The following is a 72,089-nucleotide window of genomic DNA, read 5'->3' as shown; positions in this document are numbered from 1 at the left end:
TGAGCCCCAAGGAAGGCCAAAGATGTCACTCATGGACTCCACACAATGCAGAATCCTTAGAAGAGCAAAATCGAAAAGTTGCACTTTATCCACTCACAGCCTGGAGCCACTGTTCTCATTCCGTCTTGTGTTAGCAGAACAATGAACTGCAGCAGGCACTGGGCTGCTCCGCATAATAATTATAGGTATCCCACAGGCAAAGCTGTTGTTGCTTTTAAGACTTGACAGAATGTGTCTTGTAGGCATGACCTAGCAGATGGGGACTTTTTCCTTTCATCTTTTCCCAAAAGCCACCTAGGTGAAATATATAAAGCATCTTGATAAGGGATATATTTTCTCCTATAGGGGTAAGTTGATTACTATAAGCTGCTCTTCTTGTTCATTCACCTTAAAAATAATTGCCACTCTGGTGGAAGAAGTCAAGTATAGCCACAGAGGCAGGGATAGACCTTTTGCTCCATCCTGCTAATTTGTGTCACCTACTGCACTGCCTTATGTATTGATGGTAGAAAAAAAATGAAGCAGAAAATTAAGTCTGAAAGGATTTTTTGTCCTGCTGTCACTTTGTACAACATTTAGTTCAGTTGACATGACACTGTGCCTTTTGTTACATAAAACTGTCACATTGTCCCCTTCTAGTTAGCTGCAGTTGCTGGCCAAATCAATAATATCTGTCAAAACTGTCAAATAATGAAAGGATCCTATGATATGTTGGCTACAGAGAACGATATTTTTTTACCATCTTTTAAAAATGTTACCAAATTAGGTTCAAATACATATTAGAAATAAAGAAAAGAGATAAGCTTTGTGAATGATACGATAAAATTGAGATGAAGACATCACCTACGCACATTACATATACATTATTTGATATGCTGCTTGTAGTTTTAATGACAATTCTTAAAGTCAATTTTAGATGGCTCTTTTGTAGAATAAAAACTTGTAATGCATAAGCAAATGAGTAACTCAAAAACACGAGATTCAATTCATTTTTCTCTGTATGTAATGATAACATTTAGTTGGTTAGGCAGACAGATAATTTATTCCACATTTAGCTATCTATGGAGGGACTACTAAGGTATGCTTAGATCATGAGAGAGGGTTGTCATTTACTGTTACAGCTTTTCATCTGAGAGACTCAGATATTGTCCTGTAACATCATTTGCAAACAGGAAACTAAGTCGTAGGCAACTATCACTAGAGCCAATGGTCTTAAATGTTCCTTATCAGTCTCTCTAATTGAAAACTACTGGGGGAAGCACAATAGCTGTCATTTTAGGTGTTTCAGGTGAACCAAAGAATTGTATTGTATATTTTAATTAAATTGATCTCAATACACCTTGTTCCACTTAGAGAAAACATCTGTGTCTTTATGTTTTTAGCCTCTCACCAAGCAAAGAGAACACATGCAAGATTATGCTACTGACATCTACCTGAACCAACTGCTTCATGCTTTTTATCAATTTGCTTTTTCACATTTGAGTTTGGCATGCTCAACATCCCTCTTCTTCTAACTCCTTTAATCATCTTTTCCCACTCCTCAGGTTTTTCCACTTGTCAGAAATACTCAGAATGCATTTTTCTCTTTATACCTGATATGACGACTTAGGGTATTGGATTCATGATACCTACATAGTTTACCTGATTCCCCAGTTCTATGGCCTATAGAAATCTAACCCTCTGCCTCCATACAGAGTGCTGTGTACTCCCCCTAATGCTATCTCTATTCAGCACTGAGTTGACTCAAATGTATGACTCAACACCTGTGAGTTCTCCAAAAAAATATACGTACAGAAACATTAAGATACAGAATAGATTTTTACAAATATATTGTGGATTAAAGATGATGAGTTAACATACAGAACATCTTCCAATGAATATTTCATAAATATTCTCTTTAACATTGAATTCTAACTAAATTATTACACATAAAGGTAATGTGAACACATTACAACATGTTCTTATTTAGTTCCAAGTATGCTTAATCTGTGCCATTTTTTAGGATTTTAATCAAAATTATTTATAATTTTTAAGTAAATCTGAAATAAAGCTGACTACTGTCCTTCATACATGAATTTCAGTGATAGGTTTAAAGACAGAGAACATTTACTTCTCTCAGTAATGTGCTAAGTCACATGCCTGTTCTGTACAATCCTATAAGCCTTTATAAATGCTAACCAGAAAAAAAATGGTCTTAGGTACAAGAACAAATAAATAGATAAATTTATTTAAAATAAGTTAATCTTTATGATATTCATATAAGAGAATATGGTCACTTACACTGATAAATATAACAATATCTAATAAAATTAAATAATTAATTTATTATAAAATAATTTTTTCAAATTTCTAACTTTTTAAATTTATGAGAGTTCTAATATCGTGATCCATCTAAATTTGCTGTCTTAAAAACATTCAGCAGTTGAAGTCTGAGTCTGAATCTAGAATTCAGGCATATGTAGGTCATTCTGAAGGATGCTGGGTTATGTTCTCTAAAATCTATTTCATGATTAATTAAGGACATTTCTGAGTAATCATTTGTCATAAAAGTAGGGCTGAAATTGGACTTAGGGACAATACACCATTATCTAAAATTTTATATCATTTACAGATTAAAGCCATATCTGTTGCTGATTTCTCTCTGACTCAACTCTAACAAAATTGTCTAATCAGGAGCATATAATAAATTTGCAGGGGAAAACTAAGAGTTAATCAGTACATGAGCAATGCAGTTGCAGCAGAGATGTCAGCAGCTGCAACAGTGTTTGAACAAAATGACACTAAAAACAAAATTTGTGGGAGATAGTGCTTAATTAGGGATTAATACTGTTAAGGTTAATAAAATCAACAAATCTACAGCTGTACTGATCAAGGTGGGGAAAGAAGCAAAGAATGCCACACATTACCACTGCCACTATTTAAAAAGGGGCACCACCACAGATCCTAAAGATATTAAAATAAATTAAGAAACTGTTACAATTTACTTTACATCAACGTGTTTAACAATCTAGGTGAAATGGACTAATTCCTGAGAAATACAAGTTATCAAAACTGACTCTAGAATATTGAAAATCTGAACAGTCCTACATCTGCTAAGTAAATTAACTTTGTAATTGAAAGCTTTCAACAAAGAAAAGGACAAGCCCACACAGTGTCACTGGTGAATTCTATCAAACATTTAATACAGAAATAATACCAATAATACACAAATGCTTTAAAAAAAGAGGAAGTGGGAACATTTCTGAAAGATTTTTGAGCCAGAATTATTCTAACACCCAAACCAAAGATATAATTAAAAAAAATTACAGACCAGTATCATTGCATGGATGCAAACAGTAAGATTATATTAGCAAGTAGAAATATATATATGAAAGATGCTACTTCACATCTAAGAGGAATGTATTCCAGGAAAGCAAAATTGACTTTCAAAAGGCAATCAGCATAGTTCAATGCATTTACAGAACAAATGAAAAAGCATATGGTCATATTTATAAATGTAGCAAAAGAGTTCAGCATTCATTCATAATATAACTCTCAAAAATTAAAAATAGAAGAGAACCGGAAAAATACATCTATAAAAACTTACAAAAGCAGTATATTTAATGGCAAAGCAAGGAATGGTTTGCTCTAAAGACTGAGAGCACGGAAAATATTTTTATTCTCCCCACTTCTATTCAACTTTTAATCAACTTCTTATTAAACTTTTCTACCCACTTTAATAAGGCAAGAAAAGAAAATGAAGGCATACAAATTTGAAAGATAGAAGTGAAACTGCTTGTATTAATAGATAACATGATTGTGTATGTTGGAAATCCTAAAACATTTAATAAAATTATCTACTAGAAATAATAACTGAATTAAGCAAGTTTGATAATAAATTATATATTCCTATTTTGAGAGAAAATTTATATGTTTTTGTTTATTTGTAATGCAATTGATTCATGTTTTATAGAAGCGTGTCTTCATTTCTATATTTTTCTCAATATTAAAGAAACAGAAGAAGGGTTTTGATATTAGCAGTCAAGGGATAGACTTTAGTAGGTACCTGTCATTTCTATATGCTCCAACATTTTGGAACACTCCTTCAATGTTTGGAAAAATGTTTCTGCATTGCAATTCCCTCATAATTAACATAGAGTTAAGATAATTACCATATGTAATTATTTGCTGCACAATATAGGCTTCACTTACCTCATGAATCTGAATAAGAGTTCGATACAAATCTATTGCGCAATCAGGTCGGGAATGTGATATCCATCTTGTGGCACTGGCAACAGTAGACACGTGTTTTGGTGGGAGGAAACAGAGTAGGAAGGAAGATTCCAGACACTGCCAAAGGCAGAATGGTTTTGGTGCTGGACATGGTGCCACATTCTTGGTCCTATCAGATTCTACATGGTTTTGTGGTTGGGGGAAATGTCACCTAAATTTACAGATGCAGTTTGAAGTATGATTCTGGAAATTATTCCTGAATCTTAATAAAACTCTTCCTTGCCTTCAGCTTGCTAAAGAAGGCTCAGTGATGGGAATGTGAGAATTCTGATGGATGTAACAAGATTTATGAAATGACATATTTACATAGGCTTTTCTTATTTCCCCAGTTAAAGTGACTCCTCTCACATCTACGCTGACAGCATATTTTTTTCCCTGAAATGTATTATTTGTTCTTAATGCTTGCCTGTCACCTGTACTTCTTGAATGTGATACATGTAGGAATTACTCATATTTCTTTCATTTTTGAAACTCCTCTAAGTCATATCAGAGTGTGCAATTAGTTTTTGTTCAGTGAATAGATCTAGACATATTTAAGTTATGTTTTGAAAAGTGTATTTACTTCAAAGTAAAAATGTACCCATAATAAAATAAAAGCTTTCTCTGCCATCAAGCAAGGACTGATGTACTTTGCTAATTTGGAACCAAATTTTGGTATCTTCTTCCCTGCTTCAAATAATTGATCCTAAAGTCAGACATGTTTTGAGATAGCAATGGGAATCTGTAGAAATTAGGGACAAATCTAGGAAATAAGTGACCTTTGTAGTTATTGTCAGTGGCCTAGTCACATAAGGAAGAGAGGTGCTATGGTTTGAATGTTTGTGTACCTCCAAAATTCATGTTGAAACTTAATCCTGAATGCAATAGTATCAAGAGGTGAGGCCTTTAGGAGATAATTAGGAGGTGATACCACTTTGAAAATATGCCCTCCTCAGACACCAAATCTACTGTAGCTGAGATTTTGTACTTTTTAGCATCCAGAAATGTGAGAAATAATTTTTTTCTTCTTTGTAAATTATTTAGTATAGTATTTTTATAATAGCCCAAACAGATGAAGATAGGAGGGCTCAAAGGAAATAGTCTTTGACTTGATTGCTTTTTCCAGAAAAGATATTTGGGATATAATTCATTTGCTGGTTTTACTGTACCTTGACTATGCTCACATTAATGCATCAGTGTTTGCCATTACAATGGCCTCAGGAGGAGGATAAGAGAAACAGAGATGGTTGAGACAAATAAGGAGTGTCCTCTCTATCCAGGTTCTGAGAAGGCAGGATACAAAGCAAATATGTAATAGCAGGCTTATAGATCCAGAATGCTGGTGAGTCTGTGAATGAATTCCTACTGAGAGTGATGTGATGAGCATAACGACTGTTCACTAATTTCTGGTTTTCCCTTACTTCGGAAGACTTGGACCCCCATGACCTTTTAAAGTTAGGTATAAGAATGTGACTTGCTTTTGCCAATTAATTATGAATGAAAGTGACATGTGTCACTCCCAGAAAGAAGTATTTAATGTCTGGCTCTTGACTGTTTATACCAGTTTGGATGAAATGAGCAATTATTGAGGTGAACCCTCCAAAGCCTGAATCTTTAAGTGATGATGATGAACAGATTCCTCGGCCGACTGATTAGCAGCTTTAGCAAGAAACAAGCCTTCATTCTTTGGATCCATTGAAGTGGTTTAAAGAGTAAGATACAGGATGCTTCTTGCCAAAGCATGGTGCAGCTTATTTTGACTGATGGGAGAAAAGAAAACAGTGGGAAAATGATGGCAAAAACCTCACTAAACCCAGCATGAAGTGATGTCAAAGACTAAGAATAACTCTGTGAAGTCATCTCAGAATCAACATACAGGGCAAAGAACAGGGAAGGTTTTTTGTTCCAACCTCCCTTAAATAAAGCATATGTATGGCTCTCAGTCACTGATTTATTTATACCTCTAAACCATGCAGTTTCCTGTGTATACTTTAGCCTCATTCCCACCCTCCCTACTTCTGTGGACCACACAGAGGTAGGATCTCATTTCACTCTATAGACTAACATCAGGTGTATGAAATGCTAAAGTTGAACCTTTTGTATTTGTCATGTGTTTTTGCGATATACCCCTGCCACAAGAGACTAATTATACAACCTCTTGCTACTGCCCAACTGATGAACACAGGGTTCATGGAAACAAATTGGAAAAGAGAAAAATACAGTTTAAATTTCAAAATTTTACCCTGCCTATTTGCATATTTATACATTTGCTCAAATATTATATACCCTTTTCTCAGCATTCATTAAATACAAATACTTTTTTTAAAAATAGCCCCCAAAACCATAAATAAATTAGAAAGAGATAAATTGTACAGGGCATATTTTATGCCTACAAGAGAAATAGTACAGAAATTAATTTTTCTAAACATCAATTGCTTAGTAATTTAAAAATATCAAATAACTTGTATCACAGCCAAAAATAAACTGATTACAGACTCTTGAAAATCAGTAACAATGAGAACTTGAAGTTTCTATGTTGCAGCCAAAGCCATATTCACTCTAATAGAACATTTTTCCCATTTTGGTGGACATTCCAAGTCTCAGTTGGACATCAATTTTTCTTTTCAAGCTTTTCATCACTTGCTTTCTTCTTTAAGGATATTATTCTTAATTTATATTTGTAGAAATTCTAATTCCACAAGTTACCTCCTGTGTTCATAAAAGACCTAAATTAGAATATAATTTGACTTTTCTGCGCTACTGTTTCTTAGCTGGCCATGAACAAGCCCTGTCACTCTGCTGCTCCCAGCTGTCATTAGATTATATTGAAAGGCACATCTCCATAATCCAGAATTTCCCTGAAGTAATCAAATTCTATATTTTTATTGGATGAACAGCCTTCCAATAGCTTCCTCATATCCTCAGACTTTCTCCTGGATAATGTTTGATCCATCTTTTATTAAAGCACAGCCACGAAAGTGCTGGGAAATCATCTCTCCAGTGTTCAAAGGTAGCTCTCTAATGGGCTCTGTGAACGAATGACTATCTTCAAATGTGTATGTTTTCCAAACTCTTTTTCACCCCTCGATTATTTCCCATCCATCAGAAACTGAACTGCTTTTCAGTAAAATGATGCAGAAATTGAACTAATTTAATGGTAGACCCCAGACTGTCCTTTCTGCTGGTGATCAACCTGTATCAACAGCCACCTTGAAGCTTTCCAGCTAGTCCTCCCTGATTCAATCAAAATGTATCAAACCGTGTTCTTGTTCTTTTCAACCTTATTATTTATGGAGGTGTTATCAGTTCTGGGACCCAGGCTTGATAGTCTTTTCCTTCCTGCTGCTATATACTATAGAAACCAGTCTGGTTCTCAAATAATCAAGAAAACATGTCTTCCTAATGATATACATTATAGAATAGGTAGCTCAAGGTGGCATGTGGCCAAATGGAAAGAGTAAACTTTTAGTTTTATGGGGTTTTCTCTTGAAAAAATATAAATTTTGCCTCTCTTACTCGTGTCTTAGAAACTAGTATCCCATAAAGGGAGCATTATGAGAGATACCAGAAAAGTAAGATTGAAAGCTTTTGAACTGGAGATGTTTCTCCTTGAAATTTATTTTCAATAAGATCTTCTGATGGACGCTTCAAATTTTGTGAAACAGTGTATGCACAAGAATCCATCAAGACACTCTGGCCACCTTGGACATACATTGTACATTTCTTTGAGTTTTCTTCCACATCCAATATCCGCAAGCATGACAAAAAACAAAACAAACAAACAAACAAAAAAACTCTTACATAAATCCTGCTTATCAAGAAAGAAAAAAATGCTCCATTAGTTCAAAGGATTAAATGAAAATAAATATTGATAATAATAATGCCTGGTGTAAACAGAAATATATAATAGTAGATAAAAATGAAAAAAGACAAATATACAGATTTGAATCAGAATCTACTTTTATATTAACATAATTTTGAGAATATTATTACATTATTATTAATACATTAATAAAGTCTATTCATGTTACCTGCAAACCACCATTTTTATTATTTTTATTTATAATTGATACACAATAATTATACATATCTATGTGGTTCCATATAATGTTTCAGTGTTTCAATGCATGTATACATTGTTTAATGTCAAATCAGGGTAATTACCATATCCATCCCATTAAACATTTATCATTTCTTTTTGGTAATAGCATTGAAAATTTTCTCTTCTAGCTATCTGGAAATATGCACTATCTTGTTATTAGCTATAGTCATCCTACTGAGTCATAAGATACCAGAACTTGTACTTCCTGTTTAACTGTAACTTTGTGCCCATTGACCAACTTCTCCAGGTACTGCCCTCCCTTCTACTCTCCTCAACTTCTGGTAACCACCATTCTACTCTCTTCCTCTAAGAAATCAACTTTTTCAGATGCTACATATGGGTGTGATCAGGTAGTGCTTGTCTTTTTGTGCCTAGCTTATTCCACATAACATAATATCCTCCACCTCCATCCATATTTCTGCAAATGACAGTATTTAATTGTTTTATGACTGAATGGTATTTCATTGTATATGTATACCACATTTGCTATATCCATTCATATGTAGATGAGCAATTAGGTTGATTCCACATATGGCTATGGTTGAGTAGTGCTGCAGTAAACATGGGACTTTGGTATAGGTTTGCATAGACCTGCTCACCTCAAAACAACATCTCTTTGACATACTGATTTCAAATCTTTGGATATATATTCATACATGAAATTGCTGGACTATGTGGCATTTTGAATTTTTGAGGAAACACCATATTGTTTTTTCATAGTGGCTGTACTAATTTACATTCCCACAAACAATGCATAAGAGTTTTCCTTTCTCCACATCCTCACCAGCATTTGTTATTTTCTTTACAGTAGCCATTCTAGTTGTTGTGAGGTGATATCTTGCTGTGCTTTTAATTTGCATTTTCTTGATGATTAGTGATGCTGAACATTTTATATATGTTGGCCATTTGTATGTCTTCTTTGGAGAAATGTCTTTTGTCCATTTTTCAATTGGATTTTTTGGTTTCATGCTATTGAGTGGTTTGAATTCCTTATGTATTCTGGATATTGTCCTTTTCTCAAATGGACAGGATACAAACAAATACTTTTTTCCATTCTGTAAGTTATCACTCCACTCTATTAATTGTTTCCTTTGCTGTGAAGAAGCTTTTTAGTTTTATGTAATCCCATTTTGTCTATTTTGCTTTTGTTTCCTGTGCTTTTATGTTCTTATTCAAAAAAATTATTGTCCAGGCCAATTTTATAAATCATTTTTTCTATGACTTTTTCTAGTGATTTTATAGCTTTGGGTCTTATATTTAATTTTTTAATTCATTTTGAGTTGATTTTTGTTTATAGTGAAAGAACAGGGTCTAGTTTCATTCTTCTGAATGTGGATACTAAGTTTTGCCAGTATCATTTATTGAAGAGACTATCCTTTCCCCAATGTGTGATCTTGGCATTTCATTAAAAATCATTTGATTGTAATATGTGCATTTATTTTTGAGTTCTCTCTTCTGTTCTATTAATCTATTTGTCTGTTTTTATGACAGTACCATGCTGTTTTTGGTAACTATAGCTTGGTAGTATATTTTTGAAGTTGGGTAGTGTGATACCTCCAGCTTTGTTCTTTTTTGCTCAAGATTGCTTTGGCTATCTGTGGTCTTTTGCATTTCATATGAATTTTAATTATTTATATTTCTGTGAAAAATGTCACTGGTATTTTTATAGGAATTGCATTGACTCTGCAGATCACTTTGAGTAATAGGGATATTTTAAATTCTTCTAATCAATAAACATGGGATTTTTTCCATTTAATTGTGCCCTCTTCAATTTTTTTCATCAATGTTTCATTGTTTTTAGGGTAGAGATCATTTACCTCCATGGTTGACTTTATTTCCAGGTATTTTATTATTTTTTGTAGCTATTGTAAATGGAATTGCTTTCTTGATTTCTTTATACAAGAGTTCACTATTGGGATATTAAAAACACTATAGATTTTTGTATGTTGATTTTCTATCCTGCAACTTTACTGAATTCATTTATTATTTTTTGATGGAGTTTTAAGTGTTTCTCTCTCTATATATATATGATCATAACATCTGAAAACATGGACAATTTGACTTGCTCCTTCTCAGTTTGGATGCCTTTAATTTCCTCCTCTTGGCTAACTGCTCTGGTTAGAACTTTCAGTACTATGTTGAATAAAAGTGGTGAAAGTGGGCATCCTTTTCATATTCCATATTTTAGAGGAAAAGGTCTCAATATTTCCCCATTTAGTATGGTGTTAGCTGTATATTTGTCATATATGGCCTTTATTGTGTTGAGATATGTTCCTAATATACTCAATTTGTTAAGGATTTTTATCATAAAGATTACTGAATTTTATTAAATGATTTCTTAGCATGTATTAAAATGATCATATGGTTCTTGTCCTTGATTCTGTTAATGTGATGTATCACATGTATTGATTTGTGTATGTTGAACCATCCTTGCATTCCTGAAAGGAACCCACATGATCATGGTGAATGATCTCTTTAATGTGTTGATGAATTTAATTTGCTGGTATTTTGCTGGGGATTATTGTATCTATGTTTATCAACATTTATTTGTAAAATTATAAAATATATCCCATTGTTTAGAAATCCCTCATTACTAATAATTGTTTCTGTAGTCTATAAGTTATACTTACCATCACTAATACTTTCTTGTTTTTATAAAAATGGTGTTTATCTTTTTCATGTCTGATGGTTTTTGTGGGTTAAAACACATAAGAGGATTGAGTAGACAATAATTTGTTTCATATTTCAGAAGCTAAAATCTCTTTTTGTAATAACAGATAAAAGCTGTCTGTATGCATACTTACAACTTTCTTCTGCTGCCTACTTACAACTTCTTTGCTTAACACATTTGTTTCCCCAGTTATTGTTTCTTGTATACATTCTCCATGTAAATTAAGTCTTCTTGAGTCACATAATTTTGAAACTATTCCATACTTACTAGTTTCTGAATGTCATGCTGTGATTCCTTCTGACTACCTAACTTTAATTTAACAAGTTATAATTTTCTGACTAGAAGTTCTTTTGATAATTCATGGTCATCTATTACTTTACTCACTAGAAAATGTCAACTTTCTCATAACTAATTTGCTGACATTTTCAATAGATCCATTAATTTTTTGTTGACACGTTTCAATCGATTTTGGAGAAAATTGTTTAAAATATATACTTTGTATCTTTGTCTACTTATCTCAGTTTTATTAATTTTGCTTTTTATATATTGTTAATTCTGTGTCTAGATTCAGACAGATTGATTGATAGACGAATAGATAGATAGATGATAGAGAAAATTAACTATCCCTATTATGAACATAAAAAAAGATAAGAAAGGTTACTATCACATTTAACTGTACTACTTCTAAAATCAGAACACTTGACTTGGAATCAAGACTTTACCATTTATTAGCTGCATAATTGGGCATGCCCATTACACCCTTGGGGGCCTCAGTTCCCATCTCTGTAAAATGGGATGAATGTAATAACAGTGTTTATCTCATAGCTTTGTTACAGATATTGAAAGAGTTAATACTTAGAACATTACCTGGGCTTACTAAGCTCTCAATAAATGGTAACAATATTATTACAGATTATCATTCTTTGACACATTTACAGCTTTGTACCCACAATTCTATTTTTGGTATAAGTACCACCTGTTTTCATCTTGTTAGCAATTGCATAGCACATTTTTTTTCATTTTCTTTATATTCAATATTCCATTTTGGCTTCAGGCAAGTCTCTATAGATAGCACAGTTCAGAATAATTTTGAAGTTACATTTATTTTCTAGTTCTGTTATTTCTGTGGTTAACTATTGTTATCATCAATACTTGAAATTATCTTTCTACCAGACTAGAAATAAAGTTTTCTAATCTGGCAATAATCACCAGATAATTATTTGGTATTTTGATTCCATGTTACCTTTATATAATTAGATTATTGGGAAATAACAATGTTTTACTATTTTTCCCCTTTCCATTTCTCCTTGAGTCTGACTTCTTACTCTAATTACATTTTGTCTGTATAATATATTCTCTGGTAAATTTTTCAGAAAAAGTTCAGTAATTTTAAAGCATTCTGAGTTTTTGTTATGTCTAAAATATTTACTTGGTTTTCATATATAATTGGGCATAGACACCAATATTCAAAATTATTTTTCTTCACAAATGTGCAAGCATCTCTCCTCTATCCTTCAGTATTCAATCCTGCTTTGAGAAGTTTGATGTTAAACAGATCCTCATTCCTTTGTAAATAATCTAGTTTATTCTCTGGAGAAACGTTTAGTTTTCTATTTTTATTGTGATGCCCTAAAACCTCACTATAAAATGTTTCAGTGTGTGAGTATTGAACACTTCTGCACCACTGTGGTAGGCTATATTTTCAGATGGTTTCCATTGTGATCCTTTCATGGCAAGAGAGATTTTGCAGATTTAATTAAAGTTATGAATCAAGCGATTTTCAAATAGGGAAATAATCTGGGAGGATGGAAAGTCTTATATGTTAGCAGAACTGGAAGTTAGAGATTTAAAGCATGAAAGATATTTGACAATGGAGGCTCTTTATTGCTGCACTAGAGGTGACCATGTGGCAAGTACCTGAGAGGGATACCAGGAGCTAAATCAATCCCCAACCAAGAGTGGACTTCAGTCCTACAAGGATAATGAGCTTAATTCTACCAAAAACTTGAATAATCTTAGAAGGAAATTCTTCCCCAGAAGCTGCAGATAAAAGTCCAGCTTGATTTCGGCACTGTAAGACCCTAAGCAAAGAACCTGGTTAAGTCCATGTGTACTTCTTACCTACAGAACTATGAACTAATAAACAGGTGATGTTTTAATTCACTGCATTTATAGTCATGTGTTATACAACAATAAGAAATAACAAATGCACAATGTATCCTCTTGGTACGTATGTTAGCTATCTCTTATGCCCTATTCTTAGTCAATGTTTAGTCCTATCATTTTTGTGGCAATCAGATTTGCATAGGTATAACCTCACAGCTCCTTTTCTCAACTACTTGCCTCTCACTTTCAGAATCAGGCTACCTCTGAAACTGGTGTTGCATGCTTATGGGAACAGGCTTAGTAGTCATTCATGTGCAACCTGGGGGTAAAAGGGACTTATAAGGCACCCTTGATTACTGGGGCAGGAGGCAGACGTAAAATGTTCTTCAACTTTTATTATCTAGTGATTAATCTATGATATGCTCTGGGCTTATTAAAAGGTCCCTACAGAATGGTCTCAGTTGCACAGATTTTTGACCACTCAACAATGTATCCTTTTATTGATTCATTATCAGTTACCTAGTCCAGATCTCTGGAACCATTGACCAAAATCAACAACCTTTAGGAACCCCCTACTTTCAGAGTCTAATTTCAGCTAAGGCAGTGGGAAATGAGCAATGAGTCCTTTCCATGCCTCCTTTAGGCACTGGTTTCTTTCTTTTGGGAATACAGAATAATCTCATTTTATTATTTTCATTGACATTTTGGAACTGCCATTTTTTTTATATATTTCAATCATAGTATTTGAGTATTTAGTATTAGAAGCTGCTAAATATGTCAGCTCAGATTTTTTGTACCCACATGATTTGAACAACATAAACTACATTACAGACTTCCTGATACCATTTCATTTTTCTATTTTAGTATACTAAATATTCCTGAACACATAGCTTTATTTGAATAATTTTTTGAATCAGTGTGTATGCATGTGAGTATAGACAAATGCATGTTGTTAATTGTTCCCTGATCAATCAAACTGAGTTCAAAAGTTTATATGCTATTTTTTAAAAGCAGTCTTTTAGGTTCTTTGTTGATATGTCTTTACATGATTATCTAAAGAGTAAAAAAAATACTATTTATATGTTCTATTATAACTTCTCTATTTTTATCATCCTAATTGGCCAGAATGTTGGAAGCCTATAGGGTTTAGCTGTATTTCAAACATCCCAATTTGTAGCAGACACTGTTGGTTACCCACAAAACAGACATACCCCAGGGCCCCTTCTGAGATCCAGAGGGAAAATTCGGCTTAGGCTAAATCAACAATGACATTTTCATTACCTTTGTCTATTAGTCTGTTCTCACACTGCCATAAAGAACTACCTGAGACTGGGTAATTTATGAAGAAAACAGGTTTAATTGACTCACAACTCTACAAGCTCAAAAGGAATCATGACTGGCAGGCCCCAGGAGACTTATGATTATGGCAGAAGGCAAAGGGGAAGTAAGCGCATCTTACCATGGTGAAGCAGGAGAGGGAGAGAGAATGGGAAGTGCCACATACTTTTAAACCATCAGATCTCGTGAGAACTCACTCAGTATCATGAGAACTGCAAGGGGGAAATCTGCCCCCATGATCCAGTGAACTTCTACCAGGCCCCTCCTCCGACACTTGGGGATTACAATTTGAGATGAGATTTGGGTGGGGAAACAGGACCAAACCATATCAAGTTACCAGGTATATAATTTGGTATTTGACACAAATTTTACCAGTAGAAGGTAAGAGCACATCAGCCAGGAAGCTTCTAGGAAAATATCCTGCTCTTGAGCCCTGGACATAAGTAAAGGATTCCCCTTTTACTATTTCTTTGAGTGGGATTGTTTAAAATTTTTAATTAAGAGACTTTATTTTTTAGACTACTTTTAGGTTTACAGAAAAATTGAGCGGAGAGTATAGAGAATTCCCATATATTCTTCTTTTCTCCTCTCCTGCATAGTTTACGCTAAGGCTCATTCGTTGTTTTATACATTCTATGTGTTTTGACCAATGTATGGCATATACTCACCATTACAGGATCACCCAGAATAATTTCAGGGACTGAAAACTCTCCTGTGTTCCACCTGTTTGTCATGCCTTCGCTCTCTTTTCCTGAGCCCCTTGCAACCACTGATGTTTCCGGTCTTGCCTTTCCCAGAATGTCATATAATTGGAATTATATAGTACATTGTTTTTCAAGCTTAGTAATATGAATTTAAAGTTCCTTTATGTCTTTTGTGTGGCCTGATGACTCATTTCTTTTTATTACTGAATAACATTCCATTGTATAGATGTAACACAGTTTATCCATTCACTTATTGATTGGCATCTTGGTTGCTTCCACGTTTGGCAGCTATGAATAAAACTGCTATAAACTTTGACATGAAGGTTTTTATGTGAATAGAAGTTTTCACCTCATTTGGGTAAATACCAAGGAACACGATTGCTAGACTGTATGGTAAAGGTATGTTTAGTTTTGTAAGAAACTTTTAAACTGTCTTACAATGTGATTGTACCATTTTGCGTTCCCACGAGCAATGAATGAGAGTACCTGCTGCATAACATCCTCACCAACATTTAATATTGTTAGTGTTTTGGATTTTAGTCATTCAAATAGGAACGTAGTGGTATCTCTTTGTTCTTTTAACTTGCTCTTTCCTGATGACATAAGATGAATATCTTTTCATAAGTTTATTTTGTGTGTGTGTATATATATATATATATATATATATATATAAAAAACATAGAAAATATATATGTATAAGGTGTCTTATATATAAGGTGTCTGTTCTTATATTTAATATTTTAATTCGGTTATTCATTTTCTTATTGTTGAATTTTAATAGTTCTTTGTGTATAAGTCCTTTAGCAGATGTATATTTTGCAAAAACTTTCTCTCAGTCTCCTTTTATGGAACAGGTTTTAATTTTAATAAATTCTAACTCGTCATTTTTTTTTCTTTTATGGATCGTGTTTGTTATGAGAACAACTTAGAATTGTAATGTCCCCTCCTTCCCCAAACTGGAAAGGTGCTGAGAGATCAAAGAATGGCTTGGGTAAGTCTGGTTTGATGAGTAGATGAGTTTATTAGGACTTACATATAGGGCACTCCTGGATAATGGTAGGACAGCTCTAGACGTCTATGCCACCTCCCTTCTCTAAACTGTTTTTGAGCTAATTTTCTGGCTCTTTGTTCATTGTGTTTGAACAATGAAACTGTTTTCCTTGGTAGGTTCTCAGATACTCTCCAGGATGTTTAGGTTCTCAGGGACACCTGTCCATACCTGGGCACCATTGCCTTGGTTCACTGTATAGCCTTCAAGGTTCAGGCAAAGGACACACATCTGTAAATAAGCTAGTCAGGGGCCCATCACACTACAGTGATTTTAGTGTTTTCTCTAAATGCTCATTGCCAAACCCAAGGCCACCTAGATTTTCTCCCATGTTGTCTTCTAGGAGTCTTGAAGTTAGGGAGTGCCAGTTCTCTAACTTTAATTTTCCCCTTCAAAACCATGTTGGCTATTTTGGGACTTCTGTCTTTCCATATAGACTTTCAAATCAGTTTGTTGATATTTACAAAATAAATTGCTGGAATTTTAATTGGGATTGTGTTGAACCTACAGATGAAGTTTAGAAGAACTGACATTTTAACAATATTTAGCATTCTCCTATTTTAAACATAAAATATTGTCTATTTCCTTATAATAAATCTTCTTTGATTTTAAAGTAGGTTTTTAAAAATACTTTTGCAGCTCCTTACTTTGTGAGCTAGGTATTATTCATGCTAAGTGCAGGAATCTGTCACCCTGGACATTCTAAATTTAGCCCAGGCTTCTGGTTCCATGACTAGTATACAGACTGAATTTTTATTTTTATTTAATTCTTACATGTATCAGTGATATAACAGGGAGAGAGTGATTGCACTAACCCTTTCTACTATACTCTCTAGTCCCAAGATCATACTTGCTCTGAACTCTTCATTTGACTGCATTTTGAGATTCATCAAGTCATTGATTGTGTTAAAATTCTTCACATTCATAGTTTCCTTGACAGTCTGATGGATTCACTTGTTCCTCACATTAGCAGTCTTTGCTACAGTGAATGAGAAAAGGAGGAAGGGAGGAAGTGTGAAAAGGTAAGCTTGAGAGTGAAAGGTCTCTGGCACCTGTGTGTGGGTTGTTATTTACATTCTGAGCACACTTCTGCAAGCTTAGTAATATTCACCATTCTGCAGTGTGCCATGAAATTAACTAATGGAGAAACATTTTATGAGTATCCTCATTGAGATTCACAGACTTAACCCAAAAAACAAATAAACAACAAGAACAACAGCAACAACAACAAAAAACCACTAGAGACCATCAGCAATATCCCTAACAAAATAAAAGAGTTTATGAAGGTTGAGAATAATTTTACTCTTACACAGGCATAAACTTTGTATTTCAAATAAGTGATAAATAATCTTTTAAAAAGACAATGTTCATAATGTTTTCGTGGGTTGGATTAGAATTCTATTTCATGTCAGTTCTGCTTGTGAATGATGTCATTTATTGGTAAACATTTCCAAGATATTTTTACATTGACAAAGAAAACAGGTCAGATATGAGTTGTTTTCCTTGATGCTAGTAATCATGTTTGAAATACATTAAAAATTGTCTCAGTTTGAGGTTTAATTTAGGATTACTTTTCTTTCTGTGTATCAAACACGATTATTAGTTTTCTGGAGAACAGTATACATATGTCCATATAACCAGGTGAATCTTCTGTGTTTGTTCCATGTACCGCAGAAAAACAAGTTCATTGACAAACTGTATAAAATGTGCAAACATGGACAATTTTGCCCAGTCTCACCTCTCTACTGGACCAATGAAATTCTCCTAGTTGCCAACTCTATACAAGCCCTGTCTGGGCAGAATTGTTCCTAATAATCCTTGTCTGAAATTAAGTACCCCGTGGCCTAATCCTGCATGATAAAACTTTCTAAAACCCAAGTACTCAAGTTACTCCAGAATTTCATGTGAATAAATTCATCTGATCAGTGGCAAGTTTCTAATGAATTCAATTTGATGCTTGATCCCTACAGATTTTCCAGTGGTCTTTGAGGAGAATTTGGCATTAATTATAAATACGCCATTATATGATTTTTACACTACTTTATCTTGCAACTTTGTAGTTTTAAGAGGCTTAGAAAAATTTTATTGATGGTATAAGGTTTTATGTTTTAAAATTTTACTGCTACTCAGCATTCCATAATATTACTAGTATAATTTATTGACCAATTTCCCTACTGGGTTTATCTATTCTCAGGCTAATGCCACTTTTTATAATATCTATACTTTATAAAATAGCTTGAGAATAACTGTTCTACTTATTTAAAAAATTGTTTCTTCAATTTTTTTTCTTTTACTCTTCTGTGAAATGCTTGTTAAATTTTAAGAAAATCTTGTCATGATTTGGATTCAGATTGTATTGCATTATAGATAAATTTAGGAAAAATAGTTTTTTAACATTGAACCTTCCCATCTAGTAACAAATTCATATTATCTTTATGCAATTCTACTTATGTATTTAGAGTGAGTCTTGAGAGAAAGAAAGTTATCAATACCATCAGTTTCAGTACTGAGTGAAAGATGTAGAACATAAAAAAATCAGCAACAAAAGCCAAAATTGACAAATGGGATCTAATTAAACTAAAGAGCTTCTGCACAGCAAAAGAAACTACCATCAGAGTGAACAGGCAACCAACACAATGGGAGAAAATTTTTACACTCTACCCATCTGACAAAGGGCTAATATCCAGAATCTACAAAGAACTTAAACAAATTTACAAGAAAAATCAAACAACCCCATCAAAAAGTGGGGGAAGGATATGAACAGACACTTCTAAAAAGAAGACATTTATGTAGCCAATAGACACATGAAAAAAATGCTCATCATCACTGGCCGTCAGAGAAATGCAAATGAAAACCACAATGAGATACCATCTCACACCAGTGAGAATGGCGATCATTAAAAAATCAGGAAACAACAGGTGCTGGAGAGGTTGTGGAGAAATAGCAACACTTTTACACTGTTGGTGGGACTGTAAACTAGTTCAACCCTTGTGGAAGTCAGTGTGGCGGTTCCTCAGGGATCTAGAACTAGAAATACCATTTGACCCAGCCATCCCATTACTGGGTATACCCAAAGGATTATAAATCATGCTGCTATAAAGACACATGCACGTGTATGTTTATTGTGGCACTATTCACAATAGCAAAGACTTGGAACCAACCCAAATGTCTACCAATGATAGACTGGATTAAGAAAATGTGGCATATATACACCATGGAATACTACGCAGCCATAAAAAAGGATGAGTTCATGTCCTTTGTAGGGACATGGATGAAGCTGGAAACCATCATTCTGAGCAAACTATCACAAGGACAGAAAACCAAACACTGCATGTTCTCACTCATAGGTGGGAATTGAACAATGAGAACACTTGGACACAGGGTGGGGAACATCACACACCTGGGCCTGTCATGGGGTGGGGGGAGGGGAGAGGGATAACATTAGGAGATATATCTAATGTAAATGACAAGTTGACCAGTGCAGCACACCAACATGGCACATGTATACATATGTAACAAACCTGCACATTGTGCACATGTACCCTAGAACTTAAAGTATAATAAAAAGAAGAAAATAAAAAAATCCAGAAAATAAATAAAGGATATACAATGTATTAATCTTTAAATAAAAAACATATGTATTTATTAAGAGTCTACTTGTTAAGTGTATTTTTGGATATACATATAGAGAGACATGTGAATTTTACCAATATGTTCTTTAAAATTTATTTTTAGGTAGTGAAATTTTAGGTTACTTTAATTTTTCTACTCATTGTTTAAATTTTTGAAATCATTGTAATTAGAATATTTTGTATGATACAGAATCATAAAACTGTCATATTATACTCAATGTTAATGAATAAATAATTTTTTATATTATCAAAATGGCCATATTGCCCAAAGCAATTTACAGATTCAATGCTGTTCCTATCAAACTGCTAATGACATTTTTCACAGAATTAGAAAAAACTATTTTATAATTCATAGGGAACCAAAAAAGAGCTCAAATAGCCAAGGCAACCATAAGCAGAAAAAACAAAGCTAGAGACATCATGTCACCCAAGTTTAACTATACTGCAAGGATACAGCAATCAAAACAGCATGTTACTGGTACAAAAACATACACATAAACTAATGGAACAGAATAGAAAGCCCAGAAATAATGCCATATACCTACAACCACCTGATCTTTGACAAAGTTAACAAAAACAAGCAATGGAGAATGGACTCTGTATTCAATAGGTGGTCCTGGGAGAACTGGCTAGCCATATGCAGAGGAGGGAAGCTGTACCCATTCCTTATACCGTATATAAAAATCAATTCAACATGAGTTGATTAGACTTAAATCTAAAACCAAATACTATACAAACCCTGGAAGATAACCTAGGAGATACCATTCTGGACATAAGACCCAGCAAAGACTTCATGACAAAGATGCCAAAAGCAATTTCAACAAAAACAAAAATTGACAAATGAGACCTAGTTAAACTAAAGAGGTCTTGCATAGTGAAAGAAATTATCAACAGAGTAAAGAGACAACCTACAGAATGAGAGAAAATATTTTCAAACTATGCATCTCACAAAGGTATTTTATCCGGAATCTATAAATAACTTAAACAAATTTACAAGCAAAGAACAAACAACCCCATTGAAAAGTGGGCAAAGGACATGAACATATCCTTTACAAAAGAAGACATACACGAGGCCAACAAGCATATGCAAAAATGCTCAACATCACTAATCATTAGAGAAATGCAATTTAAAATGACAATGATGTACCATCTCACACCAGTCAGAATGGCTGTTATTAAAAAGTCAAAAAATAACAGATGCTGGAGAAGTTATGGAGAGAAGGGAATACTAATGCACTGCTGGTGGGAATGTAAACTAGTTTAGCCATTTTGGTAAGTAGTTTGGCAATTTCTCAAAGAACTTAAAACAGAACTACCATTCACCCCAGCAATCCCATTATTGGGTATATACTCAAAGGACTATAAATTATTCTACCATAAAGACATAGGCATGCTTATATTTATCACAGCACTATTCACAATAGCAAAGACAAGGAATCAACCTAAATTATCCATCAATGGTAGACTGGATAAAGAAAATATGATACATATACACCATACAATACTATGCAGCCATAAAACAGAATGATATCATGCCTTTTGCAGCAAAATGGATGGAACTGAAGGCCATTATCCTAACCAAACTAATGCAGAAACAGAAAAACAAATACCACATGTTCTTACTTAGAAGTGGAAGCTAAATATTGAGTACATATGGACTCAAAGAAGGGAACAACAAATACCAGGGCCTAGTTGAGGGTGGAGGTTGGGAGGAGGGACAGGATTGAAAAACTACCTATCAGGTACTATGCTTATTACCTAGGTGACAAAACAATTTGTACACCAAAACCCTGTGACATGCAATTTACCTATATAGAAAACCTGCACATGTAACCCTGAATCTAAAATAAAATTGAAATAAAAATTAACCAAGTTTGTTTTATTCTGCTTGTTATTATTTTTTCTTCATTTATAATTTTAAATGAGGAATATTTCATTTTCTTTCAATTACATTTCAACATCAATTAAAATAATATTAAGCAGGGCACAGTGGCTCATGCCTATAATCCCAGCACTTTGGAAGGTCAATGAGGGAGAATAACTTGATCCTGGAAGTTCCAGACCATCCAGGACAAAAGAGAACATGGCTCTACATAAAAAAAAAAAAAAAAAAAAAGCATGATATGGTGACACACACCTGTGTTCCCAGCAACTCTGGAGGCTGAGTCGGGAAGGTTGCTTGAGCCCAAAATTTGGAGGCTACAGTGAGGTATGATCCCACCACTGCAGTCCAGCCTGGGTGACAGAGCAAGACCCTGTCTCAAATAATAATAACAATGATAACAAATTTTATTTTATTCAAATTTTAATAACAAAATTCATTCATATGTTTTTGAACATTTAAGTATGCCTGTATTTCTGAGATAAGCTGCATTTGGTTATTATATTTATTATTATTAATATTTTAATTGCATTAATATTCATAATTTGCATTACTTTTTAAAATTTCATACTTACATATTTTGATTGGTAACCAGTCAAAAAATATTTCCATCTTTTTCCTAGGATAGTAATATGGTCTGAAAGTTTGTGTCTCCCTAAAATTCACATGTTGGAACTTAATTCTCAATATGATAGTATTAAGAGATGTGGGCTTTAGGAGTGATTAAGTCTTGAGCAGGGAACCCTCATGAATGAAATTAGTATTCTCACAAAGGAGACTTGAAGAGCCTCCTTTCTCCTTCTGATATCTCAGGATACAAAGAAGATGCCATCTAGGAAGAATGAGTCCTCATCAGACACCATATCAGCTGGCACCTTGACCTTAAACTTCCCAGATTCTAGAACTGTGAGCAATAAATTTCTGTTGTTTATACATTACACTGGTTAAGGCATTTTGTCTTAGCAGCCTGTGTAGACAAAGACAGATAGGTACTACTTCAATAGCGAAGGAATTATCTCTTTCTTCAAAGTTTGCTAAAACTCACCTGTAAAATATCCTTGTCCTGGCACCTTTTTAAGAGGCATATACTCGACTTTTCTTTCAATATCTTCAAAAAATTTAAGCCATTCACTTTTTTTTTAATTTTTTGAGGGAACTTTGATCATTTAATTTTTTGAAAAATAGATGACTAATCCAGGTTGATGGTTGTCAACTTGGGCAACCCACAGACGATGTCTAGAGTGTACGAGAGTATTTTTGACTTTTACAATAACTAGGTAGACTCACTAGATACCAGTAATGTATAGAAGGCCCAGTAAACATGATCCAATACATTGGACAGCCTTTACACAAACTAACAAAATAATCCTCAAAATTGCACCTATGAGAAACATAAACCTAATAATGGAGATTCACTGGTGTAATGATGTACATAATATTCTTTCATACGTTGAAATAGGTATCATTTAAATGTCTTTATTATTCCTTTTCAACATCTTAATAAGACTTGCAAAGATTTTTTAGACCACCACTACAGTCAAGATACAGAGCAGTTTCATCACAAGTACAGACTCCTCTATTGCTCTACCGCTTTTTAACCAACCATTGGCAGCCATTAAGCTGTTCTTTATCTGTATTATTTTCTCACTTCAAGATTTATATAAGTGAAACCATACAGTCCATACTTTTGTATTGGCTTTATATTTCATTCAGCATAATTCCCTTACAATGCATTCAAATTGTTGTGTTCATTTTTTTACATCACCGAGTATTACATTCTGTTTAACCATTCACAAGTTGAAGAGCATTAGTTGTGCATAGTTTGGGCTATTATGAATGAAAACGCATGTAAAGATTATTGTGTTTTCTTATCTCCAGGACACCACCATGAAAACGCATGTACAGATTATCGTGTTTTCTTATCTCTGGGATAAATGTTCAAGAGTGCAGTTGCTGGATAGTATGATAAGGAAGTGTTTGGATTGTAAGAAGTCACATATTACTTTCCAGAGTGGCTGAATTATTTTACATTCCCACCAGAATTGTTCAAGTGACCTGTTTTTTCTTCATTATTGCTAGCATTTGGTTTTGTTATTATTTTTAAAGTTACCTATATAGAAGCACATTGATACCTCATTGTGGTTTTAATTTGCATTTATCTAATGACTAATGATGTTGAAGTATTTTAATGTATTTGTTTCTCATCTGTATATTCTTCTCAATGAAATTTCTTCTATCTTTTGACAAATTTTGTCAAATAAACATTTGTTTTTATTTTTTATACTCTAGATAGAAGTCTTTTGTTGCATATAGGTTTTTGTAAATATTTGCTCCCAGACTAAAGTTTGTCTTTTCAATCTATAAACAGACTATTTCACAAAGCAAAATTTTTTAATTTGTCTGAGGTCCAGCTTATCGTTTTACTTTTATAAATTGTGCTTTCAGTGTTAAGTCTAAACACTACACCTAACCCCAGATTATGAATATTGCCTTCAGTATTTCTTAAACATTTTATAATTATACATTAAGTCATTGATCCATGGGAATTAATTTTGTATAAGGTGTGAGGTTTAGATAAATCCTTATATTTTTGGCCTAGGTATGCCAATCTGTCCCAGCACCGTTTTCTGGAAAGGCTATTTTTTCCTCCATTGAATTGTTTTTGTATCATTGTAAAAAAAAATTGAACATATTTTTGTGGTTCTATTTTTAAGATCTCTGTCATGTTCTATGGACCTATGTGTCTATCCCTTCTCCAATACTCTACTGTCTTAACTACTGTAACTATGTAGCAAATGTTAACATCAGAGAAAGCAACTTCTCCCATTTTGTTCTGCTTTTAAAATTTATTTTATTTTATGCTGTATGGCTTTCCAAATTATTACAGGTTTGTATAGTCTACAAAAAAAACCTGACATTTTGATAGATATTGCATTAAAACTAGAAAAAGAAATGACTAGTAATTATTATTTTTCTATGTTGAGTCTTCCAATCCATAAACGTGATATGTTTCTCCATTTTTTTGATTTTTAAAAAATTTTCTTCAAAATCATTTTGTGATTTTCAGGATGCACATTTACATGTTTTGTTAGATATTCACCTATCATTTCATATTCTGTGGAGACACTGTAAATGGCATTCAAGTTTTTATTTGATTTCCACATGTTTGTTAATATATAGAAGCGTGATTGATTTTTTTGTGTTGATCTTGCATCCTGTGACCTTGATAAAGTCACTTTTTAGCTCTAGATGTACATTTAGCAGATTCCGTTGAATTTCCTATGTAGATAATCATGACATCTATAAATATGAATGTTTTATTCCTTTTTATTATCTTTATGCTTTTTCTTTTCCTTGCCTTTTTGAACTGGCTAAAACATCCAGTACTATGTTAAATAAGAATGGCAAGATTGGACATCATTTCTTTGTTCATGATCTTAGAAGGAAAGCATTTGGTCTTTTTCACCACTAGATATCAGGTAAGCTGTAGGCTTTTGTAGGTGCCTTTCATCAAACTGAGGAAATTATCTTCTATTCTTAGTTTTTAAGAGATGTTATTGTATATGGGCAATGACAGTCAACATTTTTTGTCTCCTTTTTAACATGATTGTGTTGTGTTTTTCTCTTTTTTAATCAATATGGTAAATTTTGTTGATTATTTTTCTATGTTAAATGAATATTCATTCCTGCAACAAACCCTAGGTGGTCATGATGTAAATTATTGTCTTATTTTGCTGGACTTGTGGATGATGGTATATATTTTCATAAGACATATATCTGCTGTTTCCTGATTTTTATAGTGTTTTTATCTGGTATGGTATGAGGGTAATGCGGCCTTATGACATTATTTAAGAAGTCTTCAATACCTTCTATTTTCTGAAAGAGTTCAGATTGGACTAATTTCATTTCTTGCTAAACAGTGTGATAAAATCCACCACTGAATATAGTCCAACATCTGGAACAAAAGTTTATTTTGTTGGAAGATTTTAGTTACAGGAACTATAGTGATATTCTTTACCTCTGAACATTAATAATGTGATTTTTTTTCTTGATCAGTCTGGCTAATGTTTGATTATTGTATTGATCATTTCAAATAAACAGCTTTGTGCATTCTATACTGTTTGCTCATTTCCTATTTTATTAATGCTATGATCTGAACATGTGCCCCCGGATTCATGTGTTGGAAACTTAATTCCCAATGCAAAAGTGTTAGATGTTTAGGTCATGAGCAATCCATCCTCACGAATGGATTTACGCCCTTATAAAAAGGGGGCTGTAGGAGTGGGTTGGTTCTCTCTTGACCTCCTTCCATGTGAGAACACAGCAAAAACAAACGAACAGACAAAATCCCTCATCAGATCTCGGACTTCACAGCCTTCAGAACTGTGGGAAAATAAGTTTATGTTTTGTGTAAATTATCCAGTTCCAGGTATTCTGTTATAGGAGCACAAAACAGATTAAAACAATTTCTAATCTTATTTTCAGTATTTTTTCTATTGAATTTAGGATTTTTCTCTTATATTTCTAGTGTCGTAACATAGACTCAGATTTTGATTTTAGTCTATTTCATTCCAAGTGCTAGGTTAGTTACATCTCACAAAATTTAATATTTTCTGTGGTAAATTTTATTTTAGTAGTAATATTTTCAAATTTTGATTATAATTTCATCTTTCACTATTAAGTATTTAGGAGAATATTGTTTAGACTCCAAGTATTTGGGGATTTTTCTGGAAATTATTTGATTTTCAATGTCTAACATAATTTCATTTTAGCCATTTTCCTAAGACAATATCCTTTTATGATTTTTAACTTAGTAAATATAACATGACTTGTTTTATGTACCAAAATCTTGTCCATTTTGGTGAATATTCCTGTGCATTTTGAACGAATGCCTACTCTGCTATTTGAGGGTATAGTGTTTTATAAACGCCAACATGATTAAGCTGGTTATGTTGTTCAAGTCCTCTAAATACCTACTGATTTTATGTATATTGATTCTATCAATTACTGAGATAAGAGTTGAAACATAAATTTCAACTCATATTTCAATTTCAAACATATTTGCTGACTAATATATTTCTCTTACTAATTTAGTCCATTTTTGCTTCAGGTATTTTGGACATCTGTTACTAAGTTCATACATATTAAGGGAACACCATATCAAGTTGATGACTTTACTCTTCTTTTAATATTTTCTTTTTGAGACAGAATCTCACTCTGTTGCTCAGGCTGGAGTGCAGTGGCGTGAACATGGCTCACTGCATTCTTAACCTCCTGAACTCAAGTGATCCTCCTGCCTTAGCCTCCCATGCAGCTGGGACCACAGGCATGCGATATATATATATAATATATATATTATATATATATTATATATATATTCCATATATGTATGGAATATTACTGAGGAAAAAGAGAAACATATATATATAAATAAGGAAAATCATATATATATCAATCTGTATATATATAGATGATCTGTATATATACAGAATGATATATATCTATATACAACATATATGTATATATCTAGGTTGATATATATCGATATATATACACAACATATATATATGCATATATACACAACATATATACATATACACACACACACACACACACACACGCACATATATATATATACGCAGATTGATACCACTTCACAAATGAGGGTTTGGGTCATCTTGCCAAGAAAAAAAACACGACCAATGGAGGTGCATACCAAGTACAAAGGGAATACAACATTGGCAGTAGAAGATGATGATTAATAAATATCAGCTATGACCACATAACCAGTTCCAGAAATGGAGACTGTAATTGTCACCAGCTTTTCTTCCAATTTTGTTATGAGTATGTTTGTGTATTCATGTATAAGACATTTTTTGTTTTCTCTCTTTTATTGTCTTACCATGTAACATAAGATGCATTAACTTTACATCATAGTAATTAAGCCACTGGATGTCAAAGAAAAGAGTGAACGTCACTTAATGATTTTGCATCCTCACTTTGCTGGATTATGGTGCCTAGTTGTTTAGTCAAGCGTAAGTCTGGTGTTGATGTGAAGGTATTTTTCAAACGAGATTAACTTTTAAATAGCAGACTTTGAGTAAAGCAGTTTACCCTCTATAATGTGATGAACCTCATTCAATCATCAGAAAGCCTGAGGTATCCCAAAATAAAAAGAATTTGCCTCCAGATTGTCTTCAAACTCAAGACTACAATATCAACTCCTAGTGGAATTTCTAGCCTGCTAATTTGCTCTGTGGATTTGACTTGTCAGCCTCCACGATTGAGTCTGCCAAAATCATATATACAGTCATGTACCTCATAGCAAAGTTTCAGCCAGTGGTGGACCGCATATACGACTGTGGTTCCATAAGATTATAATACAGCATGTTTACAATATCTTTTCTATGTTTAGATATGTTTAAATTCACAAATTCTTACTATTATGTTACAATTGCCTACGGTATTTAGTAAACTAACCTGCTGTACAGATTTGTAGTCTAAGGGCAATATCCATAACATATATCCTAGGTGTATAGTGGGCTATACCATCGAGGTTTGGGTAAGTACAGGCTATGATGGTCACACAATGACTAAATCACCTAACACCGTATTTCTCAGAATATATCCCCATAGTTAAGTGATGCATAACAGTTTATCCAATAGGATTTGCGTGTGTGTGTTTATATATACACACACACATACATATATAAAATGTATATTATATACTACATATATATTATATATAATTTATATATTATATAATATATATTCACTTGTTACCCCAAATTACAAAGATTATGCAAAAGTTTCTCAACGGTTCGTCAACATATTTGACTAGGATAAAGCCACCTGACAGGACTGTAGATTGAGCATTTCAGAAATAACCCAGCTGGGAAACAGGAATCCAGTTTCCCATTCTTGTAGTCATGATAGCTTCTTTGCATGTTTTTTTTTTTTTTTTTTTTTTTTTTTGTCAGTCTCCCTGACCTATCCTGGCTTAGAGTAAGGGAAAGACTCAGAAATGTGGTATTCTTCACAAACGCTGTTACTCTCAACTCTCACTCTCTAGTTAGGTGTTTGTTTATTTTATTTTATTATTTATTTATTTATTTGAGACGGAGTCTCTCTCTGTCGCCCAGGCTGGAGTGCAGTGGCGCGATCTCGGCTCACTGCAAGCTCCACCTCCCGGGTTCACGCCATTCTCCTGCCTCAGCCTCCCGAGTAGCTGGGACTACAGAGCCCGCCACCACTCCCGGCTAATTTTGTTTTTGTATTTTTAGCAGAGACGGGGTTTCACCGTGTTAGCCAGGATGGTCTCGATTTCCTGACCTCGTGATCCACCCGCCTCGGCCTCCCAAAGTGCTGGGCTTGGAAGCGTGAGCCAACGCGCCCGGCCATGACATGTCACTATATTGAATATTATGGGCAATTATAACATAATGGTATGTATTCGTGTATTTAAACATGTCTAAAGAGAGAAAAGGTGCAGTAGAGATACAGTGTAAAAGATTTAAAATGGCACACCTGTATAGAGAATTTACTAAGAACGAACCTTGGAGAAGTGCAAGTTGCTCTGGGTGAGTCAGTAACAGACAAGTGAATGTGAAGGCCAAGGACATAACTGTATACTGCTATAGACTATAAACACCGAATACTTATGCTGCACTCTTTCTAAGAAACCATTTTTCTCTCTTCAATAGTAAATTAACCTTAAATGATTGAACACAGCTTAAAACACAAACACATTCTATAGCTGTACAAAAATATTTTCTTTCTTTACATGCTTATCCCATAAGATTTTATCTATTGTATTTTTTTTATAGTTTTTAAACTTTTTTGTTAAGAACTGACATAAACACAATCATTAACCTAGGTCCTTACAAAGTCAGGATCATCCATAGGACTGTCTTCCACATCCACATCTTGTCCCACTGGAAGGTCTTCAGGGGCAATAACACCCACGAAGCTGTTGTCTTCTCTGATAGCAATGTCTTCTTCTGGAATATATCTTGAAGAACCTGCCTGGGGCTGTTTTATAGTTAACTGTTTTTTTTTTTTTAATAAATAGAAGGAGTACACTCTAAAATAACAATAAAAAGCATAGAATAATAAATACATAAACCAGTGACATAACAATTTATCAAGTATTATGTACTGTACATAATTTTGTGTGCTATACTTTTATATGGCTGGCAGCACCATAGGTTTGTTTACACCACCATCACCACAGACATGTGAGCAATGCATTATGTTATGATGCTATCATAGTTACTGTATCACCAAGCAATAAGAATTATTCGGCTTCATTATAATATTATGGGACTATCATCATAAAGGCAGTCTGTCATTGACTGGTCTTTGTAAGGTGCATGACTGGATTTACATAGTTTATTAAAAATAAGAACATAACTGGCATTCTCATCTTTTTCTTTCTCATTTAATAATATATTTTGAATGTAATTTTAATTTAATTAATGAACTTTCAGAATATCATTATTTTATGGCTATACTATATCCAATTGCCTAGAAGTAATGGAGTAAACGTGTTCCATATCTGTTTTAAAGCATTTTGGTCAGAGTTTTCCAGATATTCAAAATATATGTAGAAAAGCCTAGTTGTATCTACCTTTTATGACGTCTTTACTTGTGGTCACAGGGCAATTTCACAGAAAGACAAGTGTACAGTCCAATTATATGTATATTATTCAAATTAATAAATTATGATTAATTTTGTTTTAACAATATTGCAGTTATTGTGAGCTAAGTAGATGTGGCCAAAAGACCGTTAAACATATACGCTAAAGCTCCCAAAATAGAGGCAAGATACACATAATAGACCACACGATTGTTGACGTGATAACTCAGGGAAGGCAAGGGAAGCGAAAGAACAGAGAGGAAGAAGGACAAAGAGAAAACTTTAGGGATAATCCGCATTTAAGACAAGAAAAGGGAACTGGTAAGGTAAGTGAATGAGATGGTGTACTTTCCGTAAAGTAAAAAAGAGAGAGTTTCAGGAAGGATGTGAACAATAGTCTGAATGATGTATAAACATTAAGGAACTATGAGTAGGCCATATGTTCAATCATTGAGAGTCTTTTTTTTATTCAACAAGTATTAATTGAATGCCCATTATATATTAAGCACCTAGAGAAAAGTGCAAAGATAAACCAGAAATGCACTCTTCTTTTCAAGAAGCTTAGAGTCTAACCATTCCTATTAAAACAAGAATGCAATTAACTCTAATACTAGAGAGAAAAGTAAATGTGGCAGAATAGTGACACTATTACATAGTCAAGGAATTCTGAGGTCACATAAAGGAAAAATATTTTAAATAACATTAATTCTTTTGAATAAATGTTTGGTATCCACTAAGTAAAATCCTCCCACTTAACCAGTCAAACCATAGCACTGTCTCACAATTTTATATTTCCCCAATGACAAGCTTTCCAAAATACTGTTAACTGATTTATTGATTTATTGTATTAACTTACTGTATTATCAACAACAAATCTAATGGTAATGCATTCATTGAACAACTGTAAATGTTACTGAATTGTAAAAGGTCATGAGTTTACATAAAACAAACTGAACGTATTGGTAAATGAGCCAAAAGAGGAGAAAGTCAGTGAAAAAAAGTCTAAGAAATAAATTAATAGCATAATTTTAGATTGATTTGTCTTGTGTTACATTTATTAGATGAGTCCCAAATAGATTCCATATTATTTGTAGGTAGAATTTATATATATATATGTATGTATATTTTATATATATGTAAGTATGTATTGAGAGAGGGTCTGCTCTGTCACCCAGGCTGGATTGCAGTGGCGAAATCGTAGCTCACAGGAACCTCTGCTTCCTGGGCTGAAGCCATTCTTCCACCTCAGCCTCCCAAGTAGCTGGGACTACAGGCATGCACCACCAGCTCCGGCTAATTTTTGTATTTTTTGTAGAGATGAGATTTCACCATCCTTCCCAGGCTGGTTTCAAACTCCTGGGCTCAAGTGATACAACACCTTTTTACACATCTTAAAGTTTATTGTTCTTTCTGAAAGGCCTTTTCGGAGAACTATAAAAATGAGTGCTCAAAAACCAATTATAAATTGAAGAAAAGTAATTTCAGAAAAAAAATGCACCAAATCTTCACTGTTTCTACTGTTTGGATAAAAATAATTCTCATTTGTCAGTGTTTTTTTTTTAATATATGAGAAAATAATAAAAATAAAATAAAAACCAAACAAACCCCTCTAAAAACATTTGAAAAGATCCCCCAATATTTGTGATTTTTACATTCACTGTGTTCTCTACCCTCAATATTTTAATTTATTTTTTAATAGAAATAGTTTTTGCAATATTTTATTCTTCCAGTTACATAGACTCAGGCAAATAGATGCTTATATTTTCATTTTTCTTAAGTTATATACTTCTGATATTACTCTACAAATCAAAGCATTAAAAAATAAAATTTTTGAGGACAAGTTATACTAATTTTTAGGATCGAATTTTTTAAAACTACTCTCACTAACATGTTAGTTGCTTAAAACTTTGCCAGTGAAGTGACTGATAAAGTTCCATGTCTCAAGTGACATGCTTTGGAGCTTAGCTGAGAAATTTCACAGGACTTACTATGTAACCTGTCAGCCTTTTGGTCTCGAAGCACAGTACTTATCAAATTAACAACAAAAGAAGAAGATGTTTAACATTCTGAGAATGGGGAAAATAGGAATTTTTTTTACAAAATGTGTTTTCTTTTTAGTAACCGTAAAATGGTTTTAGACTTAGATCCATAAACCTAATTTTGTGGTTCTTTGTTATACAATGTGTCGTTTGTTGTGTGAAGGAAAAAGTAATGCTTTGGGCTTGATTTTAAATTTTGGACATGATATAACTTCTATGAATACCAAAGTAAAGATATTTTAACAAAATTTCTATTTCCACAACAAAACTCTTAAAGAATAATTATTGACCACTTGTTGACAATTTCCCTTGCCGGCATCTTCTCTCATGCTTTTTAACTAATGTGATAAAGAAAAAGAAAAATCAAGATACACAATGATTTCCTGAAAACTTTTGTATTCTCACACAAGACCTACTGAGAACTAAGGGGAGATTCCATCCCCAAAAGGAATTACAGCATCCCCAAGACAATATTTACCAGGAATTGCACACTTATAAAGTGGGGAAGGTAGAGTTTGAACCAAGCAATCTGGCTTTAGAGATGATATTATTAAGAAGAGTTCCACAAAACCCTCAGTAAAAATCTTTTTAGTTGATTCACTTGTCCTCGTTTATTCACAAATTATTTGTAAGGTTTTGAAAATGGAACTTGACTTTGTTTCTACACTCGTCATATGCTTTAAAGTTAAGTTTTTATTTTTGCAGTCTTGGAAAATTGAGGGAAGATGTCTTAGTGAAGAACTCTTCTATTGCATGTTGTACAGCTAAATGCTACTTCAATATCTCTAATAGAGGTGTAAGTGTCGAAAAGCTCATTCCTTGATGTTTAAATATGCACTTCCATTACTCTTCTTTTGACAGATTCTTATCTTTAAAGCTAGATTTTATTTCTGCTATATATATTTTCACTTATGCTAATCTAACAGTGGGAGGGCTATCTTAAATCTTTAAGGTCAAAATACAATTCCAAACACCTATATCCAAGCTGCCTAAGAGACATGGCATTTTACCCCAGATACAGATATGTTTTTATATACTTAATGGCAAAGCACAAGTTTGAGAAAAAATGACCTACGTGTAATACATTGAAAAATAAAGAGAATACTTGACATGTTGGTATAATGTTCCAAGAGCCTGAATGAATTGTAGTTTCTAATATTTAAATTAAATAAACGTTTTTACATCCCCAAATTTTGATTTTAAAAATATGATTGTGATTTGCTTATAAAGATGGCATTTCAGATTTGTATGGAGTGTACTTCCCTTGCCAATCAATAATGTGTTGACTATTCTGACAATGTAATACTGTCATAAACAGAAATGTGCTACACTCACTTATATCACTGTATCTAATATTGTTTGTAAAATGCACATTGCATATGTAAACAAGGCACTATATGTTGTAATAAGGGACATATTTACCCACTTTTGACTTGGATCTTAAGTTCTAAAATCTAATTATTTGTCCAAATCACAAGTTATTTTTACAAATGTGTAATTCTTAAAGAAAAGTGTACTCTTTAAAGAACACATTTTAGACATCCATGTTAATAAGTAGAAACATATGCATATTGAATATGCATGGTTTTAAATAAAAAGGAAAGCACTCAACAAAAATAGATTTTGTACAATGCTGATTTATGCTACCTAAATACATGTGGGGGAATTAGCACAATATAGTCTTCTGTTTATAAATAGAAATTTAAGTAATGATGTAATGGCTCACAGAATAGTTCACTTGTATTCTGGAAATATTTTGGAGAAAAGCTTTGACATGCTGCAGTAAGGTGTATAAACTATACTGCTGCTCAGGAATATTTAGAATATTTCAGATAGTAGAAATGGCATAGTCTTTGTGTATGGTGTGTCTTTAGTACAATTTAGACCACCATTTGTCCTCAAGTAGGTCTATTTAAAGTATAATTGACTGCCCTAGCAATTATTGTGAATAGCAGCTGTCTGCTGGTAAAAAGGCATATATATAATGGGGGAGAAAGGATCAAATACATGCAATAGAAAAGAAAAGCATAAAGAACATATCTATATGAGGTATTTTAGTCCAGATTTTATATTTGAAAGGGACAAGGCCTATTAGCCATTTCCAATTAAGGACTATAAAAAAATGAATGAAAGTACTCATCTATTTATGAAAAGCAGCTGGGACTCCCTAAATCCAAAACTAGCAAAAGTTTATTTGTTCTAAAATTGTTGCAGCTTACAGCATTTCATTTATTTTCATTAGCTATGTTAGGGCTTGTGAAAACCTTTCTTGTATCATGTACCTTCTGCAACACACAAAAACACCTTGCTTTGTTTTTCTCCTAAATAGCTACATAATTAGGTAGATTATTTCATGTGTCTGTGCCTGTGTTTGCTGAAGAGAACAAGCCAGATAAATTAGCACTTAGCAGAACTCACAATAGCACATAATATGTCCTTGTGTTTCATATAAAGCTTTATTTGTCATTCACGGCTGGTTGGCAAAACTGACTTTGCTTTTGAAAATGACAGGTGGTACTCTGGTGAGCTCTGTATAGAGAAAGAAACAACCTTCACCAAGACAGTTTCTGTCAATAGCTTCCGTGATTTCGTATTCAGTCTGGGCCTGTGTTTCTTCTAAAGTTCTGTTTCATTTGCATCTCTTAGGTCTGGCATCACCAAAGCTCTTTAACAATTGGGATTCTATACCACAAGGCTACAATGGCAGGCTTCCTCTCTTCTCCACAGGCCTGATTAAAAGACAGGTGAAGTTCAGTATATTTCAATAAGCCTCAACATTCCATGTCAGGAATCAATAGCCCTCCTTCTTTTTTTAGGAGTTATTAAATTGCAGCTGTAACATTAGCCTTCTTTATCTAATTGATTGTCTTTTCACAGGGCTAAGAAAATCAATAGCAGTCAATGGGACTGCCCTGTTTTTACCTAATAGATGTTTTCTCCTAATTGGCTGCCTGGGTGGCTTCACCGAGCTCAGTATGTTTTCAGAAGTCCACAGTATGTTGCAACCCTTGTAAACTATCTTACCCTGTGCAACAGTTATTGATTTTATAATGAAATCTAGAAAAATCAATAGCAATCAGGAATATAGATCGGGATTCCTAGGTACGTTATGACAAAGGGCAAACTCACTTTGCTACCACTTCAAACTGTGATTCAATTAAACTTGTCCTTAAAACATTACGTTTCCCAAAGATTTTGATCAAAGTCACTTGATTAGTTGTCCAAGACCTGGCTCAAAATCTAAGACTCAAAAGATGCTGATTTAAAAAATAACATACAAGTTTTTAATGGACTATTTCCTTACAAAATGAGATAAGTCAAAATTATTAAGGGTAAATGATACATTTTCTAGGGAAAATGTGACCTATCAAAAGTCATTGTACACAATATAGTTAACTATATTAATTCCTGAGAGTTAACAATAAAATGTATAACTTTAAGAAAAAAGATTTGGTTGACTTGCCAAATTCCTTACATTTATATGATCTCAATGAGCAACACCGCCCCAATATGGCGAAACACAGGTGTTTTCCAACTGGTCTGACATTACAGAATCTGGGTGGAATTTGCATTCCTTCTCTGAATATTATTAGATTTTTGCCTCTGAATTTAGTTTGAACACTTACCTGTATAAGTAAGACAATGTTATAAGTCTGTGTTATAATCAGACTGCAAAGTTCCTAAGAACACAACTGTTTCTATTAAAAAAAAAAAACTTCACAAATTAAAACACATAAATATTAATTATGGCTTTAAAAATGTTCAGTTTCCCTCTGGAGAGAAATAAATGGTCTCTACTCCTAACAGGCAAGGAGAATTGCTAACTTGTTATATTTATTCCTGCACATCTGCTTTGCAATTGCTGACTTCTATTGTTTCTTGCTCAGTTTTATGCAACTCTGATTTTGCAATCTCATTTTTCTTGACATCTTGAACTAGGCTGGATATATCTTTCAGATATATTCTTAGTATTCATTTTTATTCCCACTCTGGATAAAATTTTCATGTCTATTCTTAAATCCTACTGTTTTTTATTCATATTTAATAATAAACCAAAGAGTAAAAAGGCAGACATTTCTATATAAGGCCTGCAATTTTGTAAACAATTCTCCTTTTTCTTTTGTCATAATAACAAACTGGACATTGTCATATCTCAAACTAGAATCCTTGGCCGCAAAGCAGTTTCATAATACTTTCCAGATTAGCATGCATGTAGCTTAGTCTTTATCATTCTTCACTGACTTGACATGCCCTGCTAAAGAGTCATGCCATTTAATAGGCCTAACCATGATGGGGATGACAGTTCCATAGTCAGTGACAGTCAACCCATATCTGTGGAGCTGTCTCCTGCTCTAAAATCACACATTTATGGTGTATTTCGATTTGACCTCAGCTCTACCAGTTTATTCTCCATTATCTGGCATATGAATAATTAATTAAATAAATAGCACCATAAACAAACACTCTTACAAGAATAGGACTTTCACTCATACATACTATCCTGAAAGAATCCAGAATCAAGAAAATACCAAGTAAAAACCTTTTTATTTTATCAGGATTTATAGAAAGGGGGATAGGTGTTGAGGGTGGGGGAGAGCATTGATGATAATGATACCTTTCTCAAGCTTAACAGAGACAAATGTCAAAGAAAAGCACCAAAGTGTCAACCAGACATTGTCAATATCTTCTAAATGCCTCAGAAAATAAAGCTGGTTTTTCTAGTTTAAAGAGTAAATCAGGGTCCTTCCTTGCATTGCAGCGTGGACTAAATAACAGCAAAAATTGTGAAAAAAAAACCAGTTAATTTCCAATTTCCTTTCCCCTGCCCTAGGGCAGTTTTTAATACCCCTGACTTATGCATTATGGTGTGCTTTTGCTCTCCTGTCTCCTTTTTTGTAGATTCTTGGGACAGAGCATGATAAACTAATTCATGGCAAGTACGAATGACTGATAAATGTCATCTCTCCTAAGCACAGTAAGATTTAATAAGGATCAAAACCTAATGCCAAAAGTTGCATCATTAATACTGAAAGTTCAGATCTTTCATAGAAGGCTTGGTATTTTTCAGGCTCATTTTATATACAAACTATTAAGTTCTCATGGCATTTTTGAAGTAAGAACACAGTATAACTGTATTCAGAAGGTTACAACCAAGCGTAATAGAAATAAGTATACAGGAAACTAAAATACATCAGTTTTTAATGGGTTATATATATATTTATATATATAAAAATATATATAAATATATATATATGAGGTTGTTGTTTTATTGATCAAAGCTGCTTACAAATGTGTGAAGTGCTTTTTGCCTAAAATAATTTCTGACTTGGTTTTTATGCTAGTCAGGGCCTTACACATCATCAAATGTGTTAAAGTTTATGAGCCAGTAAATTAACTTTAATTACCCCAACATTCCTCCTCATTTTGATCAGTAAACAACAATGTGGATTCCTGAAGCAAAGAAAAAGCAAATTCTGCCAGATCCGATCATCAGTCTTTGCCATTAGAAGATTTTGGCTGGACCTTCTCTATTTCTTTCATTTATGCATGCAGTATTCAATAAATCAAACCTATTCCTCTTTTATCCCCAGATTGATGGGGGCCCTTTTCAAACAAAAACACTATTTTTAAACCTAAATCGAAATGGATTAAACATACATGTGGATGTGTTGTATGTATGTATACATATATGGGTATTTAGGTATATGTATATAGGTAAATATTTCACTAACTCATTGTATGCACATGTACATGCATATATTCATATAATAGTTACTTTGACTATTTAGACAAGACAAATTTTAAGGAGAAGTTTATTCCCCCTACATTTATACTGAAAAGTTAATAGCAAATACAAAAATGATATTATCAAGTTATAAAATAATGTTCACGCTACAGCCACTACTTCTCTATCTCCTACCCCTACTCCATTAACACCATTACTCTCACAATTATTGTTATAAATTCAATGTGATTAAAGTTTTAATGATAAGGATGGTGATTTCATGGCTTATTTCATTTGAAGGACTGTAGTTATCTTTTTATACATTTTCTCACATCTCAATTAACCCAACTCAAGAGACCTCTTTAGATCCCAGAACATAAAATATTTGTATCAGAGAGCAGGGGTAAATGAAGGGAAACACTCATCCTTGTTCTTTTTTTCTTCTTTGAGTGCCCTTTGTAGGATTGGAAACAAGTAAACTACATTGTAATCCAAATAATTGACACAATTTTAGTTGCTTTTTAAAAACTTCTCTACATACAAAAATGGATCATCACCCTTAAACTTTTATGGAATTGCATTTTCACATTGGAGGAGAGGAATAGTTTTAAACTAAGCAATTTTACCTTAAGCTTAAGTTGAAGTCTTATATTTCAAGTCTTGTGTGTCAGATCAGAAACACTATTTATTACTCAGCCATTTTATTTGTATTTCTAAAACAGGATGCTTATTATGCTTTTACCAGAAGCATATGAATTGGTGACTGTCACGCAGTTATTCACTAGTGCCTGCTTCACCATGTGAAAGAGCAGGCTCCAGAGTAAACAAGGTCATAGGAGGTGGCTGTAAATGGACAAGGTGCACAGCCAAGGAGATGAATGAGATGCCTTAAATGAAAAACCTTATTGCTCCTTCATAGAAGCTAAGTTAAAAACAGTGTATTCTATTTGGATTCTTTCCTCTTCTTCTGTTTCCTCCCTTCATATTCTTTGCTAGATGAAAGCCATAGGTAATTTGAAGAATATAATCATTAGAAAAACATGTTTATTATGCTGAGAACTAAGAGGAGAACCCTTAAAGAATAAACAAGAATAAGGGATTTATCTGCGATCTCTGGAAAAAAAAAAAGCTGGATAATTTAGGAACTGAGACAAAATGATGACAGTGTCGTGGCTAAATTCTAACCTCTGCAAGCTGGATTGTCACAGGTTATTGAAAAGCCTGTTGGCAATAACACAGTCTGTCTTGAGTTGGAAATAGTTACTGAATACAGGTCTCTCTTTGACAACATAATGAGCCATAATTGTTACAACACTTGGACTTCACATGAAAATTAGAGTAACCTTATGCAGTATCAATCCTGAAGTGGGTGTTCATGATTTTTAAATATTTCTTAGATTTTTGCATCCAAAAGAATTATAAATCATTTGTCTAGCTGGTGTATCAAAAGAGAACATGTTGGATCATGGCCCTTAAATGAACATAGGCAAGATATTAAAATAATAAAAATATTTTTTCCAATAAATTTCTTTATAATCTGCTTATATCACAAAGAGAACATGATTTCAAATGAAATTAATAGCTCCATTGGGATACAAGCTGTGACAAAGACACTTTTTGACACTATGTTGATGCCGTGTATATGTTGAAAATGGAACTAACACCTCCCAGAGAACTGACATTGAGAGATGTATGAGAATAACTGAAGATGAAAATCCATCCCACCTTTCATGAAAAATCATTTATTATTTTAGGGATTTGCTTCCATGTACACTAGGTTGGTGTGACATGTAAAGACAGAATTTCTCTTTAAATATGAAATAAAAATAAATGCTCTATCGAAATGAAAAAGAAAAGCCAACTCTGCTTCCAACAGGGAAAGTGACTGCCATGTAGTCTTAAACCCCCACCAGATCTATTATTCCTTGGATCTCTAGGGATTAGGACAAAGTGAAAAGAAGTGGAAAGTGCAGAAATAGTGCAGGGGGTCAGAGTAGGGCGGTACGATACTAGGGTAAAGTGAAATTCCCGATGTTCTCTTCCTTCTGAAGGGCAATCATTCTGCTTTAAAAACCTCAACAACTGATATTTTCCAGTGTGTTATTATATCTTATTATTGTTTTAATATAATTATAATGTTTAATATGTGTGATGATTTGGTGAAATATTTGATGGGAGTTCACTAGCATTATGTATTCATTCATTTAATATATACTTATAACATGCCTAAATCCCAGATACTCTTCCACATACTAGGTAAAGATCACAGTCTCCACCCTCATAAATCTTAAATTATAGAAGGTTATTGTGAAAAAGCATATTGTCATTATTAACAAAAACTCACTGTTCAATGACCATGAGCAAGTCAGTATGTCTCTTAGTCTCAGTTTTAGACTCTATGATATGTGAACTATTTTTCTACTCTACTTCAGCACATATTATTTAGATAAGTATGTATTAAGTATCTATGATATGTTAATATAACTCTATCTGGTAGTCAATCCCATCATCCACCACTTTGCCATAAGTCAGACCACTTTTCAGGTTGTTGTTATGGTATTAGTACTCTTCTGTAATCACACTTGCAAATCCCAAATTATTTGAAATTGCTCTCCATTTTCAATATCCAGAAGTCCATCAATGATCAATAACTGTTTATTTCTGTAAAATTATTTTTGTATTCCATTTTTATGGCAAACATCCTTTTCAAACATCATGAATAACTTCTTCAAAAGCCTCGAATTAGTGTCTTTAGAAATTTCAAATGATTTTTCAAGCAAGTTTTCTTTCATACTAAGCAAAATCTACCAAGCAATTGAGATATGCCTAATTACCTAAATTTTTTGTAACATGTCCTCTTTAAATAAATGAATATATTCTGTTTTGAATTTATTGATAACAGTTATTTTTATCTAATGGATATACAGATTCAGTAGAGGAAATTGGGAAAAAATCCCCTGAAATCTAGCAGAATCAAAAGTATCTATAAGAATACTGTGAATTAAAATAAATGTTCATTTTTAGTGAATGAATTCTTAGCTTAATTTTACACTTACAAGTGTAAAACTTACACTTTTTAAGTGTAAATTTTACAGTTAAAAAGTGTAAGTTTTTTGTAAAAACGGGGATTATGACATATATATGAAATGTTTAAAATGCACCCATTTAAGTAAGTAGATTGATGAATATTGAAAATTCTATATGCTTATATAACCATCATTCCAATCAATATCTAGAACATTTATATAATTTCAGGAAGCCCCCTTCTGTCATTTTTAAGTTAACACCCACTCCCAGGTTCTACCCAAGACAACAACTGATTTCCGTCACTAGAAAGTATGTTTGCCTTTTCTAGAGTTTATATAAATGAAATCATACAATATACATTCTTCTACGTCTGGCTATTTTAGCTTATAATATTTTGAGACTTATTCATATTGATGCATTTATCAATAGTTTGTTCTTTTTATTGTTAATTAGCATTCTATTATATGAATAGAACACAGTTGTTTATCCATTCACCTGTTGAAAAACATTTGCATTGAGCCAAGACTTGGTATATTTTATCTTCTAAATTTTAGCTATTCTGGCACGTGTATGTGGTTAATATACATTTTGCTGGGAACCAACGGAGTATTTTTTTGTGTTTATTGGACATTGATTCTTTTGTAAAGCATTTTTTAAAGTCTTTTGTCAATTTTTATTGCATTATCTGATTAATTTTAAGTACTATACATATATTCCAGAAGGAAGTTATTCTTTCAGAATATATGCTTTTTTTCAATTTGTGGCTAATCATTTCATCTTCTTAATAGTGTCTATTGAAGAGCAAAGGTTTTAATTTTGATGATATACAAAAATTTCCATTTTTTTGATTATTAGTTCTTTTTGTTTTCTAAGAAATGTTCTTCTACCTCATGGTTGTGCAGATTTTCTCCTATGTTTTCCTCTAGAAACTTTGTACTTTCTGCTTTATATTTAGTTATATGATTTATTTCAAAACTATTTACTTTTGCATATGGTGTGAGGGAGGGGCTGAGGTTCATCATTTTATTCCATACTAATATCTAGTTGTTCCAGTACAATTTGTGAAGAAGAAGACTTTCCTCATTGATTTTGACATGTCCCTTCAACAAAAATTAATTGACAACATGTCATATCCCTTGAATTCTCTACTCTGTCCCACTGATCTGTTTTTTTTTTTTTAAATAGTTGGTTATTTGCTGTCTTTTGAATGTCTATATATGTTTCAGAATCCGCATGTCAATTTAGAAAATTTTATTTTATTTTTTTATTATACTTTAAGTTCTAGAGTACATGTGCACAACGTGAAGGTTTGTTACATATGTATACATGTGCCATGTTGGTGTGCTGCACCCAATTAACTTGTCATTTACATTATGTATTTCTCCTAATGCTATCCCTCCCCCTCCCTCCACCCCACAATTTAGAAAATTTTAAAAAGCAACATGGGAACTTGGTTGAGATTTATTTTATTTTGCATATCAATTTCCAGAAAATTTGTACTTTAATAATATGGGGTTTTTCTAATCCATGAACACAATGTATTCCTCCATTTATTTAGATCTTCTTTATTTCTCCTACCAATATTTTCTATTTTTTAGTGTAGATGTTTGCACATAAATTTTTATATTAATTCCTACTTAATATTCTCAAAACTACTGTAAATTTTAAAATTTATCTTCAAAGTTTTGTTTTCAAGTTATAGAAATGCAATTGATTTTTGTATACTGAGCTTATATCCATTGACATTGCCAAATACCTTTATTAAATTTAGTAGTTTTTTAAATAGATTCCTTAAGATTTTCAACATAGACAATCATGTTATCTACAAATAGGGACAAATTAGAATGCTAGTTTTTCAAACTTTAATTGTTTGCTTTTATCATTATTTTTCAATGACGCACAATATTTATACATATTTATAGGGTACAGCGTGATAGTTAGAAACATAAATATAATATGCAATGATCAAATCAGGCTGATTAGCATATACATCACCTCAAACTTCTATCATTTATTTGTGTTGGGAACATTCAAAATCTGCTCTTCTATTTGAAAATATACAATAAATTGTTAATTATAGTCACTCTTTAGTGCTGCAGAAGATTAGAACTTATTCCTCCTATCTTACTGTACTTTATTATCTGTTAACCACACTTCATCTTTCCCTCCTCCATCGCTTTCCCTGCCTCTAGTAACCACTAGTCTACTCTCTACTTCCGTGAGATCAACTTTTTAGCTTCCACGTATGAATGAGAACATGTGGTATTTACCTTTCTGTGCCTGTTTTATTTCACTTAGCATACTGCCTACCAAGCTCATCCATGTTGCCAAGAAGGATATAATTTTATTCTTGTATGGAATAATAGTATTCTATTGTGTAAATATAACATGTTTTCTTTATCCATTTACCTGTGGATAGACACTTGGGTTGATTCCATATCTTGGCTATTGTGAATAGTGTAGACACTGCTTCAATATACTGATCTCCTTTCCTCTGGATATGTACTCAGGAAGGAGATTGCAGGAATATATGGCAGTTCTATATTTACTTTTTTATTTTTCTTTATTGCAACAGTTTAAACCTTCAGTACAATATGTAATGGAAATGTGAACAAACATCCTTGCCTTGTTCCCAACTACTGGGGCTAGATTTATAATTTCAATGTTAATTATGTAGTTTTCATAGATTCTTTTTATCAGTTTGAAAAAAAAAACCCTTCTTTTTTTGATTTGCTGAGTTATAAACAAGTGTTCAAATTTGTCAAATAATTTTCATGTGTCTTTTGAAATGAACACATTCTTCAATAAATGTGATGGAGTATATTGATTGATCTTAAATGCTAAGCAAACTTCTGTAGAATAAGTCTTACTTGCTTATGATCCATGATACTTTTCTATCTATGCTGGATTCCATTTTCTAATGTTTTCTTAAGGACTTTGTTTCTAGGATTATTAGAAATATTTGTCTCTATTTTTTTTTCCTGTTTTGGCTTTGCCAGATTTTGGTATCAAGGATATGGCAGAATCATAAAATTACTTTTGATTTTGATTTTCTTCTTAAATAGAATTATCTGGTGAAGTTAGCTTAGTGTAGAGTTTTTATGGGAAGATTTTTTATTATTAATTGTATTGTTTTAATAAATATCAAAGGTTTGGTTAAATTACCTAGTTTTTCTCCAATCAGCTTTGGAAAATTATACTTCTCAAGGATTTTGGCCTTTTCATCTTTGTTTGCAAAAATTGTTCATAACATTTTCTCATTACTCTTTTTGTGCCTGTCAGATCTCTAATGATATTTTCTCATTTATTTTTGATATAGGTAATTTATATTTTCTCTTGTTTTTCCCTTCATTGGTCTTTCTAGGGTCTTTATCAGCTTTTGCTTTGTTAATTTTATTTATTATCTGTTTTCTATTTCATTGCTTTCTGCCTTGTAATTATTTCTTTCCTTCTACTTCCATTGGGTTTAATTTTAATTTTCCTTTTTGTGACTGTGTTCTTCCTTCCCCTCTTTTTTAAAAATAATTTTCAATTGTTTCTCCAGAGCTAATCATATGCATCCCTAGCTTCCTAGAATTTATATAGAGTAAATCTTATCTTCCTTCACACTTCACTTCTGGCCCGTCTACCTGCCTGCTTCATGCTTCTCAGTTCTCAATGCCGACTTGACATTGCCCATTGTCCAAATGTAACAAATTTAGTGTCGGTCTAATGACAACGATTTTTCTCTTAACATTTGTTCATCAAAAAATGTTTTTTTCTTTCTCATTTTGAAAGATACTTTCTCTACATACAAGATTTTAGGTGACATTTTTAGCATGGTTTTTAGCAGTTAGACTAAGAATTGCTTAAGTATGGTTTTCTTTCTACTTTATGTTTTAGGGTTTTGCTGAAATCTTGAGTCAATCAGTTAATATTTTCGTCAAATTTGGAAAGAATTTGGGCCATTATTTATTCAAAATGTTTAGCTCAGTTTTTTATTCTTTTCACTATTGAGACTTTTAAAAACTTATGTTTTGACTCTTTTTGTATCTTAAGTGTCTGTTCATTTTTCTTCAATCTCTTTTATCTGTTTTTCAGATTAGAGTATTTCTATTGATCTTTTGTAAAGTTTAGTGACTCTTCCATCTGCTTTCTTCAATCTCCTGTTAAGCACTTTCAGTGATTTGTTTTTTCATTTCTGTCTTATAATTTTCAGTTCTGAAATTTCCTTTTGAGTCGTTTTACACAATATCTTTGCTGATATTCCCTGTTCCTCCCTAAGACCATATATTCCTTTAATTTTCTGAACATTTTATCCCTTATTTCTTTAAACATATTTATAATAGCCTCTTTAAAGACTTTTGTTGCTAAATCCAACGTCTGGGCTATCTCAATGTTGATTGCTACTGAATATTGCTATGAATATATATATATTTTTGATTCTAGGTCACATTTTCCTGTTTCTTTCCATGTGTTACTTACTTCACATTATACTTTGTTAATGACGTGTTTAGAAATTCTAGTTCTATTTTGTTCATCTGAAGGAATTTTTTTGCAATTGTCGGCCTATCTACAACTGACGATCATCTTGAACTGACTGCAGCCTAATTATGTTTTTTTTTAGGGCAATTCTATAGACATCTAAGTTTTCTCAAGTCCCTCTCACTTGAGGAACTAGATGTCCAGAATCTGTTTCCCCAAAGATTTTTCCAGAATTTGATTTTAGACTTAGTTAGAGAAGAGGTAGACTAGGCCTTACCTGAACATATTGTCTTTACTCTTTAATTCATAGCCTTTCTGGTTCCTAAGCTGAAGGCCCAGATTTTTCACAGTGTGTTAACCTAACAATGTATGCACACTGCATGCGCCTGAACTGCAAAGATTCCTAGCATTATTTAATCTGTAATACCTCTGTGCTATTCTGTTCCCAAGCCCATAGGAGACACTTTCTGTTAAGTCTTATGCAGTTTAGCGCTGCTTTTGGCCAACGACTCAGAGAAATTTTCTGATGCTTTTCTCTTCACAGATCTCTACCATCTAGAGCCTTGCCCAGCCTCTTAACCTACTTCAAACTCTTGAGGTGTGTTTAGGCTCTACTTTGTTGTGACATGGCCAAGAGATTGTTCCCTGGAGGAGTCTTGAGGATCATAGTCTTGTTCTTTCTTTTCCAGTATATTGAAGCAGATACCTCATGTAGTTAATCAATGTTATACTTTTCAGTAGGAGAGCGAGTCCCATAATAGTTACTGTCATAGGTCAAAACAAAAGTCTATATTTACTATTTGAACATTTTCTACTTGTCAAGAGATAATGACTATTTTATCCATGGCAACATGATTTTTTAAAGTTTGCCTACTATTCTATTGCAAAGGTGAACTCATTTATATATTTCCTCTATGTTTGGGTATGTAGGTTAAATCTAGTAATTTTGAGTGTTTTCTAAGTGCCATGCATTGAAACAAGTGTTTTACAGACACAAAAGCATGTAATCGTCACAACAAACCTGTGAAGTACAAGTATAATAGCATTCTTAACATTCCAGATGAGAAAACAAAAGCATGGAGAATTAAAATAATTTACTCAAAATCATCAAACTAGTAAAGTGAAGCTAACATTTAAGCTCAATTACAATATACAGTTTAACTCTTATATGTTCAACTATTAAGCTCCACAATCATTTTGGTAGATAAAAATAATCTCTCACATTTAATTAATAATTTATTAATGTTTAAAATTTTTTATAGTTTAACTGGCCCTAAGTGTTTCAAATTTTATGACTTAGATGTTTGTCTCATTTGATCAATGTTCCCTGGGATGTTCATATTTTATTTGTTTCTATGAGTTCTTTATATGTAAAATATTCACCTACTAATCATTTCTTATTTGCTTGTATACTATTTCTTCTTTTGGGGAAAAAAATGATCATATTGTGAAATTACATAAATAGTCACCAGCATATTTTTAGGGTATTTTTGTTTGATTGATTGATTTAATTTTTAATCTTTCTCCCCTCCCCCCAACCCCACATTTTTAGTTGATTTAATGTGATAACAATTGCATTTATAAACCATTTAAATATTTGTAGGTATGTTTCTAAGCTTTCTATTTTGTGTGATTGATTTGGCTATGTTAAGTCTTTAGTGTATTGTAGTACATTTTTTGATTTTTGTATTAATACATCATAATATCTGAAAGTAAATGTCCCTTTTCAGTAATTTTTGTCAAATCTTTGATTATTTTTGTCTTTTTCACATTTCATTTGAATCTGAGGATAAGTTTGTCAAAGTATCTGTATATATGTCTGGGCATTTCTTTATATTGTGTTTCATGTTTACATTTCTTGTTAAAGAATTAGCCTTTTAATTTCTCAGAGGAGAAAACATGCATTTCTTCATATACAGTATTCAATATGTTTTAAATTTTATTTATACATATCTGCCATTTTTATTAAGGTTATTCTCTAGTTAATATTTTTGATAGCTAAGATGAATGTGATTTTCTTCATTTTCACTTTTTACAGATAACTAATAGCGTGATGAAAAGTTATTTCATTTAGGATTTTAGTGATATAGCTAGTCAATTTACTGAGGACTCAATTTTTCTTTTAAATTTTAAGTTGATTGTCTTGAATGTAATACAATATATAATATTCCTAAATGAAACAGATTATATTTATAAATGTATTTTTAGCAGACACTCTATTTTTCTTACAAATGTGCAGTGGCTAAAACTTAGAAACATGTTTAATTACAGTTGTGGTAGAAGGCATGATTGTCTAATACAGTCATGTGTCACACAACAACATTTTGGTCAAGGACAGACCCCATATACAATGATGATCCCTTAAGATTATAATGAAGCCAAAAATTCCTATTGTCTAGTTATATCTTGATGATTAACTCTGTGTAGGCCTAGGCTAATTTGTGTGTTTAAGTCTTCATTTATTTCACGTTTAAAAAGTAAAACAAAAAAAAACTTTTGAAGCAGTTAAAAACTTTTATAATTAGGATATAAAGAAAAATATTATATTTGTACAGCTGACCAATGTGTTTGTTTTTTAAGCCAAGTATTATTATTAAAAAGTTAAAAAATTAAAAATTTTAATATAAAAAGTTACAGTAAGCTAAGATTAATTTAATATTGAAGAAAGAAAACTTTTATAAATTTAGTGTAGCCTAAGTATATAGCATTTATGAAGTCTACAGTACTATAAAGTAATGCCCTAGGCCTTCACATTCACTCACGACTTACTTACTCACCCAGAGAAACTCACAGTCCTGTAAGCTTCATTCATGGTAAATGCCCTACATAGACATACCATTTTTTAAAATCTTTTTTTTTTTTTGAGAAGGAGTCTCACTCTGTCGCCCAGGCTGGAGTGCAGTGGCACGATCTCAGCTCACTGCAACTTCCGCCTCCCAGGTTCAGGTGATTCTCCTGCCTCAGCCTCCCAAGTAGCTGAGACTACAGGCCCATGCCACCACGCCTGGCTAATTTTTTGTATTTTTTTAGTACAGATGGGGTTTCACCATGTTGGCCAAGCTGGTCTTGAACTTCTGACCTCAGGTGATCCGCCTGCCTCGGCCTCCCAAAGTGCTGACATTATAGGCCTGAGCCACCGCACCTGGCCTCGAAAAATCTTTTGAGTCATATTTTTACTGTACCTTTTCTATGTTTAAAATACTTACCATTGTATGACAATTGCCTACAGTATTCAGTACAGTAACATGTTGTACAGGTTTGTAACCTAGAATCAATAAGCTGTACCATATAGTTTGGGCATGTAGTAGGTTCTACCATCTAGGCTTGTGTAATACACTCTATGATAGTCACACAATAGCCAAATCCCATGATGACACATTTCTCAGACTGTAACCTTGTCACGTAGTGATGCATGACTGTATTTGATTTTAGTAAGCATGTTGCTAAAGTCATATTTATAAAGACAATGTAGGCTGGTAGTTTAAAACATAGTATTTACCAGGTTAAAAGTATATACCCAAAGGATTATAAATCATTCTACTATAAAGACACATGCACACGTATGTTTATTGCAGCACTATTCACAATAGCAAAGACTTGGAACCAACCCAAATGTCCATAATGATAGACTGGATAAAGAAAATGTGGCACATATACACTATGGAATACTATGCAGTCATAAAAAGGATGAGTTCATGTCCCTTGCAGGGACAAGGATGAAGCTGGAAGCCATCATTCTCAACAAACTAACACAAGAACAGAAAACCAAATACGGCATGTTCTCACTCATAATTGGGAGCTGAACAATAAGAACACGTGGACACAGGGAGGAGAGCATCACACAGCAGGGCTTGTCGGGGGGTGGGGTACTAGGGGAGGGATAGCATTAGGAGAAATACCTAATGTAAGTGACAGGTTGATGGGTGCAGCAAACCACCATGGCACATGTATACCTATGTAACAAAACGGCACGTTCGGCACATATACCCCAGAACTTGAAGTATAATTAAAAAAGTGTATTTTTATATATATATATATATATATATATTTATTTATATATATATATATATATATTTATTTATATATATATATTTTTATATATATATATATTTTTATATATATATATATTCTTCTCTATCTAGTTTCTATCATAATGATACATGAAACTTACTCAAATTCATTTCAGCATCTATTTGGGTGGTCTCATAGATTGACATCTTCTATTTTATGGTGTGGTTAATTTTATTAAAACATATGTTGGGCATTCTCAATGTAAACATTAAAGCTTAAAATATCCAAAATTTTTAAACAAAAATAAAATAATTTTATTTTTATTAAACTAATGAGTGTAATATAATGAAATATTATAAAATTAAATTACACATTGAAAAAGTCCCCTTCATATTTTAAGTATATCACTCTATGTTGTAAGTATATTCTTTTACTCTTTGTCGTTTATATTTTCTTTGTCAATGTGCTTTTTATTATATTAGTTGTTTAGTCTTTCACAATGTTTTACCTTTTACCAAAAATTATATCAAAGTGCATTTATCAATTTGTAGTATTGTCCTTAACCTGCTTTTTAATTTATACATCTTTTACTCCTGCTTCATTTGGGTTTATTTTGCTGCTCCCTTTCAAAGTTCTTTAGATGGATGTTTAATTATTATTTTATTTTAATGTATTTTTACTTGATAAAATATCACATTTGTGTCTTACAATAACTTTGTATCTAGCTCATAGATTTTATGTGGCCTTATTAGTTTTTATGTGTATTTTTTATTTGATGAAAAATGCTTGAAAGTAGACCTAACTATGAGAAGTTTTCTCTTAAAATTCATATAACTTGTCATTTTTGTTCATCTTCTTAATTCTTAATTTTATGTCACTAGTGCCCACCTAAGTATCTTGTAAATTTTGCTATTTGATTTTTGTGGCTTATTACATGCTCAATTTCTATAAATGTACGATGAGCATTAGCAGCAAAATTATACTTTCTGCTTGAAGGACATTTCATTCAAGTCACATACCTGAAATTTCAGCATGTTAATTAAGTTAATTAAATCTATTATAATTTTATTTATTGTTTTACTGCTTGATCTGTCAATAACTAAGAGAGCTCTAATAAAGTATTGAAGTATTACTGTTTCTATTATTTTCTTAATTATTTTTTTTCTTTTGCTTTCTATACTTTGCTGCTAGATTATTTAGGAAGATTGTGTGGGTAGTATAGCTTTCTGTACTTGAATAGTAGGAAATGTTATCTTCACATGGAAATGATTATTTGTCTAAGAGTAAGCTTATCAGTTTACAAATTTTCAGTTTGCACATGACCAAAATTTGTAGTCTTCTGATCTTTGCTGTTTTAAGTAGTAATTGATTTATCCATTAGGATGATAGATTACTCTTGTAATTTAATGTGTTTTTCACACTATGGAGACATTTTAATATTTCTGTGAGTATTATAACCATATTTCCAATTTCACCTCCCTCTTCAACCATATAGACCTCAAACTGCTCTTCACCTGTGACCCTGCAGGAAAGCCCTGTATTTGTTGCTCTACTCAGATCTGATCACAATTGCATGGAATTCCTAATGTAGCCAATCCCTCTAAGTCAAAGTTGATCTCACTGTTATCTGTGCAACACATAAATGAGTACAAAGAAGAAGAAATTTAGTGTTTTTTATTTTCTTTTTTTGTTTGTTTGTTATTTAACTTTTATTTTAGGTTCAGGGGTACCTGTGCACATTTGTTACGTAGGTAAATTGTGTTCACAGGGATTTGGTGTACAGATTATTTCATCATGCAAGTAATAAGCCTAGTATCTGATATGTAGTTTTTTGATCTTGAGCCTCCTACGAACCTCCACCCTGAACTAGGCCCGTGTGTCTGTTGTTCCCTTCCTTGTGTCCATGTGTACTCAATGTTTAGCTCCCACTTATAAGTGAGAACATGTCGTATTTGTTTTTCTGTTCCTGTATTAGTTTGCTTAGGGTTATGGCCTCCAGTTCCATCCATGTTGCTGCAAAGAACAAGAGCTATTTTTTATTATTGCTGTGTAGTATTCCATAGTGTATATGTACCACATTTTCTTTATCCGGTCTATCATCCATGGGCATCTTGATTGATTTCAGGACTTTGCAATTATGAGTAGTGCTGTGATTAACATAAGCATGCATGTGTTTTTATGGTAGAAAAATTATACTTCTTTGGTTATATACCCAGTAATGGGATTGCTGGGGTAAATGGTAGTTCTGTTTTAAGTTCTTTGAGAAGTTGCCAAATTGCTTTCCACAATGGCTGAACTACTTTACATTTTCATCAGCAATGCATAAGCGTTCCCTTTTTCCTGCAACCTCACCAGCATCTGTCATTTTTTGACTTTTTAATGATAGCCATTCTGACAGGTGTGAGATGGGATCTCATTGTGGTTTTGATTTGCATTTCTCTAATGATTGGTGATGTTGAGAATGTTTTTATGCTTGTTGACCATGTGTATGTCTTCTTTTCAAAAGTATCTTTTCATGTTCTTTGTACAATTTTTATGAGGTTCTTTGGTTTTTGCTAGTTATTTTGTTCAAATTCCTTATAGATATTAGACCTTTGTCAGCTGCATAGTTTGCAATTTTTTTTTCCTATTCTGTAGGTTGTCTGTGACTCTGTTGACAGCTTCTTTGGCTGTCCAGAAACTCTTTAGTTTACTTAGGTCCCATTTGTCAATTTTTTTGTTATTGTTGTAATTGCTTTTGGCATCTTTGTCATGAAATCTTTGCCAGGGCCTATGTCCAGAATAGTATTGCCTAAGTTATCTTCCAGGGTTTTTATAGTTTTTGGTTTTAGATTTTAGTCTAATTAACCCATATTGAGTTGATTTTTGTATATGGTGTAAGGAAAATTTCTAGCTTTAATCTTCTGTATTTGGCTAGCCGGTTATCCCAGGACCAATTATTGAACAGGGAGTTCTTTCCCCATTGTTTGTTTTTGTCCACTTTTTGAAGATCAAATGGTCACAGGTGTGTGGCTTTATGTATGAGCTCTCTATTCTGTTCCACTAGTCTGTGTGTCTGTTTCTGTACCAGTACCATGTTGTTTGGCTTACTATAGTCTTGTAGTATATTTTGAGGCTGGGTAGTGTGATGCCTCCAGCTTTTCTTTTTTTGCTTAAGATTGCCTGGCTATTTGAGTTTTTCTTGTTCCATATGAATTTTAAGATATTTTTCTAATTCTGTGAAGAATGTCATTGATGATTTGATAGGAATAGCATTGAATCTGTAAGTTGCGTTGGGCAGTATGACCATTTTAACAATATTGATTCTTCATATCCGTGAGCATGAAATGTTTTTTCCATTTGTTTGTGTCATATCTGGTTTCTTTGAGCAATGTTTTATGATTCTCATTGTACAGATCTTTCATTTCCCTATTTAACTGTGTTCCTAGGGATTTTATTATCTTTGTGGCTATTGTGAATGGGGTTGTAATCTTGATTTGGCTCTCTGCTTAGATGTTTTTGGTGTTTAGAAATGCTGCTGATTTTTGTACAGTGATTTTTGTATCCTAACACTTTGCTGAAGTTGTTTATCAAATCCAGGAGATTTTGGGCAGAAACTACGAGGTTTCCTAGGTATACAGTCATAGTGTATGAAAACAGAAATATTTTGACCTCCTCTCTTCCTGTTTGGATAATTTTTATTTCTTTCTCTTGCCTAATTGTTCTGGCTAGGACTTTCAGTACTTTGCTGAATAGGAGTGATGAGAGTGGGCATCCTTTTCTTGTTCCATTTCTCAACAGGAATGCTTTCAGTTTTTGCCCGCTCAGTATGATGTTGGCTGTGAGTTTATCATAGATGGCTCTTGTTATTTTGAGGTGTTTCTTCAATGTCCAGTTTGTTGGGGATTTTTAACATGAAGGGATGTTGAATTTTAGTGAAAGCCTTTTCTGCATCTATTGAGATGGCCATGTGAATTTTGGTTTAAGTTCTGTTTATGTGTTGAATCACACTTATTAATTTGCATATATAAACCAGTCTTGCATTCCAGGGATAAAGCCCACTTGATTGTGGTAGGTTAGCTTTTTCATGTGCTGCTGGATTTGGTTTACTAGTATTTTGTTGAGGGTTTTTTTTTCTATGTTCATTAAGGATTTTGGCCTTAGACATGCACCATTGTGTTGATTAATTTTGTGTCAACTTGACTAGATTCAGTGATACCTAGTTAATTAGTAAAGCAGTACTTCTGGTTATGTCTGTAAGAGTGTCTCCAGAAGAGACTGGCATTTGAATCAGTGGACTGAATAAAAAAGATGTCCTCTCACCCAGTGTGGGTGGCCATCAAGAAACTGGCTGAGGACTCAAATAGAACAAAAGGACAGAGGAAAGACAAATTCACATTCTCTCTCTGTCTTCTGGAATTGACACTCTTCTTCCCCTGCTCTCGGACTTTAGAACTCCACGTTCTCTGGCCTTTGGACTACAGAACTCATACCAGCAGCACCAGTTTCTCAGACTTTCAACTCAGGCTTCTTTCCCTGCTCTTGGACATTAGAACTCCAGGTTCTCTGGCCTTTGGACTCAGGAATTCGCACCAGCAGCCCCAGTTTCTCAGACTTTCAACTCAGACTGAAAGTAACACCATCAGCTTCCCTGACTCTGAGGCCTTTGAACTTGGACTGAGTCATGCTTCTGGCTTCCCTGGTTCTCCAGCTTGCAGACAGCCTATGATGGAACTTCTCAGCCTCCATAATAACATGAGCCAATTCCCCTAATAAATGCTTTCTCATAGATCTATTTCTATATATATATATATATATATGTCCTATTGGTTCTATTTCTCTAGATAATTCTAATATAACCAGCATAGATAAATAATATGCTAAATAATTAATTTTGTTGGGTCTCCACAACTGGGGACTGGTTGCTTTTGAATAAAGGAGTATATTATGTTTGGAAGTCACATTTACTATTCCCAGGAAGAACGATCTTGTTAGAATATAGTAAAACACTCCAAAAATAATTTATGCCCTCTTGGTACCAAAAGGCTGTATTAAGGACCAATTTTTTAAAATGTATATGGTAGACAATAATAGGCCCTTAATGGGCCCAATGAAAAATCAAACATGAAACAAACTAACAATGATATAAGTGGAAAGTAAAGATATTAGGAACCCCCTTGAGTGATGACATTGTTCATTTTCCAACCTGAAGGTACAAAGGACAAAGATCGCTTTGATCTTTTCTTTCTGACTTGGAGAGTTTTTTCTCTCCATTCAGGTTGCTTTCCTCATTTAACTTCAGGCTCGGCTTCATGAGGAACAAAGGAAGAACCAGAAAACTGCTCCTGCTCCCCAGTCTCCATGCCTGGTGTATTTTACATGCACCACTTTGACATGACTTGATAACAAACCAAAGGAAAAATATCTTAATGAGAAACCTTGTGAATTTTAACAATTTTCAATGTAGGACCAGCCCATTATTGTTAGTCCTACATTAGAGCATTTTAAAATGTGATTTAGAATATTATTATTTTATATTTGCAATGTTTATAGATTTCTGATATGTACAAAACTATGTGACACGGTTGGTATTAGTTTTATTTCTGCTACCACAAAGAGAAGTTATCGCTATCAGTTTTGTATCATAACTCTGTAATTTCAAATATAATAGGCTGACCATTTGCAAACCATGTTTTATGGAGTCTACTGAAGGTTTACTGTTTGAGGTTCATGACAAGTTTTACAAATTTTGAATGAAGATATTTCTAAAGGGAGGATTTAAAATACTGGTGGTATACTAATATTTAATCTATTTTTTTCTTCTCTACAAATTACATTTTCATTTATTTTTACCAAGTAGTTGAACATGAAAGATTAAGCATAATATTCAACCTGAAGTAGACAAAATAATGCCTGCCCTCTCCCCACAAAAGATATCCACATCCTAATCCATGGAACCTGACAATATGTTACCTTACATGTCAGAAAGGATATGGCTAATGTAATTAAATTGAAGACTTAAAAAGGGAGGATTATCCTCGATTATCTGGTGGGCTCAGTATAATGATTTTAAGTCTTTAAAAGGAAAGAACCTTTCCCAGTTGTGGTCAGAGGAAGATGTGGCTATGGAAGAGTGGTTGGAGAGATACAATAATGTTGCTGGCTTTGCAGAAAGAGGAAGTAGGACATGAGCCAAAGAATGTGGGGAGCTCCTATAAATTTGCAGTGGAAAGGAAATGGATTCTCCTTCAGGATTTCCAGAAAGAAAGGCAGTCCTGTGCACAACTTGAACTTAGCTTAGTGAGACCTATGTTGAGCTTCTGACCTGGAAAACTATAAAAAAAAACTTGCAGTGCTTAGGCCAGTAAGTTTGGGGTAATTGGTTATAGCAGCAATGAAAACTAAATACATCACTATCAATAGAAAGTTTATCACATTTATTTAATAACTGCTCAATTTATATCTCTAATATTACCACATATTAAAATATTTTAATACTAATATTTTAATCTCCTTTCAACACTCATTTTCTACATAAGGATAAAAGGTTCTACATATAAAGGACCCAGTTTGGTTCAGAAATAATTCAGGTGAAAACACATGGTATTCAGGAGAAAGTGTTTCCTTGGTTGATAAGTGCTGTGGCTGAAATATTGCTGATCATATTGATAGACATGAATCCCTGCATAATGCAATAGTAAATACTAGATGTAAAGGGAATTTTCAGTGCCTGGTAAGTAGGCACTGAGAATAATGACTTGAAACATGCATGCAATTGCCACTTTAGTACAACCTGCTACATGGCATAGGATAAGATAGTCAAGTTTAAAAAAAAAAGTAAATATAAAAATAAACCATCCATGTTTTAACCCAAATGACATTTCAATAGGAAAGCCTTTCCCAATCCCTCCAACTAGATTAGGAACCCCGTTACATATTTCTAAATCATTTGGTACTTATTAAGCATATTTCTCAAAACTTCTACTTATTTGATTACATTTATCTTCTGTGACAGAATGTAAGTCCCATGAAGGCAGAGATAGCATTTGCCTTGCTTACAGTTGTATCCCCAGCATCTACTGTAGAATGGCATATAGAATGCACTCACTAAAAGACTTTAGTCTAATAGATTGACTGAGTCAAAAGACAGGGTTTCTAGTGCTGGCTCTATCAAAACATACATACATGAACTTTGGCAATACGATTGATTTTCTAAGCCAGTTTTCTGGTCAAGAAAATTACAGGGATTTGAAATGTTGAACATATTAATTCTTACTTATGTTTTATGTATAAATATATGTTTATCATGTAATTATACAATTATAATTTTAATATATAACTATGGCACTCAGTTCATAAAACCAATAGTATAAAAGTAAACATATTGAGAACTCAGAAATTTTAGGGCCTGACTTTTATAATTTTTTTCTAAATGCAAAGGTAATGCAGTTTGTTATAAAAATATTAACTGAATATAAAATTGAAAATATTTCTCACTCTCCATCTTTACTTTTTATAGATAAATATTATTAATTATAGTTTCTGTTACAGCCTTCATGAACAATCTCTTTGGATGACATTCTCAGAGAAAAATACTATAAGAAAATTCAAAAGACAATTTTTTCCTAGCAATTTGGAACTTTTTAAAAAGCTATAGATCATCTAGCTTAAAGATTTATGATTTCTTGTGTTTTGTGGTAAACATTTTGTGGTAAATTATACACTTTGGTAAGCTCTCTGTCACCAAATTTCTTTCTTCTTAAATGTGCATAGTATATAATATTAAACATTTAAATAACTATCTTTAATCTTTCGAGATTACTGCAAGTATAATATATGCAAAGTATATTCAATCAGTGGATGAGAGCAATGCAAGGTAAATGTGGCCCTGGATGACTACCTTGATGCATCAAAAATGGTGGCAGCTGAAAGCTGTCAGCTAAATTTGCTTTCTGCAGAAGGTTCTTTTGAGGGGAATTCTGAGCATGGAACATTTGTGGTTGCTTCATCCTAGGAAAATCCTTTTCAGAAATATATTGACTGGCAACATTCTGGATTGAGAATATAAACATATTTATTAACATTAACATGTAAGTTGTAAATAGTTCCTTTAAAATTCTATTTTAAGTATTTGAGTAATTTAAAACAATAATAAAAGCATGACACAAAAGTTGCAAAGAATATTTAAACATTGCCAACAATCTCCAATTTCATCTCAGGCAGAGAGCACTTTTTTCTCTCTGCCCAGCTACCAGTTCTTCTTTAGAGACTATTCTATCTTTCCTCGAGTCTTCATCTAGCTACTCCATTTACCTTGAAAACACATTTTCCCAACTCTTCCACACTGACATGACCCCCCAGGGTTGTATCACTCTCTCCTCCTTTGTTAGCTTTCATTCTGCAAAAAGTTACTACAAATGAAAAACAAAGTCAAATTCTAATACAATTCAAACATAAATATGAATGCAATAATGGAAAATGTTTTGCTGAAACCAATTACATAAGCACTTTGCAAAGGAATATTGTCACTGCAGTTTCCTTTCATCACTATTTTATAGTGAGTCCTATGCTGCTTTAATTCCTCCCACCCTGACTCTGGTCTATTTGATTTTTTGTGAAACTTTCATTTGCAGTGTTGGGTTGTTGTTTGGCCTTAATCCCTCATGTATACCACTCATCTCAGGTCTTTACTTTAGAGCCTGTGGTTATTAAAGAGTACTGATAAATTCCAATTTGATTAAAAATAAAATTGTTAATACAAACACTGACATCTGTTATAAGGTCACTAGCTGAATGATCTAGAATATGTTTACATATTTTAGTATTATCATTAATATTAAATAGATACAATGATTATAAATATATAAATAAAAATCTATAGCTATCTAATCATAATAATAGCATTACCTTACCGACTTCCCTCATGTTTTGCCTCTGTTACCTCAACAGCAGTAGCCCCATCATCTCTTTGATTTTAGAATTTGTTGCCTGCATAGAGTAGGCAACACATGCATGGTATCTTTTTTTCCAAAGTATTACCAAAACCTATACATTTAAATGTTTCTAATTCCTAAAAGTCATAAAATCCTAAGCTTTATCCTGGTTCTGTAACTTGTTTGGATTGACTCATTATTATTTGAAAAGTTTAGAGATTATAGCCATTTAATGATAAAATAGCGATCTTTAAAATTATCTATTTTGCCATCTTGTTCTACCACTGAGAAAGGTACGATGATATGCTTTTAAAGAGTCACAAATTTAACCTTTAGAAAAGGAGAGGCCAATGTCCCTGTCTCCTGTGACTCTTTTATTATACACTTGAGCCACAATGTGCAGTGAAATAATTCAAGGGAAGTAACAAACTTTTTTTTTATTATTATTATACTTTAAGTTTTAGGGTACATGTGTACAATGTGCAGGTTAGTTACATATGTATACATGTGCCATGCTGGTGTCTGCACCCATTAACTCGTCATTTAGCATTAGGTATATTTCCTAATGCTATCCCTCCCCCCTCCCCCCCATCCCACAACAGTCCCCAGAGTGTGATGTTCCCCTTCCTGTGTCCATGTGTTCTCATTGTTCAATTCCCATCTATGAGTGAGAACATGTGGTGTTTGGTTTTTTGTCCTTGCGATAGTTTACTGAGAATGATGATTTCCAATTTCATCCATGTCCCTAAAAAGGACATGAACTCATCATTTTTTATGGCTGCATAGTATTCCATGGTGTATATGTGCCACATTTTCTTAATCCAGTCTATCATTGTTGGACATTTGGGTTGGTTCCAAGTCTTTGCTATTGTGAATAGTGCCACAATAAACATACGTGTGCATGTGTCTTTATAGCAGCATGATTTATAATCCTTTGGGTATATACCCAGTAATGGGATGGCTGGGTCAAATGGTATTTCTAGTTCTAGATCCCTGAGGAATTGCCACACTGACTTCCACAATGGTTGAACTAGTTTACAGTCCCACCAACAGTGTAAAAGTGTTCCTATTTCTCCACATCCTCTCCAGCACCTGTTGTTTCCTGACTTTTTAATGATTGCCATTCTAACTGGTGTGAGATGGTATCTCACTGTGGTTTTGATTTGCATTTCTCTGATGGCCAGTGATGATGAGCATTTTTTCATGTGTCTTTTGGCTGCATAAATGTCTTCTTTTGAGAAGTGTCTGTTCATATCCTTTGCCCACTTTTTGATGGGGTTGTTTGTTTTTTTCTTGTAAATTTGTTTGAGTTCATTGTAGATTCTGGATATTAGCCCTTTGTCAGATGAGTAGGTTGCGATGATTTCAGATTTTTTTTGAAACAGGTTCTCACTCTGTTGTCTGGTTTGGAGCGCAGTGGTATCATCACTGCTCACTGCAGCCTCAGTCTCCTGGGCTCAAGCAATCCTCCTGCCACAGCTTCCCAAAGTGCTGGGGTTATAGGCGTGAGTCACTACGCCCAGATAACTTCAGATTTTAAAATTTTTATAACGACCCTTTGTGGTCAAAAATACGATGCCATTTGAGTTAATCTATTCACATTTTCTTAGTGCTTCCATTGTGATGAGAACTGCTGAGACCATACATGCCATTTAGATTCAAAATTCATTTTTAAATATTGTACCTTATACTGGGTTTTAAGATCATAATTACCATACCCAAAAGGACTGGCATGTATAAGATACATTTTTTCTCTATTTTTATCATACTTCTGTTTGGTAGACATGAGAGGAAAATCATATGATTAAGTTACTTCAAATCTAGAATGTAAATATATAGATGATTGCAAAAATAAATTTAAAAGGAGGATACTTAAGAATGTTTGTTTGCCCTGCCAAACTCCAGATATGTACTTGTATGTAAAATATAACACCTTCAGGTTATTGCTTAACTGATAACATTGACAGGCTGTTTTTTAATATCGTAAAAAAAATCAGATATCTGAAACAATTGAACAGCAAATAATTTATGCAAAATTGTATTTTATTCACTCATAACATATTAATCTAGTTTCTAGAAAACTTCATGTAACTGATAAAATCTTACTGTACAGATTATATTTGTTATGCAATATGAATCCAGAATATCCATTTTTCCCCTCCTGTCTCTGTTTTTTTCTATAACAAGGTCAACTGTAGAAGAACAGTAAGCTGCTAGTGTGCCTGCCAAGTTTTAATTGAAATGTTGTGATAAATTTCACTGCCAGGTCAGATGTTATTTTCTGGTTAAGGAGGGTCAAGTTGGTCTCTTAAAGAACCACTTTTGATTTTTATAGTGTCCAGTGATTTGTTCCTGGAAGTTGATTTACCACAGAGTTGACCTCTGTCCTCTCAGTTGACCTTTGCCAGCATTGTCAAGTCTCCAGTTCACCTATGGCCGCTGGTAGCAAAAAGTATTTTATTAAACGAGCCTTCCCATTTTATTAGTGTGAAAATAGGCCTTTCCTAATCAATAGGACAGGAAGCATTCACTTTATTGCTTTAGACTAGAGACTAAAGGTCATTTAACACAAATAGAATGAAGCACATAACAAAAACAGCAGTAAATACTTGATAAGTCAGCATAAATAACTTGGTTAGTGTAAAAAATGCCTGCCCTTTTCAATATATGTATTAAGTTAATAAAAATATTTAAAATTGTTGAAATTTAGAACAACTATATTTTAGATGATAATCTTTAAAAACAGTTTCTATTAAATCACAATTTTGGTTTGATTTTTGAATACATCGATCCCGAGTTCCTACTTAGGATTTAAATAACATCAATACTTACAAAGAAACTAGCTTCTATTCCACAATTTCCAAGTGCTTTATTATTATAAATACCATAAAACTTCCTTAAGGAGACAGCGTATTTTGGAGAACATGAGTAAACCATATAGTGAGAGAAACAAAGACGAAAATGGCAGTAGCTTTGCATTCACTGATGAAAATATTGTGGAGGTAACGTTAGGAAGCAAGGAATATGCCTTTATAATCTATGTCTTGGTGAAGTATTGCTCAAGGTTGGTGTGCTGGCTGTAATCACTCAGCGTCATCTACATCAATTTTACAGACTGGCTTTGCAAGACCTACATTGTTCTATCCCAAACATACATCTTAAGCATCTTTGCTTAGTAACATCTTCTTAGTAACATCTTATTAACATCTTAGTAACATTTTCAACTTTTCATTAACACTTGAAAAATCACTTATATTACCTGAATAACACCTTTACTTTTACCATTTTAAGACAAGTTATTTAGGTCCTCTGTATAACATATAAATGTATATAAATGCTAATATAATGACCACTTTAATATAAATTTACAATGTATTATCAATATTGTTTGGCACGCGATTTATTGTAATATCATGTGTGCATACACACTGTAGCAAAAAGTTTCTACAGTAAAGGTTTTAATCAGCAAGACAACAAAAAAGGATGATAGAAAGTACATAGAAAAGCCCCTTTTTGAATAATGGATAGAAGTTACTGCTAAGAAATGTAGACATTTTAAACAACTTACTTAAAGCTTATGATTCTTCTTAAGCAAGTGATGATGGCAACTTCAGAATACATACCTTTTAGAATTTGAATTTGAATGATTACTTCTGAATTTAGAATTACATGAGCTAAGGTACACAAAAACATAAAGAACAATCTGTGTGTTGTTATTTTTATGATTTCTTGGTGGATTTTATTCAGGATGCTTACTTACTAAGCTAAATGTAATGGTTCTTTCATTCCCTAGAACTGCAGTGTTTGCACTTTAATGCTGTTGTTATTTATGTAAATTATTGGCAGTCATAAAAAGATCAGAAAAGTTTACTATTCGACAGTATAGTAGTGAATAGAGTGCTGTGTCAGACTAATTCTTTTATCATGAAAGGTAAGCAAGAAATTTGACTGTATAACAAAGGAGCAGCATTTTACAGCCACTGGCATATGGTTCTTCAGAAATAATCAGTCTCTGAGGCTTCAAATATGCAAATTCAGTTTGATTAACTTCCATGAATTCCAAAATTAAAAAATAATTATGCTGGTCTACATGAGAGGACACATAAGTAACAATAATACATTTTTCATTTTTCACCCACTAAGCATGATATCATTACAAGCCTGAAGCATGTGGTGGGGAGCCCGTGGCAGCGAATAGGATGACCTTGGGCTTTATTCCATTCTGAGAGTGGGCTGGGCTGGAGGCCTAGGGAAGTCGGAGGCGGGAGCTGATTTCACAAGAGCTCTTATGGACATAAGCAGTTACAGGCATGAGGAGTGTTCTAGGCCCAGATGACAAAGTGTGACAGAGAATTAAGGAGGTATCCTTTTCTCCATGTCTGCTAGAATCCCACTACAAGAACAGGACGCTTGAATGGCCTTGAATGACAGACATTTGAGATCCTATAACAGCAGTGGCAACAGAGAAGCCTTTTCAAGTTACTTTGCCAAGACTTTATATAAAATAGGGTGAGGCAAAGTAGGAGGGAAAGTACATGGAGAGTGTCATGTGGTAATTGTAGTGGGCATACTGGTGACATTGTCTTGTAAGTAAACGTGAAGGTAAACTGCAAAGTCTCTCAGAAAAGCATGTGGAGGATTGACAGCATGCCATGTGGTGGCATCCATGAGCAGGTGGGGATTACTACTAATAATATTTACTATCACAAGTAGGTAAGGTCTCAAAAGGAGCTCAAAAATTCCTAAATAGCTGGTAATAAAAGCACATTATAGTACAGATTTCTTATGTTCCAAGCACCATTTTAAGGGCTAGTGAGTGACTCGGTTTTCCTAACAATCCTATAAAGTAGTTACAATATTTGTTCCCAGTGTTAAGGTGAGGATACTAAATCAGAGATATGATAAGTAACTAAGTAAATTGTGAAACTGTGATTCAAATTTAGGTAGTTCATGTTCTAAAGAGGTTAGACCTGTACATCTCACTTTTTAGGTGAAGAATATGAGTTAAGAAGTTTAAGTCATCTTTCAAGGCACACAGAAATAGCAACCCACAAAGCATGGACTTGAATGTAGGTCATTCTGAAATCTAAATTCACTACTTTTAACCATCCCATTATCCTGTAAGGCATGTGAGGAATGCCTGAAGCGCTGAAGATTCTGGGCCTCAGAGCTTTTGAGTGTCCTTGCCTTAGCTGATAGGGTATCTACTGGTGGAGAGTATGACTTGCTTACCTGCCCATACTTACCAAATCAGCTATGATTCAGCCCACTCTGTGTTTCTTAGTTGTCTTAAATAGCCAGTTGCCTCAAACATGAGTAATTTATTCCAATTGGCTACCAAAACCACTATTTACTGAAAGCCTAGTATGCATTGGGCACTATGTTAAATGAACGTACACATTACATCTATGACTTCTCACACCAATGCTGAGAGAAATGTATGATTAACTTTATTTTACATATGAAGAAATTGATTCTAGAAGTCTAATTCACCTAAGGCCATGCCCCAGGTGACAAGAAGCTAACCAGATCTATCTAATGATGCCATTAATGCTACATCACTCTCCCAAAGACACCCAAATCCACTTGATTAACTCCATGTCCTGCAATTGTATGGACATAGGATTCTATGACACAATCTCATCTGAGCTTGACATAATCGTGTCTGCCACTCCACTCCATTTAACTACTTTTTTTGGTTGATTTTCATGCATAATCAATGAAAATCAGAATAAAAAAGATAAAAACAAAATGAAAATACATATATACATATATACATATCATATATGAAATATAAGTATCAATATATAAATAACATTCTTATTAAAATTTCTTTTGTGCTATTATATTTCAAGGTAGGTCACAAATAAATAACATTCTTATTAAAATATTTCTTTTGTGCTATTATATTTCAAGATAGGTCACAAAAGCCAATGATTATTTTGAGAAATATATCTCATATTTTATTTAATTCATATTTATTTAATAAGGGACCTAAACAGTGTACTTCCATATTTTTCACCTGCTTTCATGTACTTTGTCCTCTGGCTTATCAATTAATAAATTACCATTTGAGAGCATGTCTTTTTCTTTTCTATTTGATGTTTAGCAGATGCCACCTGTTTCCAGAGGACAGGTTGTTTGTTGTTAGTAGAGCACAATAGTGAGTACAGAGCGTATAAACACAGTTGTTGGAGTATAATTACTTGAGCTCTTTATGGAGGTGGATCATCTCACAGTACAATGCTCAACAGGACAAAGTAAGGCCAACTGTCTTTTACAGCATCAGCTGCCACACTGAGTTTGGTGTTTTGCCACGACACCAAGTCCTTTTTGTTTATCAGGTAATTAACAGTAATGATGTCTTGCTGCTTGGCTTTGTTTCAGAACCAAGGTTCCTTCTTTGCAGATTTGGGTGGACTCTTAGGCTCAGGCCCATGGCCTGAATGTCATAAGCACCAGCAGGCAATTCTAGGTTTAATTACTTCCCTGTTTTGTTCTTTACATTGGGCAATAAACATCCAGTCTAAAGGCAATTTGTAGGAGAGAGGGGAGGGGAAAGGGAGGGGGTGCCTCCTCTCACAGCAATGCATCCATCAAGTAAACTAACTTAAAAACTGTTTTGACCTTGAGTTCTTAAACATTATTGTAATTCCCCATCTTATAAGGAAAAGCATTTTAAAGAAAGTTATTGAAATAAAACACAACCCTACAGATAGGCAGTCTGTTTATGAAATATGAGGGAATTCAATTACCCATGAATGGATGAATGGCTTTTTTTTTCCCTCTCTTTGTCTGGTCATCATTGTTACTGTGGATTTCTTTAACAAAAGATATCAAAATAAACAGAAATGTCTCCGATGAACTGTGAGCCTGCAGTTAAGTGGCATATGTATGGGAGAGTGCCTCTCTTGGATGTATTTAGTATAAGTATTATTTTTTTAATGGTACATTATTGAATTTTTAGCAAAATCACACTAAATAAAGAAATTACTACATAAGAATGAGCAAAGCTCTAGAAAAATACAACATGTAGATATTAATTTTTTCTTACACAAAGCAGGAACACATTTCATTAGAAGTAATATAAAATTTGAGATAATTTTGGTTAAATGTTGATTATAGATAAATGTATATGGAAATTATATACATTTGTTTTAGTACTTGTAATTTTTGAAGCTCATTGAGTACTGATTTATAGCTTTTGTGTTATGGAAACTGTATTTTTAAATAAACTTTAATATGCAGTATTTGTAAGTAATTTTCAGTGCTTGTTAGTGATACTTGGCACATTTTAAATGCCAAAATCCTAAAATTGTTGATGTAATTATATTAATTATATAACATTCTGACCCATATTATTTTTGCTAGATAGCTCTTTTGGATAAAATGATCAAATATTTAAAATGAAGTTTGCCTATTCTGTATTTACAAAGCATTTAATTATCCTACAAAGTATTCCATATTTTGGTCTCTTTTCTGCTTTATAAAATGTCTGAGTTACAAATACCAGACTAAAAGGTCCAATACATAGTTCAAATAGCAATAGTAATTTGAAGTATGTATTGGACCTTTATGATAATAATTTTTCATTACATTTGAAGAATTTAAGCAAACCATATGGAAGGTTTCATATGGAAAGGATGGGCATGGAAAGTAAGGAAAAGAAAAGAATGGGTATAAAAAGGTGATTTTTATGTTTTCTAAAGAAATTTTGCATTAAATACATTCAGTCTTGTGAAATTCCTCCAGCATAATTTTTTGGAAGTGTTCCCACTCCTTACAAATGTTCCTCAGATTTTTATGGATAGGATGTTCTACAGAGATGATGCATGACCTTCTCTCCAATATAAAAGCAAAGAAACTACTGCTTTCCTTGGCATTCAAGTAGTCTTTTCCATTTGTAAGTACATTTTGAAAAAATACATTTTACATGCTCTAGTAATTTTATTCCACTTTTATATGTGGATTGAAAAACAAATATTTAAAAAACATTAATGGCACTCAATTTTTTAAATACAAAATATCAGAAATATCAGATTTTCACTGATTCTGTAATTTACCAGGTTATAGTAAGACCACTGGGAACATTTATATTTATAAAGGGTTTAAATTATTTTTCCACTAAATTTGCTTATTACTGGGTTAGCATGTTTAAAATTGATTTTACTGAAAGAAGAAATGAATAGATTGATTTTTCAAGTGGAATAGTATGAGGAAGTATATAGTAGTAGTGATTTTGAGCATTCCCATAAAGGTGACAGGAGATTGATAATATACCAGAATTTGTCTACAGAACTCTTAAAATATAATGGTTCTCTTCCTGTTTTAATGTGAAAATTTTTCTAACCTCAAAGTTCGTAAAAGAACCAACGAGCCCTTCACACCATTTTTTCATGTTTCTCATGCATGTAACAAAGGGCTCAGACTAAACTGGCACTTAATAAATTATAGCTATCTAATTATTATTAATATCACAATGATTGTTATGATGTATTATTAGTTTCTTTGGGGAAAAAGAAGCATTATAATAATTATCATTGAAACTATATTTTCAACTGGATAAAATAGTTTTACATCTAAGAAGAATAGTTGTGACTCTTACCTCTTAGAAATAGCATCAACATCATTGTGGGTCTGGATGAAGGTTGGAAAGAGAAGAATGTAACTGTTCTTTTCCTAGGACCTATCAATTATTATGTCAATTGACATGATTCGAGCAGAGTTCATTTTTTTCACTCTAAAGCACAAAACAATACTAGGAATGGTAAAGGATGTCATAATTTTTAAACTAAGAACCTATAATACACTCTAAATGCAACAAAGAGGTCCCTAAACTCACTTCTACCTTAAGCCACTTTTTCTGAGCAACAAAATGTCTTGGCAATCAAATAATTCATTGAAACAGTAACAGCAGTCTAGTCAGATGAGGTTTCTTTGTTTAACCCAATTTTGCAGGATGAAACTGTTTAGACGTGGACTTAGTGACTTCATTTGAACCTTTGTAGGCACATGCCTTGTTGAATTGGATGGTAAGAGGAGATTCATATGCACCAAAGCCCATATTCACACTCTTATTTCAATATTTTTTAACTGGAATTTAATTTTAAACTTGAATAGAAATCTGAGAAAATTAACATGTGGTCAAGGTTTTAGGTGAACATAAAATTACCTAACTTGATGAGGACAGTGTACAAATTCTTGATAATCAGCAAATGTTAAGCAGAAAATTTGAGCACTGTTTTGGGTATTTTTTATCTCGTTCTTGCATTTCAACACCAAATTCCTTTAACATTTTTTTCACAAATCATGGAAGGAAAAGGAAATAATAATAATGATGGCAATGATCTATTTTGACCATCTTATTATTTTCACCTTATTCATCTGGGAGCTACAGTGCAGTCTTAACCATCCCATAAATACTGATCTAGCCAAAGGAAACAGACTGTATTTTCCCTCGACTCTTTGCACTGATATATTGAAATAGCAGGGAAGAAAAAAAAAGGCCCATAATGCTTCATTAGTTAATTGTGCAGAGCACAGCTCTTTAGGGGTAAACAAGTGAAGGACATTTGCTGAATGGCCCATCCTCGTCATGCATATTATGGCCTAATGATGCTAGTAATGGTAGGAGGCTCCTGGAGAGTCATCTGTCAAATTAGCACATTGAATTATTTATTGCCTCAGAGTAAAATTGTTGAAAGGTAGCAGCTGAGACATGGTTTTTATAAATCTAAAATTCAGAAAAAAATACTAAAAAACTCATACAGCTGCTTTGAGGGTATATTCGTTTTTTAACACTTGCATTTATGAACACAATAGTCTTTACTGAGTAAATAGACTGAGTTTGTTTCTACCTTTAAGTCTGATTTGTTGTGTGTTTGTGTGTGTGTATGAAGTCCTGAGTATTTTATGTCATTAGTGATAGTGTAATAACCTAAAATTCAGGTTAATTGTTAAGTCTTCATAACTCATTTCATCTATATCACCAATGATAACCATAAGACAAAATGCCAATTTTTACTAGGCTGTGCGCCCAGAAACTAACATGGAGAGTATTGTTCTTGACTTCCATGTCTCAATTGTTCATATTTTTGTTCTACCACAGTGTTGTCTAAGACAGAAAATCTGCCTTCCTAAGACTTAGGGGAAAAGGCAAACCTATGCTAAACTCTTAAAAAAAAAAAAACAGTAAATATAAGAAACATAAACTAAGAGGACTCTAAACATTACAAAGCCTAATACAGTCAAGGTCTTTCAAAACATATTAATTATTTGTTCAGTATTTACTTAGTGGATACCGACAGAAAGTGTTTTTTCTATTCATACATATTATGTACAGAAATAAATTCACTTACTAATTTCTTCCACTGGCCAATGAAGAGTCACTGTTCTGAAAGAAATTAAAAAAAAAAAAAAAAACAATTAACCAATTCTATGTGGTCCCTATTACCTCTTTATTTCTTTTCTTTTTTCTTTTTTTTTAAATTCCTGCTCTAAACAGATAACTAACTTGGGAAGACTTAACATTTTGATTATAAAATAGATCACTAATTTCAAATAAGCAGGGTTACACTATGTATTATTTGGCCTCAAAGTAGCAATGTAATGAATTTCTTAATAACATTAAATTTAAATCACTATGAGTAATTGAGAACATATATGTGTGTGTATATGTATCCATTTGGTCAGAAACAACTCCAGTTAATTCTAGTAATGTTCTGAGTGGTAGAAGAAACTGGCATCTGGCAACTTCTGGGTGGCTGGCCTGCTACTGGGAAATGATCATAGAGAAAATAGCATCAAATCAGGGTCTTGAAATATGAATGGGCTTTCAATACCCAGGGAGAAAGACAAAACCAGTTATCTTGGAGAAAAAACAGGTTGGAACAGGATATTGGGAAGATATAAAGAAAATTAATCTAAAAACCAAGTTGTATAAGATCATGGAAGGTCTTGACATGTTAAGAAGCATATAATTTAAGGGAAAAAATTCAAACAGATATAGAGAGATAGATTCAGCAGAAGAATCTTTAGAAAAAGTTTAAATAATGTTGGATAAATTCTAAAATAATATATATATTCTAGTTTTCATCATTATCACTACCATAAATATGGTATGTGGTTTTCCACATGGGAAAGGTGAAGAGAGAGAAAGAGGAAAAGTAGAAGTACTAAATTAAGTGGCCACTGTCCTGGGAGAATTGTGATGCTAATTATCAAGTAAAAGAATCAGGGAGAGAGGGTCAAATTTAATAATGAAGACAACAAAATTTCATTATTGACATTTGGAGTTGAAGATTTTGGTGAGGCATTTAAACCAAAACGTCCAGAAAGTTGTTGAAAAGTGAAAGTGTAGCTCAAAGAGAAGTGAGTTAAAAATTTACAGCTGATAAATGGAAATTTCTTTCACGTGGATAGAAAGTCATGCGAATAGCTAAATTGTTTATTTGGTGTGGTTTGGCCAATGCAAATGTTGTCTGCCTGCATATTTTACTTTCTTTTGATAATATGGGCATCGTGTTGAACAATTACTGTTTTTATTACCCCATCAATTTTCTCATCAAGATCTGATTTTTCTTATCGCTATTGCTATTTTAATTCTTTTCATCTCAGCTCTTCTTTCTGAAGTTCTTTTGTATTGACCTTCCTTTTCATCTTTATTAATTTTGTATTTTTCTTTTAAACTCTTTACTGAAATGAAAAATGTTTACTCTATATTTCAAGAGCTTCAGTGTTTCATAGATACTCTCTAACTTAATAGAAGTAAAAAGTATGGGGAAATTGTTATTCTCAGCTTGTAGCAGTTGAAGCAGACCTGCTGATGACCCAGGTCTATGCAATTCCAAAGTTTTGATTTGGCTTTTTTGTTCTTTCTATATCACATTGCCTCCTCCATAGACACTATCTCAGCTTTTTACCTTCATTTCCAATAGCTATCCTTAATCCCTTACTCCTATCCCATTTTCTCTTATCAGTCACCTCTCTTATTATGGATCTACTCCTCCAGTTGGCACTCTTCCTCATGCTGCTGTTCTGTGTCTTTAAATCCTCTTCTCACCTTTCCGTATGCTCATCTGCTCAAACCATTAAGTTTTATCAACCCAATAACATTTATAACAACTTTACCTTTAAAATTGATGATGGAGTTGTAAGTGGTCTCAAATTCACCCTTCATTCAATACTCAAAAGATGGCATTGAAATCCCTTGCTATGTTACAAAAGTCCACACTGTGACAACAGAATGGAAAAGTATAATTTTGGCTGTATGCCATTTGCCTAGACGAATCACCAACAGTTTTGCTGCTTATATGAATACATTTTAAATTGTAGTATTATTTTTCTTGTTCACAAACTTGTAATATGTGGTCAAAAACATATTTCAAAGGTGAACACTTTTTAGACAGTAAAACTGCTCCAAGCATTCAAATTTTTTAAATATCATGCTACTTTTTTTTCTTTTAGAGTGGTTATCTATTAGGTAATAGCTGGGTTTGATTGCGGCAGGATATCAACTGATGCCTACCTGGCAATTAAGAAAACCAGAACTTCGTCTATCATACCCCCAAAGAACTGTAGGATTGATACCTGGAACAGGGAGGATTAGCAGCTGACGGTTGGAGCAGGTCATATTGAGCTTACTTCAGAGGAAGAATACACTAATTTCATATCTAGGAGTTTGCGTTGAAATAAATGTGGGAAGGTATGTTATTTTAAAGGAGCCATATTTACATCGACCATAAAACCTGAGGGAATGCTGCTGGTATTCCAGTAGGTGGCAATCTTCCCCCAGAATATGCAGCTAACCAAGGTCCTAGTGCAGGTTTGGGATGTGCAGCTTGTCTAAATTAACACCAAGGATTCTGTCTCTAAAAGTTCAAAACTTCAACAAAAGAACAAACCTCTTTGTATATTAGAATACTTTCCATGCTCTTAGTAAACCAAATCTTAGTGGATTTACCTTGCATCACCAAACTAAATCAGGCATTCTTTGGGCCTTATCTTTCCTTTTCATGAGTTATATATGTACAGCGATATAAGTATACCATCTCCACTATCCTTCTCAAATTATTCGTGTATATTAGAAACTGCTCTTTGCCAAACATCAATTTATAACACTATCAAGACAGTTAATGAGAACCTGTAAAATGTTATCACCCTTGCAATATGTTTAAGGCAGAAAATTTAAATGATTCTGTGGACTACATGTGACTCTCCGCTATATCTATCCCATCAATTAAGGAATTGTAAGTTGAAGGTTTTGTAAAGGCTTTTGCAAAATAACAAGTGTTTCTCAGTGCAAAGTTTGAAAAATAGATTTTATGGGGAAATGCAAAGCAATCAGAATGCCTTATCTGTGGAGAGAAAGTTTATAGGAATATTTGCTATGCTGTGATACTAGATTTTTGTTGTAAAATCTTCTAAGTGATGTGTAATATAATGGTTACTGCTGTCATTCTGGGATTTTAATGTCATTCTTCCAAACAACCACAGCATAGGCTAGGTGCAGTCTTTGGTCTTCTCATGTTTTTTTGTTTG

At 33.1% G+C, this 72,089-nt stretch overlaps 1 long non-coding RNA gene across 1 annotated transcript, besides 2 other annotated features; it reads right to left on the bottom strand.

Annotated features, from left to right (window-relative positions):
• Positions 1-410: part of an enhancer, noted in NCBI's record as "OCT4-NANOG hESC enhancer chr5:51374182-51374754 (GRCh37/hg19 assembly coordinates)", that runs on past the window's edge. NCBI's record gives its function as "activates a minimal SCP1, AML or CMV promoter by ChIP-STARR-seq in primed H9 embryonic stem cells {active_cell/tissue: H9 hESC(primed)}" and the evidence as "EXISTENCE:reporter gene assay evidence [ECO:0000049][PMID:30033119]".
• On the bottom strand, positions 34,849-70,727 carry LINC02118 (long intergenic non-protein coding RNA 2118). The gene is made up of 4 exons (NR_147166.1): positions 70,680-70,727; positions 68,909-68,943; positions 67,156-67,187; positions 34,849-35,140 (listed from the first exon to the last, which is right to left on the bottom strand). It is a non-coding gene; the product is annotated as a long intergenic non-protein coding RNA 2118 (long non-coding RNA).
• Positions 46,365-46,899: an enhancer, noted in NCBI's record as "NANOG hESC enhancer chr5:51327693-51328227 (GRCh37/hg19 assembly coordinates)". NCBI's record gives its function as "activates a minimal SCP1, AML or CMV promoter by ChIP-STARR-seq in primed H9 embryonic stem cells {active_cell/tissue: H9 hESC(primed)}" and the evidence as "EXISTENCE:reporter gene assay evidence [ECO:0000049][PMID:30033119]".
• Positions 70,728-72,089: the final 1,362 nt, after the last annotated feature.

Source organism: Homo sapiens, chromosome 5, assembly GCF_000001405.40.
Source record: "Homo sapiens chromosome 5, GRCh38.p14 Primary Assembly".
Taxonomy (NCBI): domain Eukaryota; kingdom Metazoa; phylum Chordata; class Mammalia; order Primates; family Hominidae; genus Homo; species Homo sapiens.
The sequence above is the reverse complement of the archived record's forward strand: the minus strand, read 5'-3'. Positions and strand labels throughout refer to the sequence as shown.